This window comes from Heterodontus francisci, chromosome 49, assembly GCF_036365525.1.
Source record: "Heterodontus francisci isolate sHetFra1 chromosome 49, sHetFra1.hap1, whole genome shotgun sequence".
Taxonomy (NCBI): domain Eukaryota; kingdom Metazoa; phylum Chordata; class Chondrichthyes; order Heterodontiformes; family Heterodontidae; genus Heterodontus; species Heterodontus francisci.
The window spans coordinates 8,931,598-9,003,686 of NC_090419.1; the positions used below are offsets into that span (position 1 = coordinate 8,931,598).

At 49.1% G+C, this 72,089-nt stretch overlaps 1 protein-coding gene across 1 annotated transcript; it reads right to left on the reverse strand.

Annotated features, from left to right (window-relative positions):
• Positions 1–1,935: 1,935 nt before the first annotated feature.
• LOC137358282 (transcription cofactor vestigial-like protein 4) lies at positions 1,936–45,053 on the reverse strand. The gene is made up of 5 exons (XM_068024195.1): positions 44,990–45,053; positions 38,177–38,348; positions 36,805–37,021; positions 34,645–34,765; positions 1,936–2,842 (listed from the first exon to the last, which is right to left on the reverse strand). The coding sequence occupies exons 1-5, from the start codon at positions 45,051–45,053 to the stop codon at positions 2,598–2,600; spliced, it is 819 nt and encodes a 272-aa protein (XP_067880296.1). The 3' UTR covers positions 1,936–2,597.
• Between the last annotated feature and the right edge of the window lie 27,036 nt (positions 45,054–72,089).

Consider the following 72,089-nt stretch of genomic DNA (forward strand, 5'->3'; position numbering starts at 1 on the left):
CTCGCTGTGTAAAAAAGTTCCTCCTCACATCCCCCCCTGTATCTCTTACCCAAAACCTTCAATAAATGGAAAAGTCCTGGGGAAAATTGTTCCCTGAAGGTGGCAACGCAGGTCAATAGAGTGGTCAAGAAGGCATACGGCATGCTTTCCTTCATCGGACGGGGTATTGAGTAAAAGAGTTGGCAGGTCATGTTACAGTTGTATAGGGCTTTGGTTCGGCCACATTTGGAATACTGCGTGCAGTTCTGGTCGCCACATTACCAAAAGGATGTGGATGCTTTGGAGAGGGTGCAGAGGAGGTTCACCAGGATGTTGCCTGGTATGGAGGGCGCTAGCTATGAAGAGAGGTTGAGTAGATTAGGATTATTTTCATTAGAAAGACGGAGGTTGAGGGGGGACCTGATTGAGGTGTACAAAATCATGAGAGGTATAGACAGGGTGGATAGCAAGAAGCTTTTTCCCAGAGTGGGAGATTCAATTACAAGGGGACACAAGTTCAAAGTGAAAGGGGAAAAGTTTAGGGGGGATATGCGTGGAAAGTTCTTTACACAGAGGGTGGTGGGTGCCTGGAACGCGTTGCCAGCGGAGGTGGTAGACGCGGGCACGATAGCGTCTTTTAAGATGTATCTAGACAGATACATGAATGGGCAGGAAGCAAAGAGATACAGACCCTTAGAAAATAGGCAACAGGTTTAGATAGAGGATCTGGATCGGTGTAGGCTTGGAGGGCCTGTTCCCTAGTCCTTGTACCATCAGCTAATGCGAACAGCTTTTCTTAATCTACCTTATCTAAACCTGTCAGAATCTTGTAAACCTCCATCAAATCTCCCCTCAATCTCCTTTGCTCCAGGGAGAACAACCCCAGCTTCTCCAACCTAACCTTGTAGCTAAAACCCCTCATCCCACATCCTTCCGAAAGTGTGGTGACCAGAACTGGACGCAGTACCAGAGCTTCATAAAGGTTCAGCATAACCTCCCTGCTTTTGCACTCAAAGCCTCTATTTATGAAGCCCAAGATCGGTAACTTTTCTGCAGTGACCTTTTGATTGAAGAGCTTGGTCCTTTTGAGGTTCCCTGACTCGGCCTTGTTGGAGCAACACAACGTCTGACCTGGAAATCGGAAGCCCTCCTCCTGAGGTCAGGGGTCGAGAGGTTGGCGCCTTTTGACCCTCAACAATATCCAAATTCACCAGGTTGTACGCAGTTGTTTAGACCGGAGGCCGGCTACTCCCAGTGACTCCAGTTACTGTGGAAGGATGAACCTTTTAATTAAAGATCTAGAAGACATTGAGTGGATCAGAGTAACAGAAATTTATTCGGGTGAAGAGTGAAGACAGTGAGAGCAGCAGGTCGTTCTTCAGTGAAGGGACGGTGTTTAGGAGAGCAGCACAAAGTCGTTCAATTGAAGACAGCAGGGGCCGGAATTAGCGGGGAGGGCTGTACTGTGCGGAGGACCAGGTTCCGATTGCAAATTATACAGCAAAAAAAAATAAGAAAAGTCAGTAGATCGAGTACAACTACCCCATCAGCAGCTGTGGCTTTGCTGCCAACTTTCGGAGTACTTTGTGTGCAGGTCCGTGCCAATCTGACATCCATTTGTAGTTTGCTCGTTCAACCACAGAGCGTGGGACTGGAGTCACCCTGCAGGCCCAGACCAGGGAAGGCTGGTTGACCCACTTCCCTGAAGGACGTGGGTGGGCTCGCTGACTGTCTTTGGCAGCTCTCACGGTCGTTTTCCTGATCAAAATCCGGTTTCGTCGTTTGCCATGACGGGATTTGAACCCTTGACCACCAGGACAGGACCAGAACCAATAGGCGACTGTTTCCTCGGAGAGGGCAGTCAAGCCACCGTCCACACGACGGTTAAAAAGACTCACTTTCCATCTGTCTCTTATCGCATTGGATGCCACCCCCCCCCCCCCCACCCCCGGCAGTGGCGACGTGGGTCCCATGTGGGCAACAGTCAGTGAGCTGCAGCACTGTGTTCCCAGGCCTGAGGCGATCATTGATCGGCAGCTCAACGGGAGCCCTCAAATGCGTTGTCAGCCCGAAACGCGGGAAACCCAGTAAGGAATCTCACACGGGGCCAGGTCGAAGTCAGTTCAGTCTCACGTAGGTGTCGCTGGCCAGGCCAGCATTTACTGCCCATCCCTAATTGCCCCTTGAGAAGGTGGTGGTGAGCTGCCTTCTTGAACCGCTGCAGTCCGTGTGGGGTAGGTGCACCAACAGTGAAGGAATGGCGATATAGTTCCAAGTCAGGATGGTGTGTGACTTGGAGGGGAACTTGCAGGGGGTGGCGTTCCCATGCGTCTGCTGCCCTTGTCCTTCTAGCTGGTAGGGGTCGCGGGTTTGGAAGGTGCTGTCGAAGGAGCCTTGGTGAGTTGCTGCAGCGCATCTTGCAGACGGTACACACTGCTGCTGCAGTGGTGGAGGGAGTGCAAATGGACAGCACAGTCTTTAAAACAGATCTGATTCTCTCCTTCACTTCCAGAATCAGCTAGCTGACAGTCCTAAATTTGGGAGGGCGTGCTTGTGGTGCGGGGGGAGTGGGGGGCAGGGATGGGGGAAAGGAATGTCCCATACCCCGACACTGCAGTCTACGAAAGGACAGAAGGAGATGTGCTCGGGGAAGGTACCTCCTCACCGCGCATCTCCGTCACTTCAGGGCACGGGTCTGCAGCCGCCTTGATCTGAAGCCACTTGTCGCCCAGGGCCTTGGCGAAATGGTCTTCCACAGAGCCGGTGACGGAGACGGAGCTGGCGGCCGGCTCGTAGTCCTTGCCGAGGCTCCTCCGGAAGTGCTCCTCCACCACGGAATCGCAGGTGACAGTGGGGTCGGTAGCTGTGTGGGGGTGTAAGAGAGAAAAAGGCAATGGAGGCTTGAAAAGGCAACTGGCTACACGTGAAGAGGTGTGTGATGTGGAAAGGTAGGAAATCCAATAACACAAAGCAGGTTAAACACAACTGTACTACATAGAACCAGAGGAGGAGGCTGTTCAGCCCATCGTGTCCGTGCTGGCCGAAAAAAAACTACCCGCCCAATCTAATCCCACCTTCCAGCACCTGGTCCATAGCCTTGCAGGTTACAGCAATTCTGGTGCATGTCCAGGTAGCTTTTTAAAGAATTGAGGGTATCTGCCTCCACCACCAATCCTGGCAGTGAATTCCAGACACCCTCTGGGTGAAAAAGTTTCCCCTCATGTCCTCTCTAATTCTTCTACGAATCACCTTAAATCTGTGTCCCTGGTAATTGACCTCTTCACTAGGGGAAACAGGTCCTTCCTGTCTATTCTATCTAGGCCCCTCATAATTGTGTACACCTCAATTAAGTCACCCCTCAGCCTCCTCTGTTCTAAGGAAAACAACCCGAGCCCATCCAATCTTTTCTCATAGCTGCAACTTTCAAGCCTGGCAACATTCTTGTAAATCTCCTCTCTACTCCCTCCAGAGCAATTATGTCCTTCCTGTAATGTGGTGACCAGAACTGTACACAGTAATCCAGCTGTGGCTGAACCAGCGTTTTATACAGTTCCAGCATGACATCCCTGCTTTTGTATTCTATACCTCGGCCAATACAGAAAAGCATTCCATATGCCTTCTTCAGCACTCTATCTACGTGTCCTGCCACCTTCAGGGAGCTGTGGACAAGCACTCCAAGGTCTCTCACTTCCTCTACCCCTCTCAATATCCTCCCGTTTATTGTACATTCCCTCGCTTTATTTGCCCTTCCCAAATGCACTGCCTCACACCGTATCGAACCCTCTGCTGCACCTGCCCTGGGACGAGGAGATGGTTGTGAGGAATATTAAAATGAGTTGGAAGGGTCAGTATCAGAACATGGTTTGAACAAACAAGCAACCTCAGCAAACAGCTTGAAATGTGCGGAGAATGCACCTCTCGCTGATATACCCCACACCCCTCACTGCAACACAGTGAAATATCCCACACCCCTCACTGTAACACAGTGATATATCCCACACCCCTCACTGTAACACAGTGACATATCCCACACCCTTCACTGTAACACTCTGATATACCCCACACCCCTCACTGTAACACAGTGATATATCCCAGACCCTTCACTGTAACACTCTGATATATCCCACACCCCTCACTGTAACACTCTGATATATCCCACACCCCTCACTGTAACACAGTGATATATCCCACACCCCTCACTGCAACACAGTGATATATCCCACACCCCTCACTGTAACACTCTGATATATCCCACACCCCTCACTGGAACACTGATATATCCCACACCCCTCACTGTAACACTCTGATCTACCCCACACCCCTCACTGTAACACTCTGATCTACCCCACACCCCTCACTGTAACACTCTGATATCCCCCACACCCCTCACTGTAACACTCTGATATATCCCACACCCCTCACTGTAACACTCTGACCTATCCCGCACTCCTCATTGTAAGATACTGATATATCCCACACCCCTCACTGTAACACTCTGATATATCCCACACCCCTCACTGTAACACTCTGATATACCCCACACCCCTCACTGTAACACTCTGATATATCACACACCCCTCACTGTAACACTCTGATATATCTCACACCCCTCACTGTAACACTCTGATATACCCCACACCCCTCACTGTAACACTCTGATATACCCCACACCCCTCACTGTAACACTCTGATATACCCCACACCCCTCACTGTAACACAGTGATACATCCCACACCCCTCACTGTAACACACTGATATATCACACACCCCTCACTGTAACACTCTGATATACCCCACACCCCTCACTGTAACACTCTGATATACCCCACACCCCTCACTGTAACACTCTGATATACCCCACACCCCTCACTGTAACACTCTGATAGATCCCACTCCCCTCACTGTAACACTCTGATATATCCCACACCCCTCACTGTAACACTCTGATATATCACACACCCCTCACTGTAACACTCTGATATATCCCACACCCCTCACTGCAACACTCTGATATACCCCACACCCCTCACTGTAACACTCTGATATATCCCGCACTCCTCATTGTAAGATACTGATATATCCCACACCCCTCACTGTAACACTCTTATATACCCCACACCCCTCACTGGAACACTCTGATATATCCCGCACTCCTCATTGTAAGATACTGATATATCCCACACCCCTCACTGTAACACACTGATATACCCCACACCCCTCACTGTAACACTCTGAGATACCCCACACCCCTCACTGTAACACTCTGATATACCCCACACCCCTCACTGTAACACTCTGATATACCCCACACCCCTCACTGTAACACTCTGATATATCCCACACCACTCACTGTAACACTCTGACCTCTCCCGCACTCCTCACTGTAACACTCTGATATACCCCACACCCCTCACTGTAGCACTCTGATATACCCCACACCCCTCACTGTAACACTCTGATATACCCCACACCCCTCACTGTAACACTCTGATAAATCCCACACCCCACTGTAACACTCTGATATACCCCACACCCCTCACTGTAACACTCTGATATACCCCACACCCCACACTGTAACACTCTGATATATCCCACACCCCTCACTGTAACACTCTGATATACCCCACACCCCTCACTGTAGCACTCTGATATACCCCACACCCCTCACTGTAACACTCTGATATACCCCACACCCCTCACTGTAACACTCTGATATATCCCACACCCCACTGTAACACTCTGATATACCCCACACCCCTCACTGTAACACTCTGATATATCCCACACCCCTCACTGTAACACTCTGATATATCTCACACACCTCACTGTAAAACTCTGATATATCCCACACCTCTCACTGTAACACTCTGATATACCCCACACCCCTCACTGTAACACACTGATATTTCCCACACCCCTCACTGTAACACACTGATATACCCCACACTGTAACACTCTGATATACCCCACACCCCTCACTGTAACACTCTGATAGATCCCACTCCCCTCACTGTAACACTCTGATATATCCCACACCCCTCACTGTAACACTCTGATATCCCCCACACCCCTCACTGTAACACTCTGATGTACCCCACACCCCTCACTGTAACACTCTGATATTCCCCACACCCCTCACTGTAACACTCTGATATTCCCCACACCCCTCACTGTAACACTCTGATATATCCCACACCCCTCACTGTAGCACTCTGACATATCACACACCCCTCACTGTAACACTCTGATAAACCCCACACCCCTCACTGTAACACTCTGATATATCCCACACCCCTCACTGTAACACTCTGATAAACCCCACACCCCTCACTGTAACACTCTGATATATCCCACACTCCTCACTGTAACACTCTGATATACCCCACACCCCTCACTGTAACACTCTGATATACCCCACACCCCTCACTGTAACACTCTGATATATCCCACACCACTCACTGTAACACTCTGATATACCCCACACCCCTCACTGTAACACTCTGACCTATCCCGCACTCCTCATTGTAAGATACTGATATATCCCACACCCCTCACTGTAACACACTGACCTATCCCGCACTCCTCATTGTAAGATACTGATATATCCCACACCCCTCACTGTAACACAGTGATATATCCCACACCCCTCACTGTAACGCTCTGATACATCCCACACCCCTCACTGTAACGCTCTGATATACCCCACACCCCTCACTGTAACACTCTGATATATCTCACACCCCTCACTGTAACACACTGACCTATCCCGCACTCCTCATTGTTACACTCTGATATATCCCACACCCCTCACTGTCACACTCTGATATATCCCACACCCCTCACTGTAACACAGTGATAGATCCCACACCCCTCACTGCAACACAGTGATAGATCCCACACCCCTCACTGTTACACTCTGATATATCCCACACCCCTCACTGTAACACTCTGATATATCCCACCCCCTCACTGTAACACTCTGATATATCCCACACACCTCACTGTAATATTCTGATCTATACCACACCCCTCACTGTAACACTCTGATATATCCCACACCCCTCACTGTAACACTCTGACCTATCCCGCACCCCACATTGTAACATACTGATATATCCCACACCCCTCACTGTAACACAGTGATATATCCCACATCCCTCACTGTAACACTCTGATAGACCCCACACCCCTCACCGTAACACTCTGATATACCCCACACCCCTCACTGTAACACTCTGATATATCTCACACCCCTCACTGTCACACTCTGATATACCCCACACCCCTCACTGTAACACTCTGATATATCCCACACCCCTCACTGTAACACTCTGATATACCCCACACCCCTCACTGTAACACTCTGATATATCCCGCACTCCTCATTGTAAGATACTGATATATCCCACACCCCTCACTGTAACACTCTGATATACCCCACACCCCTCACTGTAACACTCTGATATATCCCGCACTCCTCATTGTAAGATACTGATATACCCCCCACCCCTCACTGTAACACTCTGATATACCCCACACCCCTCACTGTAACACTCTGATATACCCCACACCCCTCACTGTAACACTCTGATATACCCCACACCCCTCACTGTAACACTCTGATATATCCCACACCCCTCACTGTAACACTCTGACCTATCCCGCACTCCTCATTGTAACACTCTGATATATCCCACACCGCTCACTGTAACACTCTGATATACCCCACACCCCTCACTGTAACACTCTGATATATCCCACACCCCTCACTGTAACACTCTGATATATCCCACACCCCTCACTGTAACCCTCTGATATATCCCACACCCTTCAGTGTAACACTCTGATATATCCCACACCCCTCACTGTAACCCTCTGATATACCGCGCACCCCTCACTGTAACACTCTGATATACCCCACACCCTTCACTCTAACACTCTGATATACCCCACACCCTTCACTGTAACACTCTGATATACCCCACACCCTTCACCGTAACACTCTGATATACCCCACACCCTTCACTGTAACACTCTGATATACCCCACACCCTTCACTGTAACACTCTGATATATCCTACACCCCTCACTGTAACACTCTGATTTACCCCACACCCTTCACTGTAACACTGATATATCCCACACCCCTCACTGTAACACTCTGATATACCCCACACCCCTCACTGTAACACTCTGATTTACCCGACACCCCTCACTGTAACACTCTGATATACCCCACACCCCTCACTGTAACACTCTGATGTATCCCACACCCCTCACTGTAACGCTCTGATATACCCCACACCCCTCACTGTAACACTCTGATATATCCCACACCCCTCACTGTAACGCTCTGATATACCCCACACCCTTCACTGTAACACTCTGATATACCCCACACCCTTCACTGTAACACTCTGATATACCCCACACCCTTCACTGTAACACTCTGATATACCCCACACCCCTCACTGTAACACTCTGATATATCCCACACCCCTCACTGTAGCACTCTGATTTACCCCACACCCCTCACTGTAACACTCTGATATACCCCACACCCCTCACTGTAACACACTGATATATCCCACACCCCTCACTGTAACACGCTGATATATCCCACACCCCTCACTGTAGCACTCTGATGTATCCCACACCCCTCACTGTAACACTGATATATCCCACACCCCTCACTGTAACTCTCTGATATATCCCACACCCCTCACTGGAACACTCTGATATATCCCACACACCCCTCACTGTAACACAGTGATATATCCCAAACCCCTCACTGTAACGCTCTGATATACCCCACACCCCTCACTGTAACACTCTGATTTACCCCACACCCCTCACTGCAACACTCTGATTTACCCCACACCCCTCACTGTAACACTCTGATATATCCCACACCCCTCACTGTAACGCTCTGATATACCCCACACTCCTCACTGTAACACTCTGATATACCCCACACCCTTCACTGTAACACTCTGATATATCCCACACCCCTCACTGTAACACTGATATACCCCACACCCCTCACTGTAACACTCTGATATATCCCACACCCCTCACTGTAACAATCTGATATACCCCACACCCCTCACTGTAACACTCTGATATACCCCACACCCCTCACTGTAACACTCTGATATACCCCACACCCCTCACTGTAACACTCTGATAGATCCCACTCCCCTCACTGTAACACTCTGATATATCCCACACCCCTCACTGTAGCACTCTGATGTATCCCACACCCCTCACTGTAACACTCAGATATATCACACACCCCTCACTGTAACACTCTGATAAACCCCACACCCCTCACTGAAACACTCTGATATACCCCACACCCCTCACTGTAACACTCTGATATATCCCACACTCCTCACTGTAACACTCTGATATATCCCGCACTCCTCATTGTAAGATACTGATATATCCCACACCCCTCACTGTAACACTCTGATATATCCCACACCCCTCACTGTAACACTCTGATATATCCCGCACTCCTCATTGTAAGATACTGATATATCCCACACCCCTCACTGTAACACTCTGATATATCCCACACCCCTCACTGTAACACTCTTATATACCCCACACCCCTCACTGTAACACTCTGATATATCCCACACCCCTCACTGTAAAACTCTGATATATCCCACACCCCTCACTGTAACACTGATATACCCCACACCCCTCACTGTAGCACTCTGATATACCCCACACCCCTCACTGCAACACTCTGATATACCCCACACCCCTCACTGTAACACTCTGATATACCCCACACCCCTCACTGTAACACTCTGATATTCCCCACACCCCTCACTGTAACACTCTGATAGATCCCACACCCCTCACTGTAACACTGATATATCCCACACCCCTCACTGTAACTCTCTGATATATCCCACACCCCTCACTGGAACACTCTGATATATCCCACACACCCCTCACTGTAACACTCTGATATATCCCACACACCCCTCACTGTAACACTTTGATATACCCCACACCCCTCACTGTAACACTCTGATTTACCCCACACCCCTCACTGTAACACTCTGATATATCCCACACCCCTCACTGTAACAGTCTGATATATCCCACACCCCTCACTGTAACACTCTGATATACCCCACACTCCTCACTGTAACACTCTGATATACCCCACACCCCTCACTGTAACACAGTGATATATCCCAAACCCCTCACTGTAACGCTCTGATATACCCCACACCCCTCACTGTAACACTCTGATTTACCCCACACCCCTCACTGTAACACTCTGATATATCCCACACCCCTCACTGTAACGCTCTGATATACCCCACACCCCTCACTGTAACACTCTGATTTACCCCACACCCCTCACTGTAACACTCTGATATATCCCACACCCCTCACTGTAACACTCTGATATACCCCACACCCCTCACTGCAACACTCTGATTTACCCCACACCCCTCACTGTAACACTCTGATATATCCCACACCCCTCACTGTAACGCTCTGATATACCCCACACTCCTCACTGTAACACTCTGATATACCCCACACCCTTCACTGTAACACTCTGATATATCCCACACCCCTCACTGTAACACTGATATACCCCACACCCCTCACTGTAACACTCTGATATATCCCACACCCCTCACTGTAACACTCTGATATATCCCACACCCCTCACTGTAACACTCTGATATATCCCACACCCCTCACTGTAACACTCTGATATACCCCACACCCTTCACTGTAACACTCTGATATATCCCACACCCCTCACTGTAACAATCTGATATACCCCACACCCCTCACTGTAACACTCTGATATACCCCACACCCCTCACTGTAACACTCTGATATACCCCACACCCCTCACTGTAACACTCTGATATACCCCACACCCCTCACTGTAACACTCTGATAGATCCCACTCCCCTCACTGTAACACTCTGATATATCCCACACCCCTCACTGTAGCACTCTGATGTATCCCACACCCCTCACTGTAACACTCTGATATACCCCACACCCCTCACTATAACACTCTGATATATCCCACACTCCTCACTGTAACACTCTGATATATCCCGCACTCCTCATTGTAAGATACTGATATATCCCACACCCCTCACTGTAACACTCTGATATATCCCACACCCCTCACTGTAACACTCTTATATACCCCACACCCCTCACTGTTATCCTCTGATATATCCCGCACTCCTCATTGTAAGATACTGATATATCCCACACCCCTCACTGTAAAACTCTGATATATCCCACACCCCTCACTGTAACACTGATATACCCCACACCCCTCACTGTAGCACTCTGATATACCCCACACCCCTCACTGCAACACTCTGATATACCCCACACCCCTCACTGTAACACTCTGATATACCCCACACCCCTCACTGTAACACTCTGATATTCCCCACACCCCTCACTGTAACACTCTGATAGATCCCACACCCCTCACTGTAACACTGATATATCCCACACCCCTCACTGTAACTCTCTGATATATCCCACACCCCTCACTGGAACACTCTGATATATCCCACACACCCCTCACTGTAACACTCTGATATATCCCACACACCCCTCACTGTAACACTTTGATATACCCCACACCCCTCACTGTAACACTCTGATTTACCCCACACCCCTCACTGTAACACTCTGATATATCCCACACCCCTCACTGTAACAGTCTGATATATCCCACACCCCTCACTGTAACACTCTGATATACTCCACACTCCTCACTGTAACACTCTGATATACCCCACACCCCTCACTGTAACACAGTGATATATCCCAAACCCCTCACTGTAACGCTCTGATATACCCCACACCCCTCACTGTAACACTCTGATTTACCCCACACCCCTCACTGCAACACTCTGATTTACCCCACACCCCTCACTGTAACACTCTGATATATCCCACACCCCTCACTGTAACGCTCTGATATACCCCACACTCCTCACTGCAACACTCTGATATACCCCACACCCTTCACTGTAACACTCTGATATATCCCACACCCCTCACTGTAACACTGATATACCCCACACCCCTCACTGTAACACTCTGATATATCCCACACCCCTCACTGTAACACTCTGATATACCCCACACCCCTCACTGTAACACTCTGATATATCCCACACCCCTCACTGTAACACTCTGATATATCCCACACCCCTCACTGTAACACTCTGATATACCCCACACCCTTCACTGTAACACTCTGATATATCCCACACCCCTCACTGTAACAATCTGATATACCCCACACCCCTCACTGTAACACTCTGATATACCCCACACCCCTCACTGTAACACTCTGATATACCCCACACCCCTCACTGTAACACTCTGATATACCCCACACCCCTCACTGTAACACTCTGATAGATCCCACTCCCCTCACTGTAGCACTCTGATGTATCCCACACCCCTCACTGTAACACTCAGATATATCACACACCCCTCACTGTAACACTCTGATAAACCCCACACCCCTCACTGAAACACTCTGATATACCCCACACCCCTCACTGTAACACTCTGATATATCCCACACTCCTCACTGTAACACTCTGATATATCCCGCACTCCTCATTGTAAGATACTGATATATCCCACACCCCTCACTGTAACACTCTGATATATCCCACACCCCTCACTGTAACACTCTTATATACCCCACACCCCTCACTGTTATCCTCTGATATATCCCGCACTCCTCATTGTAAGATACTGATATATCCCACACCCCTCACTGTAACACTCTGATATACCCCACACCCCTCACTGTAACACTCTGATATACCCCACACCCCTCACTGTAACACTCTGATATACCCCACACCCCTCACTGTAACACTCTGATATACCCCACACCACTCACTGTAACACTCTGATATACCCCACACCCCTCACTGTAACACTCTGATATATCCCACACCCCTCACTGTAAAACTCTGATATATCCTACACCCCTCACTGTAACACTGATATACCCCACACCCCTCACTGTAGCACTCTGATATACCCCACACCCCTCACTGCAACACTCTGATATACCCCACACCCCTCACTGTAACACTGATATACCCCACACCCCTCACTGTAACACTCTGATGTTCCCCACACCCCTCACTGTAACACTCTGATAGATCCCGCTCCCCTCACTGTAACACTCTGATATATCCCACACCCGTCACTGTAGCACTCTGATGTATCCCACACCCTTCACTGTAACACTCTGACATATCACACACCCCTCACTGTAACACTCTGATATACCCCACACCCCTCACTGTAACGCTCTGATATATCACACACCCCTCACTGTAACACTCTGATATACCCCACACCCCTCACTGTAACGCTCTGATATATCACACACCCCTCACTGTAACACTCTGATATACCCCACACCCCTCACTGTAACACTCTGATATATCACACACCCCTCACTGTAACACTCTGATATACCCCACACCCCTCACTGTAACACTCTGATATATCACACACCCTTCACTGTAACACTCTGACATATCACACACCCCTCACTGTAACACTCTGATATACCCCACACCCCTCACTGTAACACTCTGATATATCACACACCCCTCACTGTAACACTCTGATATACCCCACACCCCTCACTGTAACACTCTGATATATCACACACCCCTCACTGTAACACTCTGATAAACCCCACACCCCTCACTGTAACACTCTGATGTACCCCACACCCCTCACTGTAACACTCTGATATCTCCCACACTCCTCACTGCAACACTCTGATATATCCCACACCCCTCACTGTAACACTCTGATATATCCCACACCCCTCACTGTAACACTCTGATATACCCCACACCCCTCACTGTAACACTCTGATATATCCCACACCCCTCACTGTAACACTCTGATATACCCCACACCCCTCACTGTAACACTCTGATATACCCCACACCCCTCACTGTAACACTCTGATATACCCCACACCCCTCACTGTAACACTCTAATATATCCCACACCCCTCACTGTAACACTCTGATATACCCCACACCCCTCACTGTAACACTCTGATATATCCCACACCCCTCACTGTAACACTCTGATATATCCCACACCCTTCACTGTAACACTCTGATATACCCCACACCCCTCACTGTAACACTCTGATTTACCCCACACCCCTCACTGTAACACTCTGATATATCCCACACCCCTCACTGTAACACTCTGATATACCCCACACCCCTCACTGTAACACTCTGATATACCCCACACCCCTCACTGTAACACTCTGATATACCCCACACCCCTCACTGTAACACAGTGATATATCCCACACCCCTCACTGTAACACTCTGATATATCCCACACCCCTCACTGTAACACTCTGATATATCCCACACCCCTCACTGTAACACTCTGATATATCCCACACCCCTCACTGTAACAATCTGATATACCCCACACCCCTCACTGTAACACTGATATATCCCACACCCCTCACTGTAACACTCTGATATATCCCACACCCCTCACTGTAACACTCTGATATATCCCACACCCTTCACTGTAACACTCTGATATACCCCACACCCCTCACTGTAACACTGATATACCCCACACCCCTCACTGTAACACTCTGATAGATCCCACTCCCCTCACTGTAACACTCTGATATAACCCACACCCCTCACTGTAGCACTCTGATGTATCCCACACCCCTCACTGTAACACTCTGATATATCACACACCCCTCACTGTAACACTCTGATAAACCCCACACCCCTCACTGAAACACTCTGATATACCCCACACCCCTCACTGTAACACTCTGATATATCCCACACTCCTCACTGTAACACTCTGATATACCCCACACCCCTCACTGTAACACTCTGATATATCCCACACCCCTCACTGCAACACTCTGATATACCCCACACCCCTCACTGTAACACTCTGATATATCCCGCACTCCTCATTGTAAGATACTGATATATCCCACACCCCTCACTGTAACACTCTGATATATCCCACACCCCTCACTGTAACACTCTGATATATCCCGCACTCCTCATTGTAAGATAGTGATATATCCCACACCCCTCACTGTAACACTCTGATATATCCCACACCCCTCACTGTAACACTCTTATATACCCCACACCCCTCACTGGAACACTCTGATATATCCCGCACTCCTCATTGTAAGATACTGATATATCCCACACCCCTCACTGTAGCACTCTGATGTATCCCACACCCCTCACTGTAACACTCAGATATATCACACACCCCTCACTGTAACACTCTGATAAACCCCACACCCCTCACTGAAACACTCTGATATACCCCACACCCCTCACTGTAACACTCTGATATATCCCACACTCCTCACTGTAACACTCTGATATATCCCGCACTCCTCATTGTAAGATACTGATATATCCCACACCCCTCACTGTAACACTCTGATATATCCCACACCCCTCACTGTAACACTCTGATATATCCCGCACTCCTCATTGTAAGATACTGATATATCCCACACCCCTCACTGTAACACTCTGATATATCCCACACCCCTCACTGTAACACTCTTATATACCCCACACCCCTCACTGTTATCCTCTGATATATCCCGCACTCCTCATTGTAAGATACTGATATATCCCACACCCCTCACTGTAACACTCTGATATACCCCACACCCCTCACTGTAACACTCTGATATACCCCACACCCCTCACTGTAACACTCTGATATACCCCACACCCCTCACTGTAACACTCTGATATACCCCACACCCCTCACTGTAACACTCTGATATACCCCACACCACTCACTGTAACACTCTGATATACCCCACACCCCTCACTGTAACACTCTGATATATCCCACACCCCTCACTGTAACACTCTGATATACCCCACACCCCTCACTGTAACACTCTGATATATCCCACACCCCTCACTGTAAAACTCTGATATATCCCACACCCCTCACTGTAACACTGATATACCCCACACCCCTCACTGTAGCACTCTGATATACCCCACACCCCTCACTGCAACACTCTGATATACCCCACACCCCTCACTGTAACACTCTGATATACCCCACACCCCTCACTGTAACACTCTGATATTCCCCACACCCCTCCCTGTAACACTCTGATAGATCCCGCTCCCCTCACTGTAACACTCTGATATATCCCACACCCGTCACTGTAGCACTCTGATGTATCCCACACCCTTCACTGTAACACTCTGACATATCACACACCCCTCACTGTAACACTCTGATGTACCCCACACCCCTCACTGTAACACTCTGATATCTCCCACACTCCTCACTGCAACACTCTGATATATCCCACACCCCTCACTGCAACACTCTGATATATCCCACACCCCTCACTGTAACACTCTGATATATCCCACACCCCTCACTGTAACACTCTGATATACCCCACACCCCTCACTGTAACACTCTGATATATCCCACACCCCTCACTGTAACACTCTGATATACCCCACACCCCTCACTGTAACACTCTGATATACCCCACACCCCTCACTGTAACACTCTAATATATCCCACACCCCTCACTGTAACACTCTGATATACCCCACACCCCTCACTGTAACACTCTGATATATCCCACACCCCTCACTGTAACACTCTGATATATCCCACACCCTTCACTGTAACACTCTGATATACCCCACACCCCTCACTGTAACACTCTGATTTACCCCACACCCCTCACTGTAACACTCTGATATATCCCACACCCCTCACTGTAACACTCTGATATACCCCACACCCCTCACTGTAACACTCTGATATACCCCACACCCCTCACTGTAACACTCTGATATACCCCACACTCCTCACTGTAACACTCTTATATATCCCACACCCCTCACTGTAACACAGTGATATATCCCACACCCCTCACTATAACACTCTGATATATCCCACACCCCTCACTGTAACACTCTGATGTATCCCACACCCCTCACTGTAACACTCTGATATATCCCACACCCCTCACTGTAACAATCTGATATACCCCACACCCCTCACTGTAACACTGATATATCCCACACCCCTCACTGTAACACTCTGATATATCCCACACCCCTCACTGTAACACTCTGATGTATCCCACACCCCTCACTGTAACACTCTGATATATCACACACCCCTCACTGTAACACTCTGATAAACCCCACACCCCTCACTGAAACACTCTGATATACCCCACACCCCTCACTGTAACACTCTGATATATCCCACACTCCTCACTGTAACACTCTGATATACCCCACACCCCTCACTGTAACACTCTGATATATCCCACACCCCTCACTGCAACACTCTGATATATCCCACACCCCTCACTGTAACACTCTGATATATCCCGCACTCCTCATTGTAAGATACTGATATATCCCACACCCCTCACTGTAACACTCTGATATATCCCACACCCCTCACTGTAACACTCTGATATATCCCGCACTCCTCATTGTAAGATACTGATATATCCCACACCCCTCACTGTAACACTCTGATATATCCCACACCCCTCACTGTAACACTCTTATATACCCCACACCCCTCACTGGAACACTCTGATATATCCCGCACTCCTCATTGTAAGATACTGATATATCCCACACCCCTCACTGTAACACTCTGATATACCCCACACCCCTCACTGTAACACTCTGATATACCCCACACCCCTCACTGTAACACTCTGATATACCCCACACCCCTCACTGTAACACTCTGATATACCCCACACCACTCACTGTAACACTCTGACCTCTCCCGCACTCCTCACTGGAACACTCTGATATACCCCACACCCCTCACTGTAGCACTCTGATATACCCCACACCCCTCACTGTAACACTCTGATATACCACACACCCCTCACTGTAACACTCTGATAAATCCCACACCCCACTGTAACACTCTGATATACCCCACACCCCTCACTGTAACACTCTGATATACCCCACACCCCACACTGTAACACTCTGATATATCCCACACCCCTCACTGTAACACTCTGATATACCCCACAACCCTCACTGTAGCACTCTGATATACCCCACACCCCTCACTGTAACACTCTGATATACCCCACACCCCTCACTGTAACACTCTGATATACCCCACACCCCTCACTGTAACACTCTGATATTCCCCACACCCCTCACTGTAACACTCTGATAGATCCCGCTCCCCTCACTGTAACACTCTGATATATCCCACACCCCTCACTGTAACACTCTGATATATCCCACACCCCTCACTGTAGCACTCTGATGTATCCCACACCCCTCACTGTAACACTCTGACATATCACACACCCCTCACTGTAACACTCTGATGTACCCCACACCCCTCACTGTAACACTCTGATATATCCCACACTCCTCACTGCAACACTCTGATATACCCCACACCCCTCACTGTAACACTCTGATATATCCCACATCCCTCACTGTAACACTCTGATATACCCCACACCCCTCACTGTAACACTCTGATATATCCCACACCCCTCACTGTAACACTCTGATATACCCCACACCCCTCACTGTAACACTCTGACCTGTCCCGCACTCCTCATTGTAAGATACTGATATATCCCACACCCCTCACTGTAACACACTGACCTATCCCGCACTCCTCATTGTAAGATACTGATATATCCCACACCCCTCACTGTAACACTCTGATATACCCCACACCCCTCACTGTAACACTCTGATATATCCCACACCCCTCACTGTCACACTCTGATATATCCCACACCCCTCACTGTAACACAGTGATAGATCCCACACTCCTCACTGTAACACTCTGATATATCCCACACCCCTCACTGTAACACTCTGATATACCCCACACCCCTCACTGCAACACTCTGACCTATCCCGCACTCCTCATTATAAGATACTGATATATCCCACACCCCTCACTGTAACACTCTGATATATCCCACACCCCTCACTGTAACACTCTAATATATCCCACACCCCTCACTGTAACACTCTGATATACCCCACACCCCTCACTGTAACACTCTGATATATCCCACACCCCTCACTGTCACACTCTGATAGATCCCACACCCCTCACTGCAACACAGTGATAGATCCCACACCCCTCACTGCAACACAGTGATAGATCCCACATCCCTCACTGTTACACTCTGATATATCCCACACCCCTCACTGGAACACTCTGATATATCCCACCCCCTCACTGTAACACTCTGATATATCCCACACACCTCACTGTAATATTCTGATCTATCCCACACCCCTCACTGTAACACTCTGATATATCCCACACCCCTCACTGTAACACTCTGACCTATCCCGCACCCCACATTGTAACATACTGATATATCCCACACCCCTCACTGTAACACAGTGATATATCCCACATCCCTCACTGTAACACTCTGATATACCCCACACCCCTCACCGTAACACTCTGATATACCCCACACCCCTCACTGTAACACTCTGATATATCCCACACCCCTCACTGTAACACTCTGATATACCCCACACCCCTCACTGTAACACTCTGATATATCCCACACCCCTCACTGTCACACTCTGATATATCCCACACCCCTCACTGTAACACAGTGATAGATCCCACACCCCTCACTGTAACACTCTGATATATCCCACACCCCTCACTGTAACACTCTAATATATCCCACACCCCTCACTGTAACACTCTGATATACCCCACACCCCTCACTGTAACACTCTGATATATCCCACACCCCTCACTGTCACACTCTGATAGATCCCACACCCCTCACTGCAACACAGTGATAGATCCCACACCCCTCACTGCAACACAGTGATAGATCCCACATCCCTCACTGTTACACTCTGATATATCCCACACCCCTCACTGGAACACTCTGATATATCCCACCCCCTCACTGTAACACTCTAATATATCCCACACCCCTCACTGTAACACTCTGATATATCCCACACCCCTCACTGTAACACTCTGACCTATCCCGCACCCCGCATTGTAACATACTGATATATCCCACACCCCTCACTGTAACACAGTGATATATCCCACATCCCTCACTGTAACACTCTGATATACCCCACACCCCTCACCGTAACACTCTGATATACCCCACACCCCTCACTGTAACACTCTGATATATCCCACACCCCTCACTGTAACACTCTGATATACCCCACACCCCTCACTGTAACACTCTGATATATCCCACACCCCTCACTGTAACACTCTGATATACCCCACACCCCTCACTGTAATACTCTGATATATCCCGCACTCCTCATTGTAAGATACTGATATACCCCACACCCCTCACTGTAACACTCTGATATACCCCACACCCCTCACTGTAACACTCTGATATACCCCACACCCCTCACTGTAACACTCTGACCGATCCCGCACTCCTCATTGTAACACTCTGATATATCCCACACCGCTCACTGTAACCCTCTGATATACCCCACACCCCTCACTGTAACACTCTGATATACCCCACACCCTTCACTGTAACACTCTGATATATCCCACACCCCTCACTGTAACACTCTGATATATCCCACACCCTTCAGTGTAACACTCTGATATATCCCACACCCCTCACTGTAACCCTCTGATATACCCCACACCCCTCACTGTAACACTCTGATAGATCCCACTCCCCTCACTGTAACACTCTGATATAACCCACACCCCTCACTGTAGCACTCTGATGTATCCCACACCCCTCACTGTAACACTCTGATATATCACACACCCCTCACTGTAACACTCTGATAAACCCCACACCCCTCACTGAAACACTCTGATATACCCCACACCCCTCACTGTAACACTCTGATATATCCCACACTCCTCACTGTAACACTCTGATATACCCCACACCCCTCACTGTAACACTCTGATATATCCCACACCCCTCACTGCAACACTCTGATATACCCCACACCCCTCACTGTAACACTCTGATATATCCCGCACTCCTCATTGTAAGATACTGATATATCCCACACCCCTCACTGTAACACTCTGATATATCCCACACCCCTCACTGTAACACTCTGATATATCCCGCACTCCTCATTGTAAGATAGTGATATATCCCACACCCCTCACTGTAACACTCTGATATATCCCACACCCCTCACTGTAACACTCTTATATACCCCACACCCCTCACTGGAACACTCTGATATATCCCGCACTCCTCATTGTAAGATACTGATATATCCCACACCCCTCACTGTAGCACTCTGATGTATCCCACACCCCTCACTGTAACACTCAGATATATCACACACCCCTCACTGTAACACTCTGATAAACCCCACACCCCTCACTGAAACACTCTGATATACCCCACACCCCTCACTGTAACACTCTGATATATCCCACACTCCTCACTGTAACACTCTGATATATCCCGCACTCCTCATTGTAAGATACTGATATATCCCACACCCCTCACTGTAACACTCTGATATATCCCACACCCCTCACTGTAACACTCTGATATATCCCGCACTCCTCATTGTAAGATACTGATATATCCCACACCCCTCACTGTAACACTCTGATATATCCCACACCCCTCACTGTAACACTCTTATATACCCCACACCCCTCACTGTTATCCTCTGATATATCCCGCACTCCTCATTGTAAGATACTGATATATCCCACACCCCTCACTGTAACACTCTGATATACCCCACACCCCTCACTGTAACACTCTGATATACCCCACACCCCTCACTGTAACACTCTGATATACCCCACACCCCTCACTGTAACACTCTGATATACCCCACACCCCTCACTGTAACACTCTGATATACCCCACACCACTCACTGTAACACTCTGATATACCCCACACCCCTCACTGTAACACTCTGATATATCCCACACCCCTCACTGTAACACTCTGATATACCCCACACCCCTCACTGTAACACTCTGATATATCCCACACCCCTCACTGTAAAACTCTGATATATCCCACACCCCTCACTGTAACACTGATATACCCCACACCCCTCACTGTAGCACTCTGATATACCCCACACCCCTCACTGCAACACTCTGATATACCCCACACCCCTCACTGTAACACTCTGATATACCCCACACCCCTCACTGTAACACTCTGATATTCCCCACACCCCTCCCTGTAACACTCTGATAGATCCCGCTCCCCTCACTGTAACACTCTGATATATCCCACACCCGTCACTGTAGCACTCTGATGTATCCCACACCCTTCACTGTAACACTCTGACATATCACACACCCCTCACTGTAACACTCTGATGTACCCCACACCCCTCACTGTAACACTCTGATATCTCCCACACTCCTCACTGCAACACTCTGATATATCCCACACCCCTCACTGCAACACTCTGATATATCCCACACCCCTCACTGTAACACTCTGATATATCCCACACCCCTCACTGTAACACTCTGATATACCCCACACCCCTCACTGTAACACTCTGATATATCCCACACCCCTCACTGTAACACTCTGATATACCCCACACCCCTCACTGTAACACTCTGATATACCCCACACCCCTCACTGTAACACTCTAATATATCCCACACCCCTCACTGTAACACTCTGATATACCCCACACCCCTCACTGTAACACTCTGATATATCCCACACCCCTCACTGTAACACTCTGATATATCCCACACCCTTCACTGTAACACTCTGATATACCCCACACCCCTCACTGTAACACTCTGATTTACCCCACACCCCTCACTGTAACACTCTGATATATCCCACACCCCTCACTGTAACACTCTGATATACCCCACACCCCTCACTGTAACACTCTGATATACCCCACACCCCTCACTGTAACACTCTGATATACCCCACACTCCTCACTGTAACACTCTTATATATCCCACACCCCTCACTGTAACACAGTGATATATCCCACACCCCTCACTATAACACTCTGATATATCCCACACCCCTCACTGTAACACTCTGATGTATCCCACACCCCTCACTGTAACACTCTGATATATCCCACACCCCTCACTGTAACAATCTGATATACCCCACACCCCTCACTGTAACACTGATATATCCCACACCCCTCACTGTAACACTCTGATATATCCCACACCCCTCACTGTAACACTCTGATGTATCCCACACCCCTCACTGTAACACTCTGATATATCACACACCCCTCACTGTAACACTCTGATAAACCCCACACCCCTCACTGAAACACTCTGATATACCCCACACCCCTCACTGTAACACTCTGATATATCCCACACTCCTCACTGTAACACTCTGATATACCCCACACCCCTCACTGTAACACTCTGATATATCCCACACCCCTCACTGCAACACTCTGATATATCCCACACCCCTCACTGTAACACTCTGATATATCCCGCACTCCTCATTGTAAGATACTGATATATCCCACACCCCTCACTGTAACACTCTGATATATCCCACACCCCTCACTGTAACACTCTGATATATCCCGCACTCCTCATTGTAAGATACTGATATATCCCACACCCCTCACTGTAACACTCTGATATATCCCACACCCCTCACTGTAACACTCTTATATACCCCACACCCCTCACTGGAACACTCTGATATATCCCGCACTCCTCATTGTAAGATACTGATATATCCCACACCCCTCACTGTAACACTCTGATATACCCCACACCCCTCACTGTAACACTCTGATATACCCCACACCCCTCACTGTAACACTCTGATATACCCCACACCCCTCACTGTAACACTCTGATATACCCCACACCACTCACTGTAACACTCTGACCTCTCCCGCACTCCTCACTGGAACACTCTGATATACCCCACACCCCTCACTGTAGCACTCTGATATACCCCACACCCCTCACTGTAACACTCTGATATACCACACACCCCTCACTGTAACACTCTGATAAATCCCACACCCCACTGTAACACTCTGATATACCCCACACCCCTCACTGTAACACTCTGATATACCCCACACCCCACACTGTAACACTCTGATATATCCCACACCCCTCACTGTAACACTCTGATATACCCCACAACCCTCACTGTAGCACTCTGATATACCCCACACCCCTCACTGTAACACTCTGATATACCCCACACCCCTCACTGTAACACTCTGATATACCCCACACCCCTCACTGTAACACTCTGATATTCCCCACACCCCTCACTGTAACACTCTGATAGATCCCGCTCCCCTCACTGTAACACTCTGATATATCCCACACCCCTCACTGTAACACTCTGATATATCCCACACCCCTCACTGTAGCACTCTGATGTATCCCACACCCCTCACTGTAACACTCTGACATATCACACACCCCTCACTGTAACACTCTGATGTACCCCACACCCCTCACTGTAACACTCTGATATATCCCACACTCCTCACTGCAACACTCTGATATACCCCACACCCCTCACTGTAACACTCTGATATATCCCACATCCCTCACTGTAACACTCTGATATACCCCACACCCCTCACTGTAACACTCTGATATATCCCACACCCCTCACTGTAACACTCTGATATACCCCACACCCCTCACTGTAACACTCTGACCTGTCCCGCACTCCTCATTGTAAGATACTGATATATCCCACACCCCTCACTGTAACACACTGACCTATCCCGCACTCCTCATTGTAAGATACTGATATATCCCACACCCCTCACTGTAACACTCTGATATACCCCACACCCCTCACTGTAACACTCTGATATATCCCACACCCCTCACTGTCACACTCTGATATATCCCACACCCCTCACTGTAACACAGTGATAGATCCCACACTCCTCACTGTAACACTCTGATATATCCCACACCCCTCACTGTAACACTCTGATATACCCCACACCCCTCACTGCAACACTCTGACCTATCCCGCACTCCTCATTATAAGATACTGATATATCCCACACCCCTCACTGTAACACTCTGATATATCCCACACCCCTCACTGTAACACTCTAATATATCCCACACCCCTCACTGTAACACTCTGATATACCCCACACCCCTCACTGTAACACTCTGATATATCCCACACCCCTCACTGTCACACTCTGATAGATCCCACACCCCTCACTGCAACACAGTGATAGATCCCACACCCCTCACTGCAACACAGTGATAGATCCCACATCCCTCACTGTTACACTCTGATATATCCCACACCCCTCACTGGAACACTCTGATATATCCCACCCCCTCACTGTAACACTCTGATATATCCCACACACCTCACTGTAATATTCTGATCTATCCCACACCCCTCACTGTAACACTCTGATATATCCCACACCCCTCACTGTAACACTCTGACCTATCCCGCACCCCACATTGTAACATACTGATATATCCCACACCCCTCACTGTAACACAGTGATATATCCCACATCCCTCACTGTAACACTCTGATATACCCCACACCCCTCACCGTAACACTCTGATATACCCCACACCCCTCACTGTAACACTCTGATATATCCCACACCCCTCACTGTAACACTCTGATATACCCCACACCCCTCACTGTAACACTCTGATATATCCCACACCCCTCACTGTCACACTCTGATATATCCCACACCCCTCACTGTAACACAGTGATAGATCCCACACCCCTCACTGTAACACTCTGATATATCCCACACCCCTCACTGTAACACTCTAATATATCCCACACCCCTCACTGTAACACTCTGATATACCCCACACCCCTCACTGTAACACTCTGATATATCCCACACCCCTCACTGTCACACTCTGATAGATCCCACACCCCTCACTGCAACACAGTGATAGATCCCACACCCCTCACTGCAACACAGTGATAGATCCCACATCCCTCACTGTTACACTCTGATATATCCCACACCCCTCACTGGAACACTCTGATATATCCCACCCCCTCACTGTAACACTCTAATATATCCCACACCCCTCACTGTAACACTCTGATATATCCCACACCCCTCACTGTAACACTCTGACCTATCCCGCACCCCGCATTGTAACATACTGATATATCCCACACCCCTCACTGTAACACAGTGATATATCCCACATCCCTCACTGTAACACTCTGATATACCCCACACCCCTCACCGTAACACTCTGATATACCCCACACCCCTCACTGTAACACTCTGATATATCCCACACCCCTCACTGTAACACTCTGATATACCCCACACCCCTCACTGTAACACTCTGATATATCCCACACCCCTCACTGTAACACTCTGATATACCCCACACCCCTCACTGTAATACTCTGATATATCCCGCACTCCTCATTGTAAGATACTGATATACCCCACACCCCTCACTGTAACACTCTGATATACCCCACACCCCTCACTGTAACACTCTGATATACCCCACACCCCTCACTGTAACACTCTGACCGATCCCGCACTCCTCATTGTAACACTCTGATATATCCCACACCGCTCACTGTAACCCTCTGATATACCCCACACCCCTCACTGTAACACTCTGATATACCCCACACCCTTCACTGTAACACTCTGATATATCCCACACCCCTCACTGTAACACTCTGATATATCCCACACCCTTCAGTGTAACACTCTGATATATCCCACACCCCTCACTGTAACCCTCTGATATATCGCACACCCCTCACTGTAACACTCTGATATACCCCACACCCTTCACTCTAACACTCTGATATATCCCACACACCTCGCTGTCACACTCTGATATATCCCACACCCTTCAGTGTAACACTCTGATATATCCCACACCCCTCACTGTAACCCTCTGATATATCGCACACCCCTCACTGTAACACTCTGATATATCCCACACACCTCGCTGTAACACTCTGATATATCCCCACACCCTTCACTCTAACACTCTGATATATCCCACACACCTCGCTGTAACACTCTGATATACCCCACACCCTTCACTGTAACACTCTGATATACCCCACACCCTTCACTGTAACACTCTGATATATCCCACACCCCTCACTGTAACACTCTGATATATCCCACACCCCTCACTGTAACCCTCTGATATATCCCACACCCCTCACTGTAACACTCTGACCTATCCCGCACTCCTCATTGTAACACTCTGATATATCCCACACCGCTCACTGTAACCCTCTGATATACCCCACACCCCTCACTGTAACACTCTGATATACCCCACACCCTTCACTGTAACACTCTGATATATCCCACACCCCTCACTGTAACACTCTGATATATCCCACACCCCTCACTGTAACACTCTGATATATCCCACACCCTTCAGTGTAACACTCTGATATATCCCACACCCCTCACTGTAACCCTCTGATATATCGCACACCCCTCACTGTAACACTCTGATATACCCCACACCCTTCACTGTAACAGTCTGATATACCCCACACCCCTCACTGTAACACTCTGATGTATCCCACACCCCTCACTGTAACGCTCTGATATACCCCACACCCCTCACTGTAATGCTCTGATATATCCCACACTCCTCACTGTAACACTCTGATATACCCCAGACCCTTCACTGTATCACTTTGATATATCCCACACCCCTCACTTTAACACTCTGATATATCCCACACCCCTCACTGTTACACTCTGATATACCCCACACCCCTCACTGTAATGCTCTGATATATCCCACACTCCTCACTGTAATGCTCTGATATACCCCACACCCCTCACTGTAATGCTCTGATATATCCCACACTCCTCACTGTAACACTCTGATATATCCCACACCCCTCACTGTAACACTCTGATATACCCCACACCCCTCACTGTAACACTCTGATATACCCCACACCCCTCACTGTAATGCTCTGATATATCCCACACTCCTCACTGTAACACTCTGATATACCCCACACCCCTCACTGTAATGCTCTGATGTATCCCACACTCCTCACTGTAACACTCTGATATATCCCACACCCCTCACTGTAACACTCTGATATACCCCACACCCCTCACTGTAACACTCTGATATACCCCACACCCCTCACTGTATTGCTCTGATATATCCCACACCCCTCACTGTAACACTCTGATATATCCCACACCCCTCACTGTAACACTCTGATATATCCCACACCCCTCACTGTAACACTCTGATATACCCCACACTCCTCACTGTAACACTCTGATATACCCCACACCCCTCACTGTAACACTCTGATTTACCCCACACCCCTCACTGTAACACTCTGATATATCCCACATCCCTCACTGTAATGCTCTGATATATCCCACACGCCTCACTGTAACACACTAATGAATTCCATACTCCTCACTGTTCTTTTGGGCCTCCTTATCTCGAGAGACAATGGATACGCGCCTGGAGGTGGTCAGTGGTTTGTGAAGCAGCGCCTGGAGTGGCTATAAAGGCCAATTCGAGAGTGACAACCTCTTCCACAGGTGCTGCAGAGAAATTTGTTTGTCGGGGCTGTTGCACAGTTGGCTCTCCCCTTGCACCTCTGTCTTTTTTCCTGCCAACTACTAAGTCTCTTCGACTCGCCACATTTTAGCCCTGTCTTTTTGGCTGCCCGCCAGCTCTGGCGAACGCTGGCAACTGACTCCCACGACTTGTGATCAATGTCACAGGATTTCATGTCGCGTTTGCAGACGTCTTTAAAGCGGAGACGTGGACAGCCGGTGGGTCTGATACCAGTGGCGAGCTCACTGTACAATGTGTCTTTGGGGCTCCTGCCATCTTCCATGCGGCTCACATGGCCAAGCCATCTCAAGCGCCGCTGACTCAGTAGTGTGTACAAGCTGGGGATGTTGGCCGCCTCGAGGACTTCTGTGTTGGAGATACGGTCCTGCCACCTGATGCCAAGTATTCTCTGAAGGCAGCGAAGATGGAATGAATTGAGACGTCGCTCTTGGCTGGCATACGTTGTCCAGGCCTCGCTGCCATAGAGCAAGGTACTGAGGACACAGGCTTGATACACTCGGACTTTTGTGTTCTGTGTCATTGCGCCATTTTCCCACACTCTCTTGGCCAGTCTGGACATAGCAGTGGAAGCCTTACCCATGCGCTTGTTGATTTCTGCATCTAGAGACAGGTTACTGGTGATCGTTGAGCCTAGGTAGGTGAACTCTTGAACCACTCCCAGAGCGTGGTCGCCAATATTGATGGATGGAGCATTTCTGACGTCCTGCCCCATGATGTTGGTTTTCTTGAGGCTGATGGTTAGGCCAAATTCATTGCAGGCAGACGCAAACCTGTCGATGAGACTCTGCAGGCATTCTTCAGTGTGAGATGTTAAAGCAGCATCGTCAGCAAAGAGGAGTTCCCTGATGAGGACTTTCCGTACTTTGGACTTGGCTCTTCGATGGGCAAGGTTGAACAACCTGCCCCCTGATCTTGTGTGGAGGAAAATTCCTTCTTCAGAGGACTTGAACGCATGTGAAAGCAGCAGGGAGAAGAAAATCCCTAAAAGTGTGGGTGCAAGAACACAGCCCTGTTTCACGCCAGTCAGGATAGGAAAGGGCTCTGATGAGGAGCCACCATGTTGAATTGTGCCTTTCATCTTGTCATGGAATGAGGTGATGATACTTAGTAGCTTTGGTGGACATCCGATCTTTTCTAGTAGTCTGAAGAGACCACGTCTGCTGACGAGGTCAAAGGCTTTGGTGAGATCAATGAAAGCAATGTAGAGGGGCATCTGTTGTTCACGGCATTTCTCCTGTAGCTGATGAAGGGAGAACAGCATGTCAACGGTCGATCTCTCTGCACGAAAGCCACACTGTGCCTCAGGGTAGACGCGCTCGGCCAGCTTCTGGAGCCTGTTCAGAGCGACTCGAGCAAAGACTTTCCCCACTATGCTGAGCAGGGAGATTCCACGGTAGTTGTTGCAGTCACCGCGGTCACCTTTGTTTTTATAGAGGGTGATGATATTGGCATCGCGCATGTCCTGTGATACTGCTCCCTCGTCCCAGCACAGGCAAAGCAGTTCATGTAGTGCTGAGAGTATAGCAGGCTTGGCACGCTTGATTATTTCAGGGGGCATGCTGTCCTTCCCAGGGGCTTTTCCGCTGGCTAGAGAATCAATGGCATCACTGAGTTCCGATTTGGTTGGCTGTATGTCCAGCTCATCCATGACTGTTGAGGCTGGGCTGCATTGAGGGCAGTCTCAGTGACAACATTCTCCCTGGAGTACAGTTCTAGGTAGTGCTCAACCCAGCTGTAATACCCTGATATATCCCACACCCCTGACTGTAACACTGATGTATCCCACACCCCTGACTGTAACACTGATATATCCCACATCCCTCACTGCAACACTGATGTATCCCACACCCCTGACTGTAACACTGATATATCCCACATCCCTCACTGCAACACTGATATATCCCACACCCCTCACTGTAACACTGATATATCCCACACCCCTCACTGTAACACTCTGATATATCCTACACCCCTCACTGTAACACTCTGATAGATCCTACACCCCTCACTGTAACACTCTGATATATCCCACACCCCTCACTGTAACACTCTGATATATCCCACACCCCTCACTGTAACACTCTGATATATCCCACACCCCTCACTGTAACACTCTGATATACCCCACACCCCTCACTGTAACACAGTGAAATATCCTACACCCCTCACTGTAACACTCTGATATATCCCACACCCCTCACTGTAACACTCTGATATATCCCACACCCCTCACTGTAACACTCTGATATATCCCACACCCCTCACTGTAACACTCTGATATACCCCACACCCCTCACTGTAACACTCTGATATATCGCACATCCCTCATTGTAACACTCTGATATATCCCACACCCCTCACTGTAACACTCTGATATATCCCACACCCCTCACTGTAACACTCTGATATATCCCACACCCCTCACTGTAACACTCTGATATATCCTACACCCCTCACTGTAACACTCTGATATATCCCACACCCCTCACTGTAACACTCTGATATATCCCACACCCCTCACTGTAACACTCTGATATACCCCACACCCCTCACTGTAACACAGTGATATACCCCACACCCCTCACTGTAACACTCATATATCCCACACCCCTCACTGTTACCCTCTGATATATCGCACACCCCTCACTGTTACACTCTGATATACCCCACACCCTTCACTGTCACACTCTGATACACCCCACACCCCTCACTGTAACACTCTGATATATCCCACACCCCTCAGTGTAACACTCTGATATGTCCCACACCCCTCACTGTAACACTCTGATATACCCCACACCCCGCACTGTAATGCTCTGATATATCCCACACCCCTTACTGTAACTCTCTGATATACCCCACACCCCTCACTGTAACACTCTGATATACCCCACACCCCTCACTGTAACACTCTGATATACCCCACACCCCTCACTGTAACACTCTAATATACCCCACACCGCTCACTGTAGCACTCTGATATACCCCACACCCCTCACTGTAACACTCTGATATTTCCCACACCCTTCACTGTAACACTCTGATAAACCCAAACCCTTCACTGTAACACTCTGATATACCCCACACCCTTCACTGTAACACTCTGATATACCCCACACCCTTCACTGTAACACTCTGATATACCCCACACCCTTCACTGTAACACTGTGATATATCCCACACCCCTCAATGCAGCACTCTGATATACCCCACACCCTTCACTGTAACACTCTGATATACCCCACACCCCTCACTCGAACACAGATATACCCCACACCCCTCACTGTAACACTCTGATATATCCCACACCCCTCACTGTAACACTCTGATATATCACACACCCTCACTGTAACACACTGATATATCCCACACCCCTCACTGTAACACTGATATATCGCACACCCCTCACTGTAACACTCTGATATATCCCACACCCTCACTGTAACACACTGATATATCCCACACCCCTCACTGTAACACTCTGATATATCGCACACCCCTCACTGTAACGCACTGATATATCCCACACCCCTCACTGTAACACTCTGATATATCGCACACCCCTCACTGTAACACTCTGATATACCCCATACCCTTCACTGTAACACTCTGATATATCCCACACCCCTCACTGTAACACTCTGATATATCCCACACCCCTCACTGTAACACTCTGATATATCCCACACCCCTCACTGTAACACTCTGATCTACCCCACACCCTTCACTGTAACACTCTGATATATCCCACACCCCTCACTGTAACACTCTGATATACCCCACACCCCTCTCTGTAACACTCTGATATACCCCACACCCCTCATTGTAACACTCTGATATATCGCACACCCCTCACTGTAACACTCTGATATACCCCTCACCTCACTGTAACACAGTGATATATCGCACACCCCTCACTGTAACACTGATATTTTGCACACCCCTCACTGTAACACTCTGATATATCCCACACCCCTTACTGTAACACTCTGATATACCCCACACCCCTCACTGTAACACAGTGATATATCCCACACCCCTCACTGTAACACTCTGATATACCCCACACCCCTCACTGTAACACTCTGATATACCCCACACCCCTCACTGAAACAGTGATATATCGCACATCCCTCACTGTAACACTCTGATATACCCCACACCCCTCACTGTAACACACTGATATACCCCACTCCCTTCACTGTAACACTCTGATATACCCCACACCCTTCACTGTAACACTCTGATATATCCCACACCCCTCACTGTAACACTCTGATATACCCCTCACACCTCACTGTAACACAGTGATATATCGCACACCCCTCACTGTAACACTGATATTTTGCACACCCCTCACTGTAACACTCTGATATATCCCACACCCCTTACTGTAACACTCTGATATATCCCACACCTCTCACTGTAACACTCTGATATATCCCACACCCCTCACTGTCACACTCTGATATATCCCACACCCCTCACTGTAACACAGTGATATATCCCACATCCCTCACTGTAACACTCTGATATATCCCGCACCCCTCACTGTAACACAGTGATATATCGCACACCCCTCACTGTAACACAGTGATATATCCCACACCCCTCACTGTAACACAGTGATATATCCCACACCCCTCACTGTAACACTCTGATATATCCCACACCCCTCACTGTAACACTCTGATATATCCCGCACCCCTCACTGTAACACAGTGATATATCGCACATCCCTCACTGTAACACTCTGATATATCCCACACCCCTCACTGTAACACTCTGATATATCCCACACCCCTCACTGTAACACTCTGATATACCCCACACCCCTCACTGTAACACTCTGATATATCCCACACCCCTCACTGTAACACTCTGATATATCCCGCACCCCTCACTGTCACACTCTGATATATCCCACACCCCTCACTGTAACACTCTGATATATCCCACACCCCTCACTGTAACACTCTGATATACCCCACACCCCTCACTGTCACACTCTGATGTATCCCACACCCCTCACTGTCACACTCTGATGTATCCCACACCCCTCACTGTAACACTCTGATATATCCCGCACCCCTCACTGTAACACTCTGATATATCCCACACCCCTCACTGTAACACAGTGATATACCGCACACCCCTCACTGTGACACTCTGATATATCCCACACCCCTCACTGTAACACTCTGATATATCCCACACCCCTCACTGTAACACTCTGATATACCCCACACCCCTCACTGTAACACAGTGATATATCCCACACCCCTCACTGTAACACTCTGATATATCCCACACCCCTCACTGTAACACTCTGATGTATCCCACACCCCTCACTGTAACACTCTGATATATCCCACACCCCTCACTGTAACACTCTGATATATCCCACACCCCTCACTGTAACACTCTGATATACCCCACACCCCTCACTGTAACACACTGATATATCCCACACCCCTCACTGTAACACTCTGATATACCCCACACCCCTCACTGTAACGCTCTGATATACCCCACACCCCTCACTGTAATGCTCTGATATATCCCACACCCCTTACTGTAACACTCTGATATACCCCACACCCCTCACTGTAACACTCTGATATACCCCACACCCCTCACTGTAACACTCTGATACACCCCACACCCCTCACTGTAACACACTGATATATCCCACACCCCTCACTGTAACACTCTGATATACCCCACACCCCTCACTGTAATGCTCTGATATATCCCACACCCCTTACTGTAACACTCTGATATACCCCACACCCCTCACTGTAACACTCTGATATACCCCACACCCCTCACTGTAACACACTGATATACCCCACACCCCTCACTGTAACACTCTGATCTATCCCACACCCCTCACTGTAACACTGAAATATCCCACACTCTGGACTTACCCTCCGTGTCTGAGCTGTAGCTTACTGAAACAGCTCCTCTGTGTCCATGCATGGCTGACGTCAGGGAATGCCCACACTGCTGGGAGTTTGAGGAGGTGCAGGTGATGACAGACGGCCGCATCTGTGGAGCAATGAAAGGACAGCACAAGTGATTTCTCGGCTGGAGCTGGCCAGAATCTCCCGGGGGTGGGGGGTGGTAGGCCTGAACGGTCACCCTTTGACCCCTGCACCCTCGAATTGAATCCAAAATCTGATTGCGTTTGGGGCAGTCTGCATCTGTCTGCTGTCTCGGAGGGTGAAATGTGTTTGCCAGTCACAATCTGGTTGACATCGACACAAATTTGAATTACTCTGTCCAGTTTTGGTCTCATTGCCTGCGGAAGGATATACTTGTCTTAGAGAGAGTTCAGTGAAGGTTCACTCGACTGGTTCCTGGGGTTAGGGGGTTTTCCGAAGCGGAAAGATAGAGTATAACGGGCCGATATTCCCTGGCATTTAGGGGAATGAGAGATGTTCTCTTTGAAGATTCTGAGAGACATTTGACAGGGTAAATACTGAGAGGCTGTTTCCCCATTGGCTGGAGGGTCTCGAACAAGGGGTCACAGTCTCAGGATAAAGGGATTGGCCATTTTGGACTGAGATGTGGAGAAATTTAATCCCTCGGAGGGTTGTGAATGTTTGGAATTCTCTCCCCCCCCCACCGCCCAGAGAGCTGTGGATGCTCCGTCGTTGAGTACATTCCAGACTGAGATCGAGAGGTTTTTCAGCACTGGGGGAATGTGGACATTGAGGTTGAAACCCAGCCATGATCGTATTGAATGGGCGGGAGTAGGATTGAGTGGGGCGAATGGCCTCCTCCTATTTCTGATCTAGCAATTGCTTCCTTGAAGGATCTTCCAGAATTGGAGAAGGGACTCGGATAAAGTGCAGCGGCTGCTGAAGTATGAAATTCTTTCTGAAGTGCCTGTAACACGAGGCTGCAGACGTTCGGATGAGATGAAGGTCACAGAGGGTGGAGACCAGAGGTCGGGCCCCAGCAGGAGGATTGTGTCCAGCTCCAGGTCCCACGCGTTAGGACGGATGTCGAGGGCCTCGGGGAGGGTGCGGAGGAGATTTACTAGAATGGTCCCAGGGATGAGGTACTTCAGTTAATGTGGAGAGGCTGGGATTGTTCTCCTTAGAGCAGAGAAGGTTAAGGGGAGATTTAATCGGGGCGTTCAAAATCAGGAAGGGTTTTGATGGAGTGAATAAGGAGAAACTGTTTCCAGTGGCGGGAGGGTCGGTAACCAGAGGGACACAGATTGAAGATAATCGGGAAAAGAACCAGAGGGGGAGGGGAGGAGAGTTTTTTTGACGTAGTGAGTTGTTGTGATCTGGAACGCGCTGCCTGAAAGGGCGGTGGAAGCAAATTCAATAGTAACTTTCAAAAGGGGAATTGGGGAAATACTGGAAGGGGAAAAATTTACAGGGATGTGGGGGAAAGAGCAGGGGGAGGGATTAATTGGATAGCTCTTTCAAAGAGCCGGCACAAACACAATGGGCCGAATGGACTCCTCCTGTGCTCCATGATGGTAGTGTTTGATGGAGACAGTGTCGAGGGAGCTTTACTCTGTATCTAACCCCCGTGCTGTACCTGTCCTGGGAGTGTTTGATGGGGACAGTGTAGAGGGAGCTTTACTCTGTATCTAACCCCCGTACTGTACCTGTCCTGGGAGTGTTTGATGGGGACAGTGTAGAGGGAGCTTTACTCTGTATCTAACCCCCGTGCTGTACCTGTCCTGGGAGTGTTTGATGGGGACAGTGTAGAGGGAGCTTTACTCTGTGTCTAACCCCCGTGCTGTACCTGTCCTGGGGAGTGTTTGATGGGGACAGTGTAGAGGGAGCTTTACTCTGTATCTAACCCCCGTGCTGTACCTGTCCTGGGGCGTGTTTGATGGGGACAGTGTAGAGGGGGTAGTGGAACCAGCCTGCAAGTCCTTAAACGAAGCAGCTGAAGAGATTTGCCATTGAAACAGGACAGGGGACTTCCCAATGTTTCTCCGTTTTATTTTGAACTGCCCAGCTTGATCCCGTTGGATGACCACGGCCTCCAAGCTAGGCCGCGTGCCCCCAAACCTCTCCTCCCGGCGGCCCTGCCCTCAAAGCCACCTGGTGCCTTACCTGTTGGAGCATGCTCGGAGGCAGTGGGCCCGTGGGGTTAGAGGTCAATCTGCTGAGGCCTGGCCGTTTCTTGATCAGGGCCAGCGGCTGGTCCGACGGAGGGCCCCGGGCCTGCGCGGGAGGCTCGTAACTGTGGCCTGGCTGAGAGGAGGCGGCTGGGCCCAGGCCTTTCCCCCGCCCGTTGCCCCTGAGGCTTTCTCCGCTGACGGGCTTGTCCCTGTGGCGTGAAACAGTGGGGGGGGAAAAGAAAAGGAAACGTGAACAAATGCACGAGCGGAAGAAATTTCCTTGTCAAGGTCATCTCGCTGGTCGCGTTAAATACGGGTCAGGTGTTGCCAGGTTTCCTCGATGGGGCCAAAAAGATTGATGCGTGGCGAGCCACAAGAGCGGCCAATCGGAGAGCACGCCGGGATTTGCTGTGCGTCAGCCTCGCACCCTCCCCCCCAACTCCCGTCTTGGGTGCAGGAGGAGAGGGGGAAGGACCCAACCCCACGAAAACACCAGCCAAGGTCTCGTTGGGATCAAGGTCGTATAAAAATTGACGGGCCTTCATTTTGATGGAGCACATTTAGCGCTGGGGGTTTGATGGGAGGGGGAGGTTAAAGGTCACGAGGACACTGAGTGGACAGGTAAAAGGGGCGAAACGGTTCGATAGACCCCCGCCAAAGCCTCCTACACATTCACTTCAGTGGAAAGACCATCCAAGCGAATTACATGGACTCCACAGCACAGGAACAGGCCATTCGGCCCATCTGCTCTGGTGCTGGTGTTTCTGCTCCTCACGAGCCTCCTCCCATCCCCGATTTCATCTCCCCCCTATCACCATATCCTTCTATTCCTTTCTCCCTCGTGTGTTTATCCAGCTTCCCCCTTAAATACATCGATACTATTCACCTCAACCACTCCCTGTGGGAGCGAGTTCCACATTCTCACCACTCTCTGGGGAAAGGAGTTTCTCCTGAAGTCCCCATCGGATTTATTGGTGACTGTCTTATATTGATGGCCCCCGAGTTCTGGTCTCCCCCCACAAGTGGAAACATCTTCTCTATGTCGAGATCTCTGCCCTCCTCCAATTCTGGCCTCTTGACCATCCCCCGATTCCCATCGCTCCACCATTGGCGGCCGTGCCTTCAGCTGCCTGGGGCCCTAAGCTCTGGAATTCCCTCCCTAAACCTCTCCACCTCTCTCTCTCCTCCTTTAAGACGCTGCTTAAAACCGACCTCTTTGACCGAGCTTTTGGTTGCCCGTCCCTAATATCTCCAGATGTGGCTGGGGGTTGAATTCTGTCTGATTCACGTTCCTCTGACGCACCCATTCCACTACATTATAGGCGCTAGACAAATGCGTGTTTGTAGCCCCGTCTGGTACTTACAGCATGAGCAAGGCCAGGGGCCTCCCAGTTTTGGGATGGTGTTCTTTCACCGATTGGCTAATACCGCTGGGCTCCGCTGGATGCTTGCGTTTGATTGGACAGCTGGGTGGTGGCCCAGTCCTGTGATTGGTCCCCAGCTGCTGCCTGTCGGCCGATTTCAGACTCTGGTGCCCTGGAGTATGGAGGAAGCGACAGTCAGTCTTCACCGGCGTTCTCAGTGAGCCTCTCTTTTCCACTGCCTCCTCTCACTCAGTTGCTACGAGCCAACTCAGAGTGTGTGGGCCTAACATCTATCAGAACTGGTCAAGAGGTGTGGGCACACATAACCAGTTCAAGCTCAGGATAGAGGGAGCTTTACTCTGTATCTAACCCCCGTGCTGTACCTTGTCCTGGGAGTGTTTGATGGGGACAGTGTAGAGGGAGCTTTACTCTGTATCTAACCCCCGTGCTGTACCTTGTCCTGGGAGTGTTTGATGGGGACAGTGTAGAGGGAGCTTTACTCTGTATCTAACCCCCGTACTGTACCTGTCCTGGGAGTGTTTGATGGGGGACAGTGTAGAGGGAGCTTTACTCTGTATCTAACCCCCGTGCTGTACCTGTCCTGGGAGTGTTTGATGGGGACAGTGTAGAGGGAGCTTTACTCTGTATCTAACCCCTGTGCTGTACCTGTCCTGGGGAGTGTTTGATGGGGGACAGTGTGGAGGGAGCTTTACTCTGTATCTAACCCCTGTGCTGTACCTGTCCTGGGAGTGTTTGATGGGGGACAGTGTAGAGGGAGCTTTACTCTGTATCTAACCCCTGTGCTGTACCTGTCCTGGGAGTGTTTGATGGGGGACAGTGTAGAGGGAGCTTTACTCTGTATCTAACCCCCGTACTGTACCTGTCCTGGGAGTGTTTGATGTGACAGTGTAGAGGGAGTTTTACTCTGTATCTAACCCCGTGCTGTACCTGTCCTGGGGAGTGTTTGATGAGGACAGTGTAGAGGGAGCTTTACTCTGTATCTAACCCCCGTACTGTACCTGTCCTGGGGAGTGTTTGATGAGGACAGTGTAGAGGGAGTTTTACTCTGTATCTAACCCCGTGCTGTACCTGGCCTGGGGAGTGTTTGATGAGGACAGTGTAGAGGGAGCTTTACTCTGTATCTAACCCCCGTACTGTACCTGTCCTGGGGAGTGTTTGATGAGGACAGTGTAGAGGGAGTTTTACTCTGTATCTAACCCCGTGCTGTACCTGGCCTGGGGAGTGTTTGATGAGGACAGTGTAGAGGGAGCTTTACTCTGTATCTAACCCCCGTGCTGTACCTGTCCTGGGAGTGTTTGATGGGGACAGTGTAGAGGGAGCTTTACTCTGTATCTAACCCCCGTACTGTACCTGTCCTGGGAGTGTTTGATGGGGACAGTGTAGAGGGAGCTTTACTCTGTATCTAACCCCCGTGCTGTACCTTGTCCTGGGAGTGTTTGATGGGGACAATGTAGAGGGAGCTTTACTCTGTATCTAACCCCCGTGCTGTACCTTGTCCTGGGAGTGTTTGATGGGGACAATGTAGAGGGAGCTTTACTCTGTATCTAACCCCCGTGCTGTACCTGTCCTGGGGAGTGTTTGATGGGGGACAGTTTAGAGGGAGCTTTACTCTGTATCTAACCCCTGTGCTGTACCTATTGTGACTCTCTCATGCTCATTACCTCACAGTCTCAGACTGACACAATAACCGATTCTCTTTCTCTCTTTAATGCAGTATCACACGCACGTGAATCAGACAGAATTGCACCCTAAGCAGCATAAACGTGGCAGTTAACCACAGTGGATGCATTGGTGATCATCTTCCAAAATTCTATAAATTCCGGAGCGGTTTCTGAAGATTGGAAGGTAGCAAATGTACCCCCACTATTTAAGAAAGGAGGGAGAGAGAAAATGGGGAACTACAGACTTGTTAACTTTCCATCTGCAGTCGGAGAAAGGCTACAGTCTATTATAATGGATGTGATAACTGGACACTTAGAAAGTAGTGATATGATTGAGCAGGGTCAACATGGATTTATGAAAGGGAAATCATGCTTGACAAACCTGTTGGAGTTTTTGAGGATGTTACTTGCAGAATAGATAAAGGAGAACCAGTGGATGTGGTGTATTTGGATTTTCAGGAGGCTTTTGATAAGGTCCCGCACAGGAGGTTAATAAACAAAATTAGAGCACATGGGATTGGGGGGAATATACTGCAATGGATTGAGAATTGGTTAACAAACGGAAAGCAGAGAGTAGGAATAAATGGGTCATTCTCAGGATGGCAGGCTGTTACTAGTGGGGTACAATAAGGATCAGTGCTGGGGCCCCAGTTATTCACAATCTATATCAATGATTTGGATATGGGAACCAATTGCTGCTAACACAAAACTAGGAGGGAATGTATGTTGTGAGGAGGATGCAAGGAGGCTTCAAGGGGATTTGGACAGGCTCAGTGAATGGGCAAGAACATGGCTGATGGAATATAATGTGAATAAGTGTGAATTTATCCACTTTGATAGAAAAAACAGAAATGCAGACGTATTTCTTAAATGGTGAGAGGTTGGGAAGTGTTGATGTCCAAAGAGACCTGGGTGTCCTTGTTCACGAGTCACTAAAAGCTAGTCTGCAGGTACAGCAAGCAATTAGGAAGGTAAATGATATGTTGGCCTTCATCACTAGGGGTTTTGAGTACAGGAGTAAAGATGTCTTGCTGCAGTTGTATAGAGCCTTGGTGAGACCGCACCTGGAGTATTGTGTATAGTTTTGATCTCCTTATCTAAGGAAGGATATACTGGCCATAGAGGGAGTGCAACGGAGGTTCACCAGACTGATCCCTGGGATGGCGGGATTGTCTTATGAGGAGAGATTGAGGAAACTGGACCTGTATTCTTTCGAAGAATGAGAGGTGATCTCATTGAAACTTACAAAATTCTTACGAGATGTGACAGGGTGGATGTGGATAGGATGTTTCCCCTGACTGGTGAGTCTAGAACCAGGGGTCACAGTCTCAGAATAAGGGGTCAGCCATATTAGACTGAGATGAGGAGGAATTTCTTCACTCAGAAGGTGGTGAATCTTTGGAATTCTCTACCCCAGAGGGCTGTGGAAGCTCAATCATTGAGTATATTCAAGACAGAAATCGATAGATTTCTAGATATTAAAGATATCAAGGCATACGGAGAGAGTGTGAGAAAATGGCATAGAGGTAGATGACCAGCCTTGAACTGGTGAATGGTAGAACAGACTTGAAGGGCCAAATGGCCTTCACTAGCTCCTGTTTCCTAAGTTCCTATCAGGTGATATTAGGGACGGGTGACCAAATCCTTGGTGAAACAGGTCGGTTTTTAAGCAGCGTCTTAAAGGAGGAGAGAGAGAGGCAGAGAGGTTTGAGGGAGGGAATTCCGGTGCTCAGGGCCCCAGGCAGCTGAAGGCACGGCCGCCAATGGTGGAGCGCTGGGAATCGGGGGATGGTCAAGAGGGCGGAATTGGAGGAGGGCAGAGATCTCGGAGGGTTGTAGGGTCTGGAGGAGGTTACAGAGATAGGGAGGGTTGTAGGGGCTGGAGGAGGTTACAGAGATAGGGAGGGTTGTAGGGGGCTGGAGGAGGTTACAGAGATAGGGAGGGTTGTCGGGGCTGGAGGAGGTTACAAAGATAGGGAGGGTTGCAGGGCCTGGATGAGGTTACAGAGATAGGGAGCGTTGTAGGGGCTGGAGGAGGTTACAGAGATAGGGAGGGTTGTAGGGGCTGGAGGGGGTTGTAGGGGCTGGAGGGGGTTACAGAGATAGGGAGGGTTGTAGGGCCTGGAGGAGGTTACAGAGATAGGGAGGGTTGTAGGGACTGGAGGAGATTACAGAGATAGGGAGGGTTGTAGGGGCCGGAGGAGGTTGCAGAGATAGGGAGAGTTGTAGTGGCCGGAGGAGGTTACAGAGATAGGGAGGGTTGTAGTGGCCGGAGGAGGTTACAGAGATAGGGAGGGTTGTAGGGGCCGGAGGAGGTTACAGAGATAGGGAGAGTTGTAGGGACTGGAGGAGGTTAAAGAGATAGGGAGGGTTGTAGGGGCCGGAGGAGGTTACAGAGATAGGGAGGGTTGTAGTGGCCGGAGGAGGTTACAGAGATAGGGAGGGTTGTAGGGGCCGGAGGAGGTTACAGAGATAGGGAGGGTTGTAGGGGCTGGAGGAGGTTACAGAGATAGGGAGGGTTGTAGGGGCCGGAGGATGTTACAGAGATAGGGAGGGTTGTCGGGGCCGGAGGAGGTTACAGAGATAGGGTGGGTTGTAGGGGCCGGAGGAGGTTACAGAGATAGGGAGGTTTGTAGGGACTGGAGGAGGTTACAGAGATAGGGAGGGTTGTAGGGGCCGGAGGAGGTTACAGAGATAGGGAGGGTTGTAGGGGCTGGAGGAGGTTACAGAGATAGGGAGGGTTGTAGGGGCCGGAGGATGTTACAGAGATAGGGAGGGTTTTAGGGGCCGGAGGAGGTTACAGAGATAGGGTAGGTTGTAGGGGCCGGAGGAGGTTACAGAGATGGGGAGGGTTGTAGTGGCCGGAGGAGGTTACAGAGATAGGGAGGGTTGTAGGGGCCGGAGGAGGTTACAGAGATAGGGATGGTTGTAGTGGCCGGAGGAGGTTACAGAGATAGGGAGGAGAAGCGACGCCACGGAGGGATTTGAAAACAAGGATGAGAATTTGCAAATCGAGGCTTTGCTTAACGGGGAGCCAGTGTAGGTGAGTGAACATTGCGGGACGGTGGGGGAGGGTGCGAGTTAGGACATGGAACAGCAGAGTTTTGGATGAGCTGATGTTTGCAGATGGTTAGAAGGTAAGAGATTGGCCAGGAGAGGGTGGAATAGTCGAGTATGGGAGGTGGCAAAAGTGCAGATGTGGGTTTCAGCCGCAGATGAGCTGAGGCAAGAGGTGCAGCTGGGCGAACTTACAGAGGTGAAAGTCTTTGCGACGTAGGGGATGTGCAGCTGTAGCTTGGAGCTTCAATGGGACACACAACCACACACACACACACACACACACACACACACACACACACACACACACACACACACACACACAATCGCACACACACAATCGCACACACACAATCGCACACACACAATCGCACACACACAATCGCACACACACAATCGCACACACACAATCGCACACACACAATCGCACACACACAATCGCACACACACAATCGCACACACACAGTCACACACACAGTCACACACACAGTCACACACACACAGTCACACACACACAGTCACGCACACACAGTCGCACACACAGTCGCACACACAGTCGCACACACAGTCGCACACACAGTCGCACACACAGTCGCACACACAGTCGCACACACAGTCGCACACACAGTCGCACACACAGTCGCACACTCACTCACACTCACTCACACTCACTCACACTCACTCACACTCACTCACACTCACTCACACTCACTCACACTCACTCACACAACGCAACCGCACAGTCACACTCACACACACCCACACACACAAACTCACTCACACACACACACACACACACACACACACACACACACACACACACAGTCACACTCTCACACTCTCACACTCACACTCTCACACACACACACACACACTCACACTCACACACACACACACTCACACACACACACAGTAACACACACACACACACACTCGCGCACACACTCGCGCACACACTCGCGCACACACTCGCGCACACACTCGCGCACACACTCGCGCACACACTCGCGCACAGACACACACAGACACACACAGACACACACTCGCGCACACACTCGCGCACACACTCGCGCACACACTCGCACACACACACTCGCACACACACACTCGCGCGCGCACAGTCGCGCGCGCACACTCGCGCGCGCACACTCACATAGTCCATTGTCACATTCACACACTCACTGACACATTCACACACACTCACACACACTCACACACACACTCACACACTCACTGACACATTCACACACTCACATTCACACACTCACATTCACACACTCACATTCACACACTCACACACACACTCACATTCACACACTCACATTCACACACTCACTGACACATTCACACACTCACACACTCACTGACACATTCACACACTCACACACACACTCACATTCACACACTCACACACACACTCACACACACACTCACACATTCACACACTCACACACTCACACACTCACACACACACTCACACACTCACTGACACATTCACACACTCACTGACACATTCACACACATTTATACACACACTCACACTCATACACACACTCACACTCATACACACACTCACACTCATACACACACTCACTGACACACTCACAGACACACTCACACAGACACACACACACACATTCAAACACACACATGCGCTCACACACTCACTAACACACACAAACACACACACACTCACACACAAACACACACACACTCACACACAAACACACACTCACTCACACACACACACCACATACACTCACTCACACACACTCTCACACACATACCCTCACTCACTCACTGTCACACACACACACAACCACTCACACAGACACAAACACACTCACTCACACACGCACGCACGCACACACACAAACATCACCTCACTCTTTCACATGCTCCCCCACCCTCACGCACACACTAGCAGTCCCTCACACAAAGACTCGCCGACACACACACACACACACACACACACACACACACACACACACTTCCCTCCGACGCACCCACGCCCTGCCACGACCGCTACCTGCCTCCGTCCCCGGCCGTCCCCTCGCGCTTCCTTCTCACTTACCCTCCAAGATGTACACTCGGAATCCGTTCATCTCCTCGATGTACTGATAATTCATGACTGCCATTCTGAGATTGCCGCACACGTCTGAGGGAGTGAGAGGGAGAAGGGGGAGTGGGTGTGGTGATGATGTGGGGAAAGGCGAATGGGTTCACACTCTGCAGTTCCGGTCCCGGGGATGTTGTCGCTACAGCTCGAGGTGACACAGAGTGGACCTGCTCCCCGTCCAGCAGCCCGTCGCCGGACAGTGAACTTGCATTGCAGTGGGAAACACGGTCGCACGCCCCTTAACCCAACCCCCTACGCCCCTCCTCGATTCAGTCCGAAACCCTTTCCCCTCCGCTGCAGCTCGGAGGAGGGCAGTCACCCCTCGTGCCCACCCTCCCGCAGTCAAGCTTGGCCGCAGGGGCAGATGCACTGTTGCACTTATCCTGGGAGCAGCTCTCTCTCCTGTGCTGAGATATGCAGTTTGAATCATGCAGCACAGAGATCCCCCTCTCGCAATCCCTTGACTCCTCCTCCTGCTGCCCCTCTTCCCGCCCCCCCTCCCCCCCCCACGCCTTCCACAGCTCCTCCATTAACCCCACCACCGCTGGTTTCTTTCCAAAGCCGCTGACTTCCACAGTTGAGAATTTCAGGCCAACGTTCAAAAAAGGACCGCTCCCTGCCGGTGTTGGTGCTCCTCCCACCCTCCCTACTTCATCTCACCACCCCCCCCCCTCCCCCCCCTATCACCACGTTCCCCCTATCCCTCTCTCCCTCAACCATTCCCCCGAGGTAGCGGGTTCCACATTCTGGCCTCACTCTCTTGAGCAGTGCGCACCCTGGCGTCAATGTTTATGCTTCGGCCGATACTGCTAAGCGACAGGCGATTGGGCGATTCGTCTCCCCCCGGCTGCTTGTGGGATCTTGCTGTGCCCGGGTCGGCCGCCGCCTCTCCTAAGTGACGACAGCGTCCAGGGCTTCGGAATGGAGGTCTCTCTCGTCGTCGGCGGGAACGCGGAGGTTTCTGCTAGGCGGGGTACCGGGACTGAGCGCTCCTCCCGAGAGGGGGTGGGCACCGGGTGGTGGCGAGGGGCCGAATGGCCTCCTCTCCGGCCGTCAGAGGCCACGCCGCCGCCCTCAGGTGGATGGAGGAGGGAATGAGCCCCCCAGCTGGGCTGCACCCAGGCGCGCGTCCTGCTCCCCGTATAGAGAAACAACTGCATGACAAGTTGTGCGGAGAGTGGGGGTGGGGGGGGGGGTCCAGCAATACACTCAGCCCTGTGTGCCAGAGTGCTCATCTCGGGCACACTCTGCCTGCAGCAGCCTGTCCCGACACGCTGGCCCTCCCTGCACAGCGGATGGCTGTTTTCTCTTCCCAGTTGGATCTGTTGCAGCCGGGCACCAAGTGAGGGGCTGGGGGAGGGGCAGCTCTGACAGGTGGGACCAGTACATCCTCAGCCAAAGATATCCCTGTTCACAACACCTGCCCCCTCTCTCATTCTCTCTCTGTCTCTGTCTCTCTGTCTGTCTCTGTTTCTCTCTTCTATCTCTGTCTCTCTCTCTCCGTCTCTGTCTCTCTCCGTCTCTGTCTCTCTCCGTCTCTGTCTCTCTCCGTCTCTGTCTCTCTCCGTCTCTGTCTCTCTCCGTCTCTCTGTCTCCCTCTCTGTCTCGCTCCCTCTCTGTCTCGCTCCCTCTCTGTCTCTCTCCATCTCTTTGTCTCTCTCCGTCTCTATCTCTCTCCATCTCTCTGTCTCTCTCCGTCTCTCTGTCTCTCTCCGTCTCTGTCTCTCTCCATCTCTCTGCCTCTCTCCGTCTGTGCCTCTCTCCATCTCTGTCTCTCTCCATCTGTCTGTCGCTCTCCGTCTCTCTGTCTCTCTCCGTCCCTGTCTCTGTCTGTATCTCTCTCCATCTCTCTGTCTCTCTCCGTCCCTGTCTCTGCTCTCTCTGTCTCTGTCTCTGCTTGTCTCTATTCTGCTCTAGCTCCCTTACCTGCTCCTTCTCTCATGCTGCCTCTCTTTCTGTCTTCCTTTGTACATCTTTCCATCTCAGGCTCTGCCTCGATTTCTCTTTACGTCTCTGTGTTTCTCCCTGTTTCCCTCTCTCTCTCTCTCTCTTTACCTCTTTCAGTCTCCTTCGGTCCTTCTCTCTATTGCTCTGTCTTTCTGTGTGAAAATGGTGTAAAAGGGGTCCCCGATGGGGAGACTCTCTCTATAAAAGGGGTTCCCGATGGGGAGACTCTCTCTATAAAAGGGGTTCCCGATGGGGAGACTCTCTCTATAAAAGGGGTCCCCGATGGGGAGACTCTCTCTATAAAAGGGGTCCCCGATGGGGAGAATCTCTCTATAAAAGGGGTCTCCGATGGGGAGAATCTCTCTGTAAAAGGGGTCCCCGATGGGGAGACTCTCTCAATAAAAGGGGTCTCCGATGGGGAGAATCTCTCTGTAAAAGGGGTCCCCGATGGGGAGACTCTCTCAATAAAAGGGGTCTCCGATGGGGAGACTCTCTCTATAAAAGGGATCCCCGATGGGGAGACTCTCTCAATAAAAGGGGTCTCCGATGGGGAGACTCTCTCTATAAAAGGGATCCCCGATGGGGAGACTCTCTCAATAAAAGGGGTCTCCGATGGGGAGACTCTCTCTATAAAAGGGATCCCCGATGGGGAGACTCTCTCTGTAAAAGGGGTCCCCGATGGGGAGACTCTCTCAATAAAAGGGGTCTCCGATGAGGAGACTCTCTCTATAAAAGGGGTCCCCGATGGGGAGACTCTCTCTATAAAAGGGGTCCCCGATGGGGAGACTCTCTCTGTAAAAGGGGTCCCCGATGGGGAGACTCTCTCAATAAAAGGGGTCTCCGATGGGGAGACTCTCTCTATAAAAGGGGTCCCCGATGGGGAGACTCTCTCTATAAAAGGGGTCCCCGATGGGGAGACTCTCTCTATAAAAGGGGTCCCCGATGGGGAGACTCTCTCTATAAAAGGGGTCTCCGATGGGGAGACTCTCTCTATAAAAGGGATCCCCGATGGGGAGACTCTCTCTGTAAAAGGGGTCCCCGATGGGGAGACTCTCTCAATAAAAGGGGTCTCCGATGAGGAGACTCTCTCTATAAAAGGGGTCCCCGATGGGGAGACTCTCTCTATAAAAGGGGTCCCCGATGGGGAGACTCTCTCTGTAAAAGGGGTCCCCGATGGGGAGACTCTCTCAATAAAAGGGGTCTCCGATGGGGAGACTCTCTCTATAAAAGGGGTCCCCGATGGGGAGACTCTCTCTATAAAAGGGGTCCCCGATGGGGAGACTCTCTCTATAAAAGGGGTCCCCGATGGGGAGACTCTCTCTATAAAAGGGGTCCCCGATGGGGAGACTCTCTCTATAAAAGGGGTCCCCGATGGGGAGAATCTCTCTATAAAAGGGGTCTCCGATGGGGAGAATCTCTCTGTAAAAGGGGTCCCCGATGGGGAGACTCTCTCAATAAAAGGGGTCTCCGATGGGGAGAATCTCTCTGTAAAAGGGGTCTCCGATGGGGAGACTCTCTCTATAAAAGGGATCCCCGATGGGGGGACTCTCTCTATAAAAGGGGTCCCCGATGGGGAGACTCTCTCTGTAAAAGGGGTTCCCAATGGGGAGACTCTCTCTATAAAAGGGGTCCCCGATGGGGAGACTCTCTCTATAAAAGGGGTCTCCGATGGGGAGAATCTCTCTGTAAAAGGGGTCCCCGATGGGGAGACTCTCTCTATAAAAGGGGTCCCCGATGGGGAGACTCTCTCTATAAAAGGGGTCCCCGATGGGGAGACTCTCTCTGTAAAAGGGGTCCCCGATGGGGAGACTCTCTCTATAAAAGGGGTCCCCGATGGGGAGACTCTCTCTATAAAAGGGGTCCCCGATGGGGAGACTCTCTCAATAAAAGGGGTTCCCAATGGGGAGACTCTCTCTATAAAAGGGGTCCCCGATGGGGAGACTCTCTCTATAAAAGGAGTTCCCGATGGGGAGACTCTCTCTATAAAAGGGGTTCCCGATGGGGAGACTCTCTCTATAAAAGGGGTCCCCGATGGGGAGACTCTCTCTATAAAAGGGGTGTCCGATGGGGAGACCCTCTCTATAAAAGGGGTCCCCGATGGGGAGACTCTCTCTATAAAAGGGGTCCCCGATGGGGAGACTCTCTCTATAAAAGGGGTCCCCGATGGGGAGACTCTCTCTATAAAAGGGGTGTCCGATGGGGAGACCCTCTCTATAAAAGGGGTCCCCGATGGGGAGACTCTCTCTATAAAAGGGGTCCCCGATGGGGAGACTCTCTCTATAAAAGGGGTCCCCGATGGGGAGACTCTCTCAATAAAAGGGGTCCCCGATGGGGAGACTCTCTCTATAAAAGGGGTCCCCGATGGGGGGACTCTCTCTATAAAAGGGGTCCCTGATGGGGAGACTCTCTCTATAAAAGGGGTCCCCGATGGGGAGACTCTCTCTATAAAAGGGGTCCCCGATGGGGAGACTCTCTCTATAAAAGGGGTCTCCGATGGGGAGACCCTCTCTATAAAAGGGGTCCCCGATGGGGAGACTCTCTCTATAAAAGGGGTTCCCGATGGGGAGAATCTCTCTGTAAAAGGGGTCCCCGATGAGGAGACGCTCTCTATAAAAGGGGTCCCCGATGGGGAGAATCTCTCTATAAAAGTGCTCCCCGATGGGGAGACTCTCTCTATAAAAGGGGTCCCCGATGGGGAGACTCTCTCTATAAAAGGGGTCCCCGATGGGGAGACTCTCTCTATAAAAGGGGTTCCCGATGGGGAGAATCTCTCTGTAAAAGGGGTCCCCGATGAGGAGACGCTCTCTATAAAAGGGGTCCCCGATGGGGAGAATCTCTCTATAAAAGTGCTCCCCGATGGGGAGACTCTCTCAATAAAAGGGGTCTCCGATGGGGAGACTCTCTCTATAAAAGGGGTCCGTGATGGGGAGACTCTCTCAATAAAAGGGGTCTCCGATGGGGAGAATCTCTCTGTAAAAGGGGTCCCCGATGGGGAGACTCTCTCAATAAAAGGGGTCTCCGATGGGGAGACTCTCTCTGTAAAAGGGGTCCCCGATGGGGAGACTCTCTCTATAAAAGGGATCCCCGATGGGGAGACTCTCTCTATAAAAGGGGTCTCCGATGGGGAGAATCTCTCTATAAAAGGGGTCCCCGATGGGGAGACTCTCTCTATAAAAGGGGTCCCCGATGGGGAGACTCTCTCTATAAAAGGGGTCTCCGATGGGGAGAATCTCTCTATAAAAGGGGTCCCCGATGGGGAGACTCTCTCTATAAAAGGGATCCCCGATGGGGAGACTCTCTCTATAAAAGGGGTCTCCGATGGGGAGAATCTCTCTATAAAAGGGGTTCCCTGATGGGGAGAATCTCTCTATAAAAGGGGTTCCCTGATGGGGAGACTCTCTCTATAAAAGGGGTCTCCGATGGGGAGAATCTCTCTATAAAAGGGGTTCCCTGATGGGGAGACTCTCTCTATAAAAGGGGTCCCCGATGGGGAGACTCTCTCTATAAAAGGGGTCCCTGATGGGGAGACTCTCTCTGTAAAAGGGGTCCCCGATGGGGAGACTCTCTCTGTAAAAGGGGTCCCCGATGGGGAGACTCTCTCTATAAAAGTGCTCCCCGATGGGGAGACTCTCTCTATAAAAGGGGTCTCCGATGGGGAGACTCTCTCTGTAAAAGGGGTCCCCGATGGGGAGACTCTCTCTATAAAAGGGGTCCCCGATGGGGAGACTCTCTCAATAAAAGGGGTTCCCAATGGGGAGACTCTCTCTATAAAAGGGGTCCCCGATGGGGAGACTCTCTCTATAAAAGGGGTCCCCCATGGGGAGACTCTCTCTATAAAAGGGGTCCCCGATGGGGAGACTCTCTCTATAAAAGGGGTTCCCGATGGGGAGACTCTCTCTATAAAAGGGGTTCCCGATGGGGAGACTCTCTCTATAAAAGGGATCCCCGATGGGGAGACTCTCTCTATAAAAGGGGTCCCCGATGGGGAGACTCTCTCTATAAAAGGGGTCCCCGATGGGGAGACTCTCTCTATAAAAGGGGTCCCCGATGGGGAGACTCTCTCTATAAAAGGGGTCCCCGATGGGGAGACTCTCTCTATAAAAGGGGTCTCCGATGGGGAGACTCTCTCTATAAAAGGGGTCCCCGATGGGGAGACTCTCTCTATAAAAGGGGTCTCCGATGGGGAGAATCTCTCTATAAAAGGGGTCCCCGATGAGGAGACTCTCTCTATAAAAGGGGTCCCCGATGGGGAGAATCTCTCTGTAAAAGGGGTCCCCGATGGGGAGACTCTCTCTATAAAAGGGATCCCCGATGGGGAGACTCTCTCTATAAAAGGGGTCCCCGATGGGGAGACTCTCTCTATAAAAGGGGTCCCCGATGGGGAGACTCTCTCTATAAAAGGGATCCCCGATGGGGAGACTCTCTCTATAAAAGGGGTCCCCGATGGGGAGACTCTCTCTGTAAAAGGGGTCCCCGATGGGGAGAATCTCTCTGTAAAAGGGGTCCCCGATGGGGAGACTCTCTCTATTAAAGGGGTCCCCGATGGGGAGAATCTCTCTGTAAAAGGGGTCCCCGATGGGGAGACTCTCTCTATAAAAGGGATCCCCGATGGGGAGACTCTCTCTATAAAAGGGGTCCCCGATGGGGAGACTCTCTCTGTAAAAGGGGTCCCCGATGGGGAGACTCTCTCTATAAAAGGGGTCCCCGATGGGGAGACTCTCTCTATAAAAGGGATCCCCGATGGGGAGACTCTCTCTATAAAAGGGGTCCCCGATGGGGAGACTCTCTCTATAAAAGGGGTCCCCGATGGGGAGACTCTCTCTATAAAAGGGGTTCCCAATGGGGAGACTCTCTCTATAAAAGGGGTTCCCTGATGGGGAGACTCTCTCTATAAAAGGGGTCCCCGATGGGGAGAATCTCTCTGTAAAAGGGGTCCCCGATGGGGAGAATCTCTCTGTAAAAGGGGTCCCCGATGGGGAGAATCTCTCTGTAAAAGGGGTCCCCGATGGGGAGACTCTCTCTATAAAAGGGGTCCCCGATGGGGAGACTCTCTCTATAAAAGGGGTTCCCTGATGGGGAGACTCTCTCTATAAAAGGGGTCCCCGATGGGGAGAATCTCTCTATAAAAGGGGTCCCCGATGGGGAGACTCTCTCTATAAAAGGGCTCCCTGATGGGGAGACTCTCTCTATAAAAGGGGTCCCCGATGGGGAGAATCTCTCTATAAAAGGGCTCCCTGATGGGGAGACTCTCTCTATAAAAGGGGTCCCCGATGGGGAGAATCTCTCTATAAAAGGGGTCCCCGATGGGGAGACTCTCTCTATAAAAGGGCTCCCTGATGGGGAGACTCTCTCTTTTCATGCACAGGTGTGTTTTACTGGATCTCTATTCTACTGCTGACACTTTACATTCCATACATTCCTGTGGAATCTCTGCCTTGCCCTCATTTGCTGGGCAGGCAGTGACAAGCCCTAGCAGGACGATCCCAGTCTGGCAAGACAAGATTTCTGAGTTGAAACATGAAGAATGGAAGGGCCTAAGACAAAGGAGAGGCGTGTGGAGCGAGGCTGTGATTGTGACCGCTGTCACTCAACATCTGCTCTCAGCCGTACCATCTCTCTGCCTGATTAACCCTCCCTCTCTCTGTTAACCCTGTTAGGGAGTGAACAGGCCTCAGGCCTGTTGGTGCCTGAACTGCGCTGCTTGCCAACACACAAGCAGTTCGATCGGCACCCCCATCCACAAACATCCACTCCCTCCACCACCGACGCACAGTGGCAGCAGTGTGTACCATCTACAAGATGCACTGCAGCAACTCACCAAGGCTCCTTAGACAGCACCGTCCAAACCTGCAACCTCTACCCACTAGAAAGACAAGGGCAGCAGACGCATGGGAACACCGCCACCTGCAAGTTCCCCTCCAAGCCTCACACCATCCTGACTTGGAACTATATCGCCGTTCCTTCAACTGTCGCTGGGTCAAAACCCTGGAACTCCCACCCGAACAGCACTGTGGGTGTAACTACCCCACACGGACTGCAGCGGTTCAGGAGGGCAATTAGGGATGGGCAACAAGTGCTGGCTGAGGCAGAGGCACCTACATCTGATGAATTAATTAATAAGAGAAAGACCTGAGACCTTTCGCAGAGTGAGAAGGCCTAAGGCCTACTGGGGGCCGAACAGGCCCGAAGCCTGCCAGGGAGTGAGAAGGCCTAAGGCCTACTGGAGGCCAAACAGGTCCGAGGCCTGCCAGGGAGTGAGAAGGCCGACTGGAGGTCGAACAGGCCTGAGGCCTGCCAGGGAGTGAGAAGTCCGAAGGGCCTACTGGAGGCCGAACAGGCCCGAGGCCTGCCAGAAAGTGACGTTTTGCAAAAATGTTGTTTACAGGAGCGGAAATCAAATTAAATTTGACATCAGGAGATATTAGGGACAGACGACCAAAAGCTCAGTCAAAAAGGTCTGTTTTAAGGAGCGTCTTAAAGGAGGAGAGAGAGAGGCGGAGAGGTTTAGCGAGGGAATTCCAGAGCTTAGGGCCCCAGGCAGCTGAAGGCACTGCCGCCAATGATGGAGCGATGGGAATCGGGGGATGGACAAGAGGCCAGAATTGGAGGAGCGTAGAGATCTCGGAGGGTTGTTGCGGCTGGAGGAGGTTACAGAGATAGGGAGGGTTGTAGGAACTGGAGGAGGTTACAGAGATAGGGAGGATTGTAGGGGCTGGAGGAAGTTACAGAGATAGGGAGGGCTGGAGGAGGTTACAGAGATAGGGAGGGTTGTAGGGTCTGGAGAAAGTTACAGAGATAGGGAGGATTGTAGGGGCTGGAGGAGGTTACAGTGACAGGGAGGGCTGTAGGGGCTGGAGGAGGTTACAGAGATAGGGAGGGTTGTAGGGGCTGGAGGAGGTTACAGAGATAGGGAGGGCTGGAGGAGGTTACAGAGATCGGGAGGGTTGTAGGGGCTGGAGGAGGTTACAGAGATAGGGAGTGTTGCAGGGGCTGGAGGAGGTTACAGAGATAGGGAGGGTTGTAGGGTCTGGAGAAAGTTACAGAGATAGGGAGGATTGTAGGGGCTGGAGGAGGTTACAGTGACAGGGAGGGTTGTAGGGTCTGGAGAAAGTTACAGAGATAGGGAGGATTGTAGGGGCTGGAGGAAGTTACAGAGATAGGGAGGGCTGTAGGGGCTGGAGGAGGTTACAGAGATAGGGAGTGTTGCAGGGGCTGGAGGAGGTTACAGAGATAGGGAGGGCTGGAGGAGGTTACAGAGATAGGGAGGGTTGTAGGGGCTGGAGGAGGTTACAGAGATAGGGAGGATTGTAGGGGCTGGAGGAGGTGACAGTGACAGGGAGGGTTGTAGGGTCTGGAGAAAGTTACAGAGATAGGGAGGATTGTAGGAGGTTACAGAGATAGGGAGGGTTGTAGGGGCTGGAGGAGGTTACAGAGATAGGGAGTGTTGCAGGGGCTGGAGGAGGTTACAGAGATAGGGAGTGTTGCAGGGGCTGGAGGAGGTTACAGAGATAGGGAGGGCTGGAGGAGGTTACAGAGATAGGGAGGGCTGTAGGGGCTGGAGGAGGTTACAGAGATAGGGAGGATTGTAGGGGCTGGAGGAGGTTACAGTGACGGAGGGTTGTAGGGTCTGGAGAAAGTTACAGAGATAGGGAGGATTGTAGGGGCTGGAGGAAGTTACAGAGATAGGGAGGGCTGTAGGGGCTGGAGGAGGTTACAGAGATAGGGAGGGTTGTAGGGGGTTACAGAGATAGGGAGGGTTGTCGGGGCTGGAGGAGGTTACAGAGATAGGGAGTGTTGCAGGGGCTGGAGGAGGTTACAGAGATAGGGAGTGTTGCAGGGGCTGGAGGAAGTTACAGAGATAGGGAGGGTTGTAGGGGCAGGAGGAGGTTACAGAGATAGGGAGGGGGCAAGTATACCATTGAGGCAACAGAGGCCACAGTCCCCTCCACTCTAAAAAAGACGCAAAATTGCACGGAGGCGTTAATCTGACGCCATGGAAACCATCAGTAAACCTACAGCCCTGGGAGGCAAACCATCTGCTCAAAGCTTGTAATCTGGCAACTAATCCACAATCTACCAATTCTGCAGTCAATTTATTTACGCAGCACGGGGTTAGATACAGAGTAAAGCTCCCTCTACACTGTCCCCATCAAACACTCCCCAGGACAGGTACAGCACGGGGGTTAGATACAGAGTAAAGCTCCCTCTACACTGTCCCCATCAAACACTCCCAGGACAGGTACAGTACGGGGGTTAGATACAGAGTAAAGCTCCCTCTACACTGTCCCCATCAAACACTCCCAGGACAGGTACAGCACAGGGGTTAGATACAGAGTAAAGCTCCCTCTACACTGTCCCCCATCAAACATTCCCAGGACAGGTACAGCACGGAGTTAGATACAGAGTAAAGCTCCCTCTACACTGTCCCCATCAAACACTCCCAGGACAGGTACAGCACGGGGTTAGATACAGAGTAAAGCTCCCTCTACACTGTCCCCATCAAACACTCCCAGGACAGGTACAGCACAGGGGTTAGATAAAGAGTAAAGCTCCCTCTACACTGTCCCCCATCAAACACTCCCAGGACAGGTACAGCACGGGGGTTAGATACAGAGTAAAGCTCCCTCTACACTGTCCCCATCAAACACTCCCCAGGACAGGTACAGCACGGGGGGTTAGATGCAGAGTAAAGCTCCCTCTACACTGTCCCCCAAAAGAAGAAAGAAAGCTCCCTCCACACTGTCCCCATCAAACACTCCCAGGACAGGGACAGCACGGGGATTAGATACAGAGCAAAGCTCCCTCTACACTGTCCCCCATCAAACACTCCCAGGACAGGTACAGCACGGGGTTAGATACAGAGTAAAGCTCAGTACTGAAGGAGCCTCGCACTGTTCGGTGGGTCAGTACCGAGTGTATATGGGTGTGTGTGTGTGTGAAGGGTTGTGTGTGTATATGTGCGTGTCTGTGAAGGGGTTCAGTGATGTGTGTGTATGTTTATGGGTGTTTGTGTGTGAAGTGTGTATATGTGTGTATAGGGTGTGTATATGAGAGTGTTTTTGGGTGTGTGTCTAGAAGTGTGTTTATGTGTGTGAAGGGCTGTGTGTGTATATGTGTGTGTCTGTGAAGGGGTTCAGTGATGTGTGTGTATATGTGTGTGTCTGTGAAGGGGTTCAGTGAAGTGTGTGTGTGTGAAGGGCTGTGTGTGTATATGTTTGTGTCTGTGAAGGGGTTCAGTGATGTGTGTGTATATGTGTGTGTCTGTGAAGGGGTTCAGTGATGTGTGTGTATATGTGTGTGTGTATATGTGTGTGTCTGTGAAGGGGTTCAGTGAAGTGTGTGTGTGAAGGGCTGTGTGTGTACGTGTCTGTGTGTGTATATATGTGCGTGTCTGTGAAGGGGTTCAGTGATGTGTGTGTATATGTGTGTGTCTGTGAAGGGGCTCAGTGATGTGTGTGTATATGTGTGTGTGTTTATATGTGTGTGTCTGTGAAGGGGTTCAGTGATGTGTGTGTTTGAAGGGCTGTGTGTGTATATGTGTGTGTCTGTGAAGGGGTTCTGTGATATGTGTGTGTGTTTGAAGGGCTGTGTGTGTATATGTGTGTGTCTGTGAAGGGGTTCAGTGATGTGTGTGTATATGTGTGTGTCTGTGAAGAGGTTCAGTGATGTGTGTGTATATGTGTGTGTCTGTGAAGGGGTTCAGTTATGTGTGTGCATATGTGTGTGTTTGTGAAGGGGTTCAGTGTTGTGTGTGTATATGTGTGTGTCTGTGAAGGGGTTCAGTGATGTGTGTGTATATGTGTGTGTCTGTGAAGGGGTTCAGTGATGTGTGTGTATATGTGTGTGTCTGTGAAGGGGTTCAGTGATGTGTGTGTATATGTGTGTGTCTGTGAAGGGGTTCAGTGATGTGTGTGTATATGTGTGTGTCTGTGAAGGGGTTCAGTGATGTGTGTGTATATGTGTGTGTCTGTGAAGGGGTTCAGTGATGTGTGTGTATATGTGTGTGTCTGTGAAGGGGTTCAGTGATGTGTGTGTATATGTGTGTGTCTGTGAAGGGGTTCAGTGATGTGTGTGTATATGTGTGTGTCTGTGAAGGAGTTCAGTGATGTGTGTATATATGTGTGTGTCTGTGAAGGGGTTCAGTGATGTTTGTGTATATGTGTGTGTCTGTGAAGGGGTTCAGTGATGTGTGTGTATATGTGTGTGTCTGTGAAGGGGTTCAGTGATGTGTGTGTATATGTGTGTGTCTGTGAAGGGGTTCAGTGATGTGTGTGTATATGTGTGTGTCTGTGAAGGGGTTCAGTGATGTGTGTGTATATGTGTGTGTCTGTGAAGGGATTCAGTGATGTGTGTGTATATGTGTGTGTCTGTGAAGGGGTTCAGTGATGTGTGTGTATATGTGTGTGTCTGTGAAGGGGTTCAGTGATGTGTGTGTATATGTGTGTGTCTGTGAAGGGGTTCAGTGATGTGTGTGTATATGTGTGTGTCTGTGAAGGGGTTCAGTGATGTGTGTGTATATGTGTGTGTCTGTGAAGGGGTTCAGTGATGTGTGTGTATATGTGTGTGTCTGTGAAGGGGTTCAGTGATGTGTGTGTATATGTGTGTGTCTGTGAAGGGGTTCAGTGATGTGTGTGTATATGTGTGTGTCTGTGAAGGGGTTCAGTGATGTGTGTGTATATGTGTGTGTCTGTGAAGGGGTTCAGTGATGTGTGTGTATATGTGTGTGTCTGTGAAGGGGTTCAGTGATGTGTGTGTATATGTGTTTGTCTGTGAAGGGGTTCAGTGATGTGTGTGTATATGTGTGTGTCTGTGAAGGGGTTCAGTGATGTGTGTGTATATGTGTGTGTCTGTGAAGGGGTTCAGTGATGTGTGTGTATATGTGTGTGTCTGTGAAGGGGTTCAGTGATGTGTGTGTATATGTGTGTGTCTGTGAAGGGGTTCAGTGATGTGTGTGTGTGTTTGAAGGGCTGTGTGTGTATATGTGTGTGTCTGTGAAGGGGTTCAGTGATGTGTGTGTGTATATGTGTGTGTCTGTGAAGGGGTTCAGTTATGTGTGTGTATATGTGTGTGTCTGTGAAGGGGTTCAGTGTTGTGTGTGTATATGTGTGTGTCTGTGAAGGAGTTCAGTGATGTGTGTATATATGTGTGTGTCTGTGAAGGGGTTCAGTGATGTGTGTGTCTGTGAAGGGGTTCAGTGATGTGTGTGTATATGTGTGTGTCTGTGAAGGGGTTCAGTGATGTGTGTGTGTGTATATGTGTGTGTCTGTGAAGGGGTTCAGTGGTGTGTGTCTGTGAAGGGGTTCAGTGATGTGTGTGTATATGTGTGTGTCTGTGAAGGGGTTCAGTGATGTGTGTGTATATGTGTGTGTCTGTGAAGGGGTTCAGTGATGTGTGTGTATATGTGTGTGTCTGTGAAGGGGTTCAGTGATGTGTGTGTATATGTGTGTGTCTGTGAAGGGGTTCAGTGATGTGTGTGTATATGTGTGTGTGTGTGTATATGTGTGTGTCTGTGAAGGGGTTCAGTGATGTGTGTGTATATGTGTGTGTCTGTGAAGGGATTCAGTGATGTGTGTGTATATGTGTGTGTCTGTGAAGGGGTTCAGTGATGTGTGTGTATATGTGTGTGTCTGTGAAGGGGTTCAGTGAGGTGTGTGTATATGTGTGTGTCTGTGAAGGGGTTCAGTGATGTGTGTGTATATGTGTGTGTCTGTGAAGGGGTTCAGTGATGTGTGTGTATATGTGTGTGTCTGTGAAGGGGTTCAGTGTTGTGTGTGTATATGTGTGTGTCTGTGAAGGGGTTCAGTGATGTTTGTGTATATGTGTGTGTCTGTGAAGGGGTTCAGTGATGTGTGTGTATATGTGTGTGTCTGTGAAGGGGTTCAGTGATGTGTGTGTATATGTGTGTGTCTGTGAAGGGGTTCAGTGATGTGTGTGTATATGTGTGTGTCTATGAAGGGGTTCAGTGATGTGTGTGTATATGTGTGTGTCTGTGAAGGGGTTCAGTGATGTGTGTGTATATGTGTGTGTCTGTGAAGGGGTTCAGTGATGTGTGTGTATATGTGTGTGTCTGTGAAGGGGTTCAGTGATGTGTGTGTATATGTGTGTGTCTGTGAAGGGGTTCAGTGATGTGTGTGTATATGTGTGTGTCTGTGAAGGGGTTCAGTGATGTGTGTGTATATGTGTGTGTCTGTGAAGGGGTTCAGTGATGTGTGTGTATATGTGTGTGTCTGTGAAGGGGTTCAGTGATGTGTGTGTATATGTGTGTGTCTGTGAAGGGGTTCAGTGATGTGTGTGTATATGTGTGTGTCTGTGAAGGGGTTCAGTGATGTGTGTGTATATGTGTGTGTCTGTGAAGGAGTTCAGTGATGTGTGTATATATGTGTGTGTCTGTGAAGGGGTTCAGTGATGTTTGTGTATATGTGTGTGTCTGTGAAGGGGTTCAGTGATGTGTGTGTATATGTGTGTGTCTGTGAAGGGGTTCAGTGATGTGTGTGTATATGTGTGTGTCTGTGAAGGGGTTCAGTGATGTGTGTGTATATGTGTGTGTCTGTGAAGGGGTTCAGTGATGTGTGTGTATATGTGTGTGTCTGTGAAGGGATTCAGTGATGTGTGTGTATATGTGTGTGTCTGTGAAGGGGTTCAGTGATGTGTGTGTATATGTGTGTGTCTGTGAAGGGGTTCAGTGATGTGTGTGTATATGTGTGTGTCTGTGAAGGGGTTCAGTGATGTGTGTGTATATGTGTGTGTCTGTGAAGGGGTTCAGTGATGTGTGTGTATATGTGTGTGTCTGTGAAGGGGTTCAGTGATGTGTGTGTATATGTGTGTGTCTGTGAAGGGGTTCAGTGATGTGTGTGTATATGTGTGTGTCTGTGAAGGGGTTCAGTGATGTGTGTGTATATGTGTGTGTCTGTGAAGAGGTTCAGTGATGTGTGTGTATATGTGTGTGTCTGTGAAGGGGTTCAGTGATGTGTGTGTATATGTGTGTGTCTGTGAAGGGGTTCAGTGATGTGTGTGTATATGTGTGTGTCTGTGAAGGGGTTCAGTGATGTGTGTGTATATGTGTGTGTCTGTGAAGGGGTTCAGTGATGTGTGTGTGTGTTTGAAGGGCTGTGTGTGTATATGTGTGTGTCTGTGAAGGGGTTCAGTGATGTGTGTGTATATGTGTGTGTCTGTGAAGGGGTTCAGTTATGTGTGTGTATATGTGTGTGTCTGTGAAGGGGTTCAGTGTTGTGTGTGTATATGTGTGTGTCTGTGAAGGAGTTCAGTGATGTGTGTATATATGTGTGTGTCTGTGAAGGGGTTCAGTGATGTGTGTTTATATGTGTGTGTCTGTGAAGGGGTTCAGTGATGTGTGTGTATATGTGTGTGTCTGTGAAGGGGTTCAGTGATGTGTGTGTGTGTATATGTGTGTGTCTGTGAAGGGGTTCAGTGATGTGTGTGTATATGTGTGTGTCTGTGAAGGGGTTCAGTGATGTGTGTGTATATGTGTGTGTCTGTGAAGGGGTACAGTGATGTGTGTGTATATGTGTGTGTCTCTGAAGGGGTTCAGTGATGTGTGTGTATATGTGTGTGTCTGTGAAGGGGTTCAGTGATGTGTGTGTATATGTGTGTGTGTGTGTATATGTGTGTGTCTGTGAAGGGGTTCAGTGATGTGTGTGTGTGTGAAGGGCTGTGTGTGTATATGTTTGTGTCTGTGAAGGGGTTCAGTGATGTGTGTGTATATGTGTGTGTGTATATGTGTGTGTCTGTGAAGGGGTTCAGTGAAGTGTGTGTGTGAAGGGCTGTGTGTGTACGTGTCTGTGTGTGTATATATGTGCGTGTCTGTGAAGGGGTTCAGTGATGTGTGTGTATATGTGTGTGTCTGTGAAGGGGCTCAGTGATGTGTGTGTATATGTGTGTGTGTTTATATGTGTGTGTCTGTGAAGGGGTTCAGTGAGGTGTGTGTATATGTGTGTGTCTGTGAAGGGGTTCAGTGATGTGTGTGTATATGTGTGTGTCTGTGAAGGGGTTCAGTGATGTGTGTGTATATGTGTGTGTCTGTGAAGGGGTTCAGTGTTGTGTGTGTATATGTGTGTGTCTGTGAAGGGGTTCAGTGATGTTTGTGTATATGTGTGTGTCTGTGAAGGGGTTCAGTGATGTGTGTGTATATGTTTGTGTCTGTGAAGGGGTTCAGTGATGTGTGTGTATATGTGTGTGTCTGTGAAGGGGTTCAGTGATGTGTGTGTATATGTGTGTGTCTGTGAAGGGGTTCAGTGATGTGTGTGTATATGTGTGTGTCTGTGAAGGGGTTCAGTGATGTGTGTGTATATGTGTGTGTCTGTGAAGGGGTTCAGTGATGTGTGTGTATATGTGTGTGTCTGTGAAGGGGTTCAGTGATGTGTGTGTATATGTGTGTGTCTGTGAAGGGGTTCAGTGATGTGTGTGTATATGTGTGTGTCTGTGAAGGGGTTCAGTGATGTGTGTGTATATGTGTGTGTCTGTGAAGGGGTTCAGTGATGTGTGTGTATATGTGTGTGTCTGTGAAGGGGTTCAGTGATGTGTGTGTATATGTGTGTGTCTGTGAAGGGGTTCAGTGATGTGTGTGTATATGTGTGTGTCTGTGAAGGGGTTCAGTGATGTGTGTGTATATGTGTGTGTCTGTGAAGGGGTTCAGTGATGTGTGTGTATATGTGTTTGTCTGTGAAGGAGTTCAGTGATGTGTGTATATATGTGTGTGTCTGTGAAGGGGTTCAGTGATGTTTGTGTATGTGTGTGTGTCTGTGAAGGGGTTCAGTGATGTGTGTGTATATGTGTGTGTCTGTGAAGGGGTTCAGTGATGTGTGTGTATATGTGTGTGTCTGTGAAGGGGTTCAGTGATGTGTGTGTATATGTGTGTGTCTGTGAAGGGGTTCAGTGATGTGTGTGTATATGTGTGTGTCTGTGAAGGGATTCAGTGATGTGTGTGTATATGTGTGTGTCTGTGAAGGGGTTCAGTGAAGTGTGTGTATATGTGTGTGTCTGTGAAGGGGTTCAGTGATGTGTGTGTATATGTGTGTGTCTGTGAAGGGATTCAGTGATGTGTGTGTATATGTGTGTGTCTGTGAAGGGGTTCAGTGATGTGTGTGTATATGTGTGTGTCTGTGAAGGGGTTCAGTGATGTGTGTGTATATGTGTGTGTCTGTGAAGGGGTTCAGTGATGTGTGTGTATATGTGTGTGTCTGTGAAGGGGTTCAGTGATGTGTGTGTATATGTGTGTGTCTGTGAAGAGGTTCAGTGATGTGTGTGTATATGTGTGTGTCTGTGAAGGGGTTCAGTGATGTGTGTGTATATGTGTGTGTCTGTGAAGGGGTTCAGTGATGTGTGTGTATATGTGTGTGTCTGTGAAGGGGTTCAGTGATGTGTGTGTATATGTGTGTGTCTGTGAAGGGGTTCAGTGATGTGTGTGTATATGTGTGTGTCTGTGAAGGGGTTCAGTGATGTGTGTGTCTTTGTGTGTGTCTGTGAAGGGGTTCAGTGATGTGTGTGTGTGTTTGAAGGGCTGTGTGTGTATATGTGTGTGTCTGTGAAGGGGTTCAGTGATGTGTGTGTATATGTGTGTGTCTGTGAAGGGGTTCAGTTATGTGTGTGTATATGTGTGTGTCTGTGAAGGGGTTCAGTGTTGTGTGTGTATATGTGTGTGTCTGTGAAGGAGTTCAGTGATGTGTGTATATATGTGTGTGTCTGTGAAGGGGTTCAGTGATGTGTGTGTATATGTGTGTGTCTGTGAAGGGGTTCAGTGATGTGTGTGTATATGTGTGTGTCTGTGAAGGGGTTCAGTGATGTGTGTGTGTGTATATGTGTGTGTCTGTGAAGGGGTTCAGTGATGTGTGTGTATATGTGTGTGTCTCTGAAGGGGTTCAGTGATGTGTGTGTATATGTGTGTGTCTGTGAAGGGGTACAGTGATGTGTGTGTATATGTGTGTGTCTCTGAAGGGGTTCAGTGATGTGTGTGTATATGTGTGTGTCTGTGAAGGGGTTCAGTGATGTGTGTGTATATGTGTGTGTATGTGTATATGTGTGTGTCTGTGAAGGGGTTCAGTGATGTGTGTGTGTGTGAAGGGCTGTGTGTGTATATGTTTGTGTCTGTGAAGGGGTTCAGTGATGTGTGTGTATATGTGTGTGTCTGTGAAGGGGTTCAGTGATGTGTGTGTATATGTGTGTGTGTATATGTGTGTGTCTGTGAAGGGGTTCAGTGAAGTGTGTGTGTGAAGGGCTGTGTGTGTACGTGTCTGTGTGTGTATATATGTGCGTGTCTGTGAAGGGGTTCAGTGATGTGTGTGTATATGTGTGTGTCTGTGAAGGGGCTCAGTGATGTGTGTGTATATGTGTGTGTGTTTATATGTGTGTGTCTGTGAAGGGGTTCAGTGATGTGTGTGTTTGAAGGGCTGTGTGTGTATATGTGTGTGTCTGTGAAGGGGTTCAGTGATATGTGTGTGTGTTTGAAGGGCTGTGTGTGTATATGTGTGTGTCTGTGAAGGGGTTCAGTGATGTGTGTGTATATGTGTGTGTCTGTGAAGAGGTTCAGTGATGTGTGTGTATATGTGTGTGTCTGTGAAGGGGTTCAGTTATGTGTGTGCATATGTGTGTGTTTGTGAAGGGGTTCAGTGTTGTGTGTGTATATGTGTGTGTCTGTGAAGGGGTTCAGTGATGTTTGTGTATATGTGTGTGTCTGTGAAGGGGTTCAGTGATGTGTGTGTATATGTGTGTGTCTGTGAAGGGGTTCAGTGATGTGTGTGTATATGTGTGTGTCTGTGAAGGGGTTCAGTGATGTGTGTGTATATGTGTGTGTCTGTGAAGGGGTTCAGTGATGTGTGTGTATATGTGTGTGTCTGTGAAGGGGTTCAGTGATGTGTGTGTATATGTGTGTGTCTGTGAAGGGGTTCAGTGATGTGTGTGTATATGTGTGTGTCTGTGAAGGGGTTCAGTGATGTGTGTGTATATGTGTGTGTCTGTGAAGGGGTTCAGTGATGTGTGTGTATATGTGTGTGTCTGTGAAGGGGTTCAGTGATGTGTGTGTATATGTGTGTGTCTGTGAAGGAGTTCAGTGATGTGTGTATATATGTGTGTGTCTGTGAAGGGGTTCAGTGATGTTTGTGTATATGTGTGTGTCTGTGAAGGGGTTCAGTGATGTGTGTGTATATGTGTGTGTCTGTGAAGGGGTTCAGTGATGTGTGTGTATATGTGTGTGTCTGTGAAGGGGTTCAGTGATGTGTGTGTATATGTGTGTGTCTGTGAAGGGGTTCAGTGATGTGTGTGTATATGTGTGTGTCTGTGAAGGGGTTCAGTGATGTGTGTGTATATGTGTGTGTCTGTGAAGGGGTTCAGTGATGTGTGTGTGTGTTTGAAGGGCTGTGTGTGTATATGTGTGTGTCTGTGAAGGGGTTCAGTGATGTGTGTGTATATGTGTGTGTCTGTGAAGGGGTTCAGTTATGTGTGTGTATATGTGTGTGTCTGTGAAGGGGTTCAGTGTTGTGTGTGTATATGTGTGTGTCTGTGAAGGAGTTCAGTGATGTGTGTATATATGTGTGTGTCTGTGAAGGGGTTCAGTGATGTGTGTGTATATGTGTGTGTCTGTGAAGGGGTTCAGTGATGTGTGTGTATATGTGTGTGTCTGTGAAGGGGTTCAGTGATGTGTGTGTGTGTATATGTGTGTGTCTGTGAAGGGGTTCAGTGATGTGTGTGTATATGTGTGTGTCTGTGAAGGGGTTCAGTGATGTGTGTGTATATGTGTGTGTCTGTGAAGGGGTACAGTGATGTGTGTGTATATGTGTGTGTCTGTGAAGGGGTTCAGTGATGTGTGTGTATATGTGTGTGTCTGTGAAGGGGTTCAGTGATGTGTGTGTATATGTGTGTGTGTGTGTATATGTGTGTGTCTGTGAAGGGGTTCAGTGATGTGTGTGTATATGTGTGTGTCTGTGAAGGGATTCAGTGATGTGTGTGTATATGTGTGTGTCTGTGAAGGGGTTCAGTGATGTGTGTGTATATGTGTGTGTCTGTGAAGGGGTTCAGTGATGTGTGTGTATATGTGTGTGTCTGTGAAGGGGTTCAGTGATGTGTGTGTATATGTGTGTGTCTGTGAAGGGGTTCAGTGATGTGTGTGTATATGTGTGTGTCTGTGAAGGGGTTCAGTGTTGTGTGTGTATATGTGTGTGTCTGTGAAGGGGTTCAGTGATGTTTGTGTATATGTGTGTGTCTGTGAAGGGGTTCATTGATGTGTGTGTATATGTTTGTGTCTGTGAAGGGGTTCAGTGATGTGTGTGTATATGTGTGTGTCTGTGAAGGGGTTCAGTGATGTGTGTGTATATGTGTGTGTCTGTGAAGGGGTTCAGTGATGTGTGTGTATATGTGTGTGTCTGTGAAGGGGTTCAGTGATGTGTGTGTGTATGTGTGTGTCTGTGAAGGGGTTCAGTGATGTGTGTGTATATGTGTGTGTCTGTGAAGGGGTTCAGTGATGTGTGTGTATATGTGTGTGTCTGTGAAGGGGTTCAGTGATGTGTGTGTATATGTGTGTGTCTGTGAAGGGGTTCAGTGATGTGTGTGTATATGTGTGTGTCTGTGAAGGGGATCAGTGATGTGTGTGTATATGTGTGTGTCTGTGAAGGGGTTCAGTGATGTGTGTGTATATGTGTGTGTCTGTGAAGGGGTTCAGTGATGTGTGTGTATATGTGTGTGTCTGTGAAGGGGTTCAGTGATGTGTGTGTATATGTGTGTGTCTGTGAAGGGGTTCAGTGATGTGTGTGTATATGTGTGTGTCTGTGAAGGGGTTCAGTGATGTGTGTGTATATGTTTGTGTCTGTGAAGGGGTTCAGTGATGTGTGTGTATATGTGTGTGTCTGTGAAGGGGTTCAGTGATGTGTGTGTATATGTGTGTGTCTGTGAAGGGGTTCAGTGATGTGTGTGTATATGTGTGTGTCTGTGAAGGGGTTCAGTGATGTGTGTGTCTGTGAAGGGGTTCAGTGATGTGTGTGTATATGTGTGTGTCTGTGAAGGGGTTCAGTGATGTGTGTGTATATGTGTGTGTCTGTGAATGGATTCAGTGATGTGTGTGTATATTTGTGTGTCTGTGAAGGGGTTCAGTGATGTGTGTGTATATGTGTGTGTCTGTGAAGGGGTTCAGTGATGTGTGTGTATATGTGTGTGTCTGTGAAGGGGTTCAGTGATGTGTGTATGTATGTGTGTGTCTGTGAAGGGGTTCAGTGATGTGTGTGTATATGTTTGTGTCTGTGAAGGGGTTCAGTGATGTGTGTGTATATGTGTGTGTCTGTGAAGGGGTTCAGTGATGTGTGTGTATATGTGTGTGTCTGTGAAGGGGTTCAGTGATGTGTGTATATATGTGTGTGTCTGTGAAGGGGTTCAGTGATGTGTGTGTATATGTGTGTGTCTGTGAAGGGGTTCAGTGATGTGTGTGTATATGTGTGTGTCTGTGAAGGGGTTCAGTGGTGTGTGTGTATATGTGTTTGTCTGTGAAGGGGTTCAGTGATGTGTGTGTATATGTGTGTGTCTGTGAAGGGGTTCAGTGATGTGTGTGTCTTTGTGTGTGTCTGTGAAGGGGTTCAGTGATGTGTGTGTGTGTTTGAAGGGCTGTGTGTGTATATGTGTGTGTCTGTGAAGGGGTTCAGTGATGTGTGTGTATATGTGTGTGTCTGTGAAGGGGTTCAGTTATGTGTGTGTATATGTGTGTGTCTGTGAAGGGGTTCAGTGTTGTGTGTGTATATGTGTGTGTCTGTGAAGGAGTTCAGTGATGTGTGTATATATGTGTGTGTCTGTGAAGGGGTTCAGTGATGTGTGTGTATATGTGTGTGTCTGTGAAGGGGTTCAGTGATGTGTGTGTATATGTGTGTGTCTGTGAAGGGGTTCAGTGATGTGTGTGTGTGTATATGTGTGTGTCTGTGAAGGGGTTCAGTGATGTGTGTGTATATGTGTGTGTCTGTGAAGGGGTTCAGTGATGTGTGTGTATATGTGTGTGTCTGTGAAGGGGTACAGTGATGTGTGTGTATATGTGTGTGTCTCTGAAGGGGTTCAGTGATGTGTGTGTACATGTGTGTGTCTGTGAAGGGGTTCAGTGATGTGTGTGTATATGTGTGTGTATGTGTATATGTGTGTGTCTGTGAAGGGGTTCAGTGATGTGTGTGTGTGTGAAGGGCTGTGTGTGTATATGTTTGTGTCTGTGAAGGGGTTCAGTGATGTGTGTGTATATGTGTGTGTCTGTGAAGGGGTTCAGTGATGTGTGTGTATATGTGTGTGTGTATATGTGTGTGTCTGTGAAGGGGTTCAGTGAAGTGTGTGTGTGAAGGGCTGTGTGTGTACGTGTCTGTGTGTGTATATATGTGCGTGTCTGTGAAGGGGTTCAGTGATGTGTGTGTATATGTGTGTGTCTGTGAAGGGGCTCAGTGATGTGTGTGTATATGTGTGTGTGTTTATATGTGTGTGTCTGTGAAGGGGTTCAGTGATGTGTGTGTTTGAAGGGCTGTGTGTGTATATGTGTGTGTCTGTGAAGGGGTTCAGTGATATGTGTGTGTGTTTGAAGGGCTGTGTGTGTATATGTGTGTGTCTGTGAAGGGGTTCAGTGATGTGTGTGTATATGTGTGTGTCTGTGAAGAGGTTCAGTGATGTGTGTGTATATGTGTGTGTCTGTGAAGGGGTTCAGTTATGTGTGTGCATATGTGTGTGTTTGTGAAGGGGTTCAGTGTTGTGTGTGTATATGTGTGTGTCTGTGAAGGGGTTCAGTGATGTTTGTGTATATGTGTGTGTCTGTGAAGGGGTTCAGTGATGTGTGTGTATATGTGTGTGTCTGTGAAGGGGTTCAGTGATGTGTGTGTATATGTGTGTGTCTGTGAAGGGGTTCAGTGATGTGTGTGTATATGTGTGTGTCTGTGAAGGGGTTCAGTGATGTGTGTGTATATGTGTGTGTCTGTGAAGGGGTTCAGTGATGTGTGTGTATATGTGTGTGTCTGTGAAGGGGTTCAGTGATGTGTGTGTATATGTGTGTGTCTGTGAAGGGGTTCAGTGATGTGTGTGTATATGTGTGTGTCTGTGAAGGGGTTCAGTGATGTGTGTGTATATGTGTGTGTCTGTGAAGGGGTTCAGTGATGTGTGTGTATATGTGTGTGTCTGTGAAGGAGTTCAGTGATGTGTGTATATATGTGTGTGTCTGTGAAGGGGTTCAGTGATGTTTGTGTATATGTGTGTGTCTGTGAAGGGGTTCAGTGATGTGTGTGTATATGTGTGTGTCTGTGAAGGGGTTCAGTGATGTGTGTGTATATGTGTGTGTCTGTGAAGGGGTTCAGTGATGTGTGTGTATATGTGTGTGTCTGTGAAGGGGTTCAGTGATGTGTGTGTGTGTTTGAAGGGCTGTGTGTGTATATGTGTGTGTCTGTGAAGGGGTTCAGTGATGTGTGTGTATATGTGTGTGTCTGTGAAGGGGTTCAGTTATGTGTGTGTATATGTGGGTGTCTGTGAAGGGGTTCAGTGTTGTGTGTGTATATGTGTGTGTCTGTGAAGGAGTTCAGTGATGTGTGTATATATGTGTGTGTCTGTGAAGGGGTTCAGTGATGTGTGTGTATATGTGTGTGTCTGTGAAGGGATTCAGTGATGTGTGTGTATATGTGTGTGTCTGTGAAGGGGTTCAGTGATGTGTGTGTGTGTATATGTGTGTGTCTGTGAAGGGGTTCAGTGATGTGTGTGTATATGTGTGTGTCTGTGAAGGGGTTCAGTGATGTGTGTGTATATGTGTGTGTCTGTGAAGGGGTACAGTGATGTGTGTGTATATGTGTGTGTCTGTGAAGGGGTTCAGTGATGTGTGTGTATATGTGTGTGTCTGTGAAGGGGTTCAGTGATGTGTGTGTATATGTGTGTGTGTGTGTATATGTGTGTGTCTGTGAAGGGGTTCAGTGATGTGTGTGTATATGTGTGTGTCTGTGAAGGGATTCAGTGATGTGTGTGTATATGTGTGTGTCTGTGAAGGGGTTCAGTGATGTGTGTGTATATGTGTGTGTCTGTGAAGGGGTTCAGTGATGTGTGTGTATATGTGTGTGTCTGTGAAGGGGTTCAGTGATGTGTGTGTATATGTGTGTGTCTGTGAAGGGGTTCAGTGATGTGTGTGTATATGTGTGTGTCTGTGAAGGGGTTCAGTGTTGTGTGTGTATATGTGTGTGTCTGTGAAGGGGTTCAGTGATGTTTGTGTATATGTGTGTGTCTGTGAAGGGGTTCATTGATGTGTGTGTATATGTTTGTGTCTGTGAAGGGGTTCAGTGATGTGTGTGTATATGTGTGTGTCTGTGAAGGGGTTCAGTGATGTGTGTGTATATGTGTGTGTCTGTGAAGGGGTTCAGTGATGTGTGTGTATATGTGTGTGTCTGTGAAGGGGTTCAGTGATGTGTGTGTGTATGTGTGTGTCTGTGAAGGGGTTCAGTGATGTGTGTGTATATGTGTGTGTCTGTGAAGGGGTTCAGTGATGTGTGTGTATATGTGTGTGTCTGTGAAGGGGTTCAGTGATGTGTGTGTATATGTGTGTGTCTGTGAAGGGGTTCAGTGATGTGTGTGTATATGTGTGTGTCTGTGAAGGGGTTCAGTGATGTGTGTGTATGTGTGTGTGTCTGTGAAGGGGTTCAGTGATGTGTGTGTCTGTGAAGGGGTTCAGTGATGTGTGTGTATATGTGTGTGTCTGTGAAGGGGTTCAGTGATGTGTGTGTATATGTGTGTGTCTGTGAATGGATTCAGTGATGTGTGTGTATATTTGTGTGTCTGTGAAGGGGTTCAGTGATGTGTGTGTATATGTGTGTGTCTGTGAAGGGGTTCAGTGATGTGTGTGTATATGTGTGTGTCTGTGAAGGGGTTCAGTGATGTGTGTATGTATGTGTGTGTCTGTGAAGGGGTTCAGTGATGTGTGTGTATATGTTTGTGTCTGTGAAGGGATTCAGTGATGTGTGTGTATATGTGTGTGTCTGTGAAGGGGTTCAGTGATGTGTGTGTATATGTGTGTGTCTGTGAAGGGGTTCAGTGATGTGTGTGTATATGTGTGTGTCTGTGAAGGGATTCAGTGATGTGTGTGTATATGTGTGTGTCTGTGAAGGGGTTCAGTGATGTGTGTGTATATGTGTGTGTCTGTGAAGGGGTTCAGTGATGTGTGTGTATATGTGTGTGTCTGTGAAGGGGTTCAGTGATGTGTGTGTATATGTGTGTGTCTGTGAAGGGGTTCAGTGATGTGTGTGTATGTGTGTGTGTCTGTGAAGGGGTTCAGTGATGTGTGTGTATGTGTGTGTGTCTGTGAAGGGGTTCAGTGATGTGTGTGTATATGTGTGTGTCTGTGAAGGGGTTCAGTGATGTGTGTGTATATGTGTGTGTCTGTGAAGGGGTTCAGTGATGTGTGTGTATATGTGTGTGTCTGTGAAGGGGTTCAGTGATGTGTGTGTATATGTGTGTGTCTGTGAAGGGGTTCAGTGATGTGTGTGTATATGTGAAGGGGTTCAGTGATGTGTGTGTATATGTGTGTGTCTGTGAAGGGGTTCAGTGATGTGTGTATATGTGTGTGTCTGTGAAGGGGTTCAGTGATGTGTGTGTATATGTGTGTGTCTGTGAAGGGGTTCAGTGATGTGTGTGTATATGTGTGTGTCTGTGAAGGGGTTCAGTGATGTGTGTGTATATGTGTGTGTCTGTGAAGGGGTTCAGTGATGTGTGTGTATATGTGTGTGTCTGTGAAGGGGTTCAGTGATGTGTGTGTATATGTGTGTGTCTGTGAAGGGGTTCAGTGATGTGTGTGTATATGTGTGTGTCTCTGAAGGGGTTCAGTGATGTGTGTGTATATGTGTGTGTCTCTGAAGGGGTTCAGTGATGTGTGTGTATATGTGTGTGTGTGTATATGTGTGTGTCTGTGAAGGGGTACAGTGATGTGTGTGTATATGTGTGTGTCTGTGAAGGGGTTCAGTGATGTGTGTGTATATGTGTGTGTGTGTGTATATGTGTGTGTCTGTGAAGGGGTTCAGTGATGTGTGTGTGTGTGAAGGGCTGTGTGTGTATATGTTTGTGTCTGTGAAGGGGTTCAGTGATGTGTGTGTATATGTGTGTGTCTGTGAAGGGGTTCAGTGATGTGTGTGTATATGTGTGTGTGTATATGTGTGTGTCTGTGAAGGGGTTCAGTGAAGTGTGTGTGTGAAGGGCTGTGTGTGTACGTGTCTGTGTGTGTATATATGTGCGTGTCTGTGAAGGGGTTCAGTGATGTGTGTGTATATGTGTGTGTCTGTGAAGGGGCTCAGTGATGTGTGTGTATATGTGTGTGTGTTTATATGTGTGTGTCTGTGAAGGGGTTCAGTGATGTGTGTGTTTGAAGGGCTGTGTGTGTATATGTGTGTGTCTGTGAAGGGGTTCAGTGATGTGTGTGTATATGTGTGTGTCTGTGAAGAGGTTCAGTGATGTGTGTGTATATGTGTGTGTCTGTGAAGGGGTTCAGTTATGTGTGTGCATATGTGTGTGTTTGTGAAGGGGTTCAGTGTTGTGTGTGTATATGTGTGTGTCTGTGAAGGGGTTCAGTGATGTTTGTGTATATGTGTGTGTCTGTGAAGGGGTTCAGTGATGTGTGTGTATATGTGTGTGTCTGTGAAGGGGTTCAGTGATGTGTGTGTATATGTGTGTGTCTGTGAAGGGGTTCAGTGATGTGTGTGTATATGTGTGTGTCTGTGAAGGAGTTCAGTGATGTGTGTATATATGTGTGTGTCTGTGAAGGGGTTCAGTGATGTTTGTGTATATGTGTGTGTCTGTGAAGGGGTTCAGTGATGTGTGTGTATATGTGTGTGTCTGTGAAGGGGTTCAGTGATGTGTGTGTATATGTGTGTGTCTGTGAAGGGGTTCAGTGATGTGTGTGTATATGTGTGTGTCTGTGAAGGGGTTCAGTGATGTGTGTGTATATGTGTGTGTCTGTGAAGGGATTCAGTGATGTGTGTGTATATGTGTGTGTCTGTGAAGGGGTTCAGTGATGTGTGTGTATATGTGTGTGTCTGTGAAGGGGTTCAGTGATGTGTGTGTATATGTGTGTGTCTGTGAAGGGGTTCAGTGATGTGTGTGTATATGTGTGTGTCTGTGAAGGGGTTCAGTGATG

Excerpts from the sequence above, each read along its gene's own strand:
- LOC137358282 (XM_068024195.1), bottom strand. The coding sequence starts at position 45,053 with ATGGCAGTCATGAATTATCAGTACATCGAGGAGATGAACGGATTCCGA. Across the intron at positions 38,349-44,989 it reads CCGAGTGTACATCTTGGAGG|GGCACCAGAGTCTGAAATCG; the intron begins GTAAGTGAGAAG and ends TCCATACTCCAG. Across the intron at positions 2,843-34,644 it reads CTACAGCTCAGACACGGAGG|CTACCGACCCCACTGTCACC; the intron begins GTAAGTCCAGAG and ends ACCCCCACACAG.